The 72089-nt window shown below is 35.2% G+C and overlaps 1 long non-coding RNA gene across 1 annotated transcript, besides 1 other annotated feature; it reads left to right on the plus strand.

The window, feature by feature from the left end:
* The first annotated feature begins 21096 nt into the window (after positions 1 to 21096).
* On the plus strand, positions 21097 to 38907 carry LINC02364 (long intergenic non-protein coding RNA 2364). The gene is made up of 3 exons (NR_146499.1): positions 21097 to 21184; positions 32987 to 33060; positions 38643 to 38907. It is a non-coding gene; the product is annotated as a long intergenic non-protein coding RNA 2364 (long non-coding RNA).
* Positions 26367 to 26988: an enhancer, noted in NCBI's record as "OCT4-NANOG hESC enhancer chr4:29003676-29004297 (GRCh37/hg19 assembly coordinates)". NCBI's record gives its function as "activates a minimal SCP1, AML or CMV promoter by ChIP-STARR-seq in naive and primed H9 embryonic stem cells {active_cell/tissue: H9 hESC(naive and primed)}" and the evidence as "EXISTENCE:reporter gene assay evidence [ECO:0000049][PMID:30033119]".
* Positions 38908 to 72089: the final 33182 nt, after the last annotated feature.

Here is a 72089-nt window from a genome sequence, read left to right on the forward strand (position 1 = left end):
TTCCAGAAAAATAAATGTGTGAAATGCAAAATTCTATGTGGTATTGTATATGTCCCCGGTGCATCATGAGTTCACAATTGAAGATGACTTTTAAGTGTGGATTAGCAAGTGTGTAACATAATGGAACCTGAGGAAGCTTTTCACTATGTCACTCCCTAGACACTCACTGTCTGCACAACTTCTCCGGCATAAGGGATAAATACTGCCTTTACGATTGCTTGGCAGTCCTTGGGGACTCCTCTGTTTCTGGAGACTGATATTTTCCCCAAACTTACATATGTTTGTGTATTTGTATTAGCAAGGGAGACATTATGCAGACCCAAATCCTTAGAGCATTTGGATATTCCTATCCTTTCCTTAAGTAAGTAAGACTGTGTTTCTGTACATAGTGGCACTCTTGTTTGAGCCATTATTTTTTTCATTCCTATCAGCAATAGCCTATTAACACTAAAGTTCAGTTGCTCTGTGACTTGGGTAAGTTACTTTGCCTCACTAACTCACATTTTTCTTTTCATAAAAATGGGATAATAATACTTATATTCAGATCATATGGCTGATATAAGAATCAAATAATAGAGTACATGCAAAGTTCTTGTTACAATACATACTACATAGCAAATGTTGATTATATTTTAAATATCACATTTAGTGTCTTGGAGATCTCCCACTTATTAACATGCTACATCCATTATTTCAACCAATTTGACAACTATAGTTGGTTTAATGTCTTTTCTGTGTAATGTCTCTTCATCTCTTTTCTCATTGATGGATAATTTAAACTAATTATTGCAAAAGCCACCTATTTTTTCTAACACTAAACTTCTCTCTCTTTAATTAAGCCTTCATACTTCACTTGAGTCTGCTTTCTAAAATGATGATTTGGCATATTTCTCACTTGCATTCCAAGTGTTAATAAAGTTCCTTTTCCTTCTAAGCTACATGTGTTAATTTTCCATTACTGCTGTATCAAATTTTCACAAACTTAGTGCATTAAAACAACACATCCTATAACGCTGGAGGTCAGAAATCTAAAATCAAGGTGGTAGCAAATATGTATTCCTTTTGGAGACTTCAAAGGAGAATCCATTTCTCACCTTTTTCAGATTGTGGAAGCTGAACACATCACTTGGCTCTTGGCTTCTTCCTGGTATCACTGGTGCCACTTGTTGCTGTAGTCACATTTCCTACCAAAGACTGATCCTTCTGCTCCTCTTTCAGAAGGATTCTTATGTTTATATTGGGACCCTCTGGTCAATATAGGATAATCTTCCCATTGCAGACTCTTTAATTTAATCACTTATGCAAGTCCTTTTTACAACATAAGGTGACATATTCATAGATTTATAAATTCACAGACATCTTTGAGGGGTCCATTATTCAGCCTTACCACCATATATATATTCCAAATTTTTATCATATTTTTAAGGACCTTCATCATCTTCTCTCAAGCTGTCTTTTGATGCTGTCCCATCAGTCTCTTCCATAATAATTGTATTCAATGACTTTTACGTTTCATGACTACACATCGAACTGTCAATATATAATTTACTTTCCATCAGTGTGAGTTTCTTCATGCTTTCTTTTCTCAACATGCCTTTCCTCTTATTTTCTGCCTGGTGAAATAGTAATCATTTTCAAAAAAATTCAGCCAGAGTGTTTGGGATCTTCTATGCTTTCATAATACACTAATATTTGTGTTATATTAGGACAAATTTTGCTATACAGTCAGTAAACATGTATTTGTCCACTTTTCTAGACTGTTAACAATTTGAAAACTGAAATCTTTCTTACTCTGTATTGTCATTCTCATGTTAAACACAGAGCCTTGCAAAAATCTATTGTTGTTTATGAGATTAATGAATCCACTTGCCACAGCTTGCCTGAAAATTTAGACCTGGAACGACAGCTTTGAGGGCCACAGTGCATTGATTTGTTATTCTTCATATCAATTAGGGGTCTTAGTTGCAAAACAGCAGAATCCCCTACAGCTGTTTTATGGAGAAAGTGAATATAATAAAGAATGTTAGATAGCTCATAGAATCTCCCAGAAGACAAAGAAATAAGCTTGGGGGTCATGCAGCCAGGAATAATAGCCAAATCATACTGTCAGGCTGCTCCTGTGGGGCCCAGTATGATGCTATTGCTACATACAGTCACCTAAAATCACACACCACAAATGTTACCGCCAGGACCTTGGCTACTGTTGCCTCTGAAAAATACTCTCCCTGCCTGCTTTGCAAGGAAGGATATCACAAGGTTGGAGGATCTGAGTTTTTCCATGGAAACACCTGACACACAGAACCAAGGACACATGTCTGCACCCCAGATGTATAGAAGGCATACAAAACTGTTAAGCTGTTAAAGAGTTGGGCAATTTCAACTATGCCCTTTCCAGAAATAATGTAGAATTAGATAAGCCCATTGCATATATTTGTTTTAAAGAGAGAACTTGAGAAATCAAAACTATACCTTATAAAATAATGACATTTGTCATTTGGAGGGGCAGCAAATTTCCAAAGAAATGTTTATAATTTTATGAAATACTCATTTTTATGTAATAATCCAGTCAACTAGGTAATGCTGTGAGACACACACTGAACAGTGACTCATTTGGATTAAAATATGATAAAACTTGTCTAGGGTAGTAATGTGTAGTTCATTAGATTAGTAATAGAATTGTGGTCCATTTTCCGTTAGCTTTTCAATCAAAATCCATCACTATGTTTTAGACATGAAAGCCACTTTTTTTCTGACAGGGTTAATCACTTAGTCCAGTCTGAATTGAAATAGCTTCCTTTTTAAAGAAGCGAAATGCAGTGGGAGGATAGGATTAAAAACACTGGGCTTCAAGTCAGGAAACAAACATTCTGGTGGGCCAGTGAGAAGCTAAAAGACATAGGAAAAAAATTAAAATTCTATATCCTTCATGTTGTCTTAGGTAGAATTTAATAAGTAGACTACAACTCTTAGATGTCTGATTGATTTAATATTATGTGAGTAATTGGAAAGATATTTCTCAGCATATATTATATAGACTGAAAAATGAAACATGTAATCCATTGAGAATAAAATGTAAATGTTACATGAAGTACTGTTCTATTTTCTGCACTCAATAAACCTACTTGTATTTCTAGAAAATGTGATTGTAAAGTACACAGAAAGGTTTGGTTCTTTGTCCCGATTCCTCTGACCTTATGCAAGGAACTGATTTTTCTCCTTCTCAGCATGATCTGTAAAAAGGGTATAACCATGCTGCTTTCCTTATACCACAGGGTTCTGGCAAAAAATCAAATAAATAACGCAGAAAGAAGTTATTTTCTTAATTGAAATGTTACATAGTTATAAGGGTCCTTTCTGGGTGTGTTACCGTCATTGCTCTGCTACTGTAGGACTTCAATGCCAAACAAACGCACAATGCCAAACAATCTAATGGATACATGACACAACTAAGGTTAAAAATAAATAGAACACATGGAAACAAGAGGATATAGCCCCATTATTGGAGCAGGGTTTACAATAGAGAGTGAGTCCAATCATTCTACCAAGGATCATGAGGCTCCATTGTCTCTAGAGCAGGCTGGAGGTAATGAGGTATCTGATTGAGAGATGAGTAGAGCAATTTCCATGGTAGTTTTAGAATAGATGAAAAAGATGAGTTACAGGAAGTAGGTTTCAGTTAGTTTCTTAATCTCTTTTGGCTCTTGTGACAGAATACCACAGGTTGTGTAATTTATAATGAACAGAAATGTATTTAACTCACCATTCTGAAGGCTGGAAAGTCCAAGATCAAGGGGCTGGCATCTGACAATGGTTTTCTGACTGGATCATTCCACATCAGAAGGGTGGAAGGGCCAGGAAGTGGGTGCAAAAGACAGAGCCCAAAGGTCTGGGCTTCTTTTACAGCATCACACTCCTTGAACTGATGACTACATTAATTCATTCATGAGGACTTTGCCCTAATCACCCAATCACCTCTTACTAGGCCCTACCTCCTGATATTGTTGCATTGGGAACTAAGTTACCAACATATACATCTTGAGGGGCACATTGAAACTATAGCAATTAGAAAGGGTGTTATTTTGGAAGTGATAAGTAGGTCAGGTTCCCCATTCTGTATACTGAGGTTTAGGGGTGAGCTCTATATGCTGGTATCAAAATGTTTGGTTTCAACATTCACTCAAGTTTCTGAGTCCTCCTAGATTTATAATTCAGTGATAAACTTTTGTAAAACACAGTATCAAGCCTAAGAGAATATGTTTATTTAAGATTAATTTAGCTTTCTATTGAGTTTGCTCCTACTTCTTGTAAATTTTTTAAAATTTATGTTAAATAAAAAGTTTTTTTATTCTGTAAATTTTCCTGGGAAAAATGGAGAAAAAAGTATTTTAAAAATTAGATAGATAGCCATACTTTATTTGTGGGTCGTGTTTAATAAGTAATAACTTATTACTTTTATTAATAATTAATAATACCCATGTTGCCTCCTGCATATATACAACTATACTCATAATACGTTATAAATAATATTTTATTCAGGAAATCTATAATTTTGACCTTAATGAACCTAAATGCTATGACCACTTCATTGAGTAGTTGGTAGCTCTGACTGGAATTATAGAAGCTAATGTTCTAATTCAAACTCTACAATTTACTATTTATTTAGCTAATACATTTAGTTTCTTCAAATTCCAATTTTCTCATTAAAATTATGACTTCAAAGGGATGTTGTATTTATAAAATAAACTAATGTAGATGAACACTTAAAAGAACTTGTCAAAAACTAAATAAATGGCAAAAGTGGTTATTCCTAAATTAATTATATTTTTATAATTATTTTGAACTTAAGAGTCCATAAAAATGGTTTAATTTTAGGTATAGCGGTAAAAAGAATTAGCATTAAGGTAGCATGGCCAAAAAAAAAAAAGTGGGATTTGGAATAAATTTTAGCCAAACAAATCTTGTGTATATTTTAGGACTGAAAAAGTCACTGATGTGACTTTTTTCTTTGAGGTAATGAGAAATACCTTGTTCATTTCTCAGCTTTAACTCAAGAATCAAATGACATAAAATGTGTTAAAGGACTTTTAAAATTGTAAAGCAAGATACGAATCAATGTAAGCTTCTTATGATGATTTTATATTTCAAATGTCTCTAGACTGACTTATTAGAACTCTACAGTTTCTAGATTTTTAGAAAGTTCATTCATTTGATTATCACAGTTTTTAGAAAAGTTTCGGGCTAAGCAACACCAGAGAGACATGACTAAAAATAACAGCAGTGCAACAAACCTTGCATGAAAGCCAGCATTTTGAAGACAGCAAGAGCCTGTCTGTTAAAATTAAACCCCAGGGTGGTCTTGAGGGGCAAAGATTAAATATGATGACCTGCAAGAACTTCTGATCCTGTCTACTTATCCGTTTCATAAAAACATTTTCCTTTTACCAGTAACAAAATTTTAACAGGGATTGATGCTTAACTGTATATTATTTTCAGATAGCTCTATATAAAAATCTGTAATACTGCCCATACTTGAGGTAAATGTTTGGTATATTTAATCCATTCTTAAATGCCAAATATCTACGTTTAGTCATGGTCAGATAAAGGGAAGAGTCAGCTGCATTGGCAAGATGTTATACATAAGTATATCACTTGTGATAGCATTAGCGCTAAATTCATCCCTTGAAAAAAGTTCTAAAACCATAGATGAGCCTTCTGATCTTGAATGGATGGACTAAGTATATTTTAACAAAATACCAATTAAAATTGGAGTGTCTTCCAAAAGGACATGGGTATAAACTGGGTGTACTTGAAGACCTCCATATTTAATTTATTATGTCATCTCAAAAGTCCCAGGTTATAATGCAAAGTTAAATCATAAAATTCTGGACCAAGGCTCTCTGCCTAGTCTTTTGACTAGGATTTGGATGATCAAAATGCAAGCAAGTGCAATCTGAATTAAAAAATAGATGAAATGTGGAAGAATATGCCTTAACAGAGACTAGGGGAGAAAACATTCTAACAATAAACAATATTATGCCAACTGTGATGATGTAAATACAAAGTTTGAGGTTGCCAAAGTGCTATAGAAATGTATGTAAACTTTATCTATTACAGATAGTTTCTTTAATTTCATGCATGTTGCGCCTAGTTTTATTTTTCTGTTTATTTTTGTTTTCACATTATTTAAAATGAAGCTCTAAGCAATTACTTTAAACTGAAAACACTAGAACAAATACCATGAAGATAAGATAAAACTACTTGTGATATATCCAAACAAAAAGAAATTAATATGTAGAAGAGATATCTCCATTCCCCTGTCAATTGCAGCGTTATCCAAAATAGTCAAGATATGGAATCCACCTGTGTCTAGTAATGGATAAACGAATAAAGAAAATGTATATACAGTGAAATACCACTCAACCTCAAAAAAAAATGCTGTCACTTGTGACAACATAGGTGAACCTGGGGAATAGTATGATCAATGAAGTAAGCTAGGCACAGAAAGACAAATCCTGCCTGATCTCACTTATATGTGGAATTTAAAAATGACAAACTCACAGAAGCAGAGAGGAGAATGGTGGGTACTAGCGGCTGGGAGGTAGGAGTATTGAGGTGTTGGTTTAAGGGCACACACTTCAGTCAGACAGGAAGAGTAAATCATGGAAATTCATTGTAGAGCGTGGTGAACATGCTCTACAATATAGTTAATCATAATGTATGTTATACATAAAATTGCTAATAGAATAGATGTGAAATGTTCTTACCACAAAAATGATAAGTATGTAATGTAATAGAAATGTTAATTAGCTTGATTTAATCAATCCACAAGGTATACATATATCAAAACTTCATGCTATACTTCATAACTATGTACAAATTTATTTCTCGATTAAACCTTAATAAAGTTGAAAAATGAAGACAGAACCATTACAAATTAACTATAAAGAGTTTACAAATCCAGATAAACCACAGTCTGTGTGAAAAAATCCTATGCATGTCATGATGAAGAATCCATGGAGGCTGCAATTCAACTGGCCTACGATTTTCTTTTTTAAAGCCAGAGTCATGAAAGACAAAAAATAATATATATATAAATAAAAATAAAATTTTTTTCTTGGTGAAGCACTGTAGATTAAAAGAACTCAATAGACTTTGCAACTAAGATGAAAGTATTTTCCTTTAATTAACAGCATCTTTAATAAAAAATAGAGATAGTTGAGTATAGACTGCATATGAGGAGTGGTAGTATATTGTAAGGTGTTAATTATACTGCAGTTATGCGGAAGAATGACCTAGTTATTGGGCAATACAAGGTGAATATCTGCAATTAAACAAATATTTTAGCAAAAGTTTTATGTATATATACACACACGCATATACATTCACATATACACATACATATGCACACATAATTATATACATACATATATGTTACATTATTTTAACTATATTTCCTTTTAGTAGGGAAATATCAAACTGCTATGTTAACTTAAATTCACCAAAACCTTTTATGGTAGACTTGTGGGTAAATTGTTGAAATCTGAGATGTGTTATAAAAGAAGTACTGGAAGTTTCTACAGGTCCACAAATGCATAATTCTGTATTTTTCTCTTAATTCTGTCAGTAAATATAAAATCTAAATTGAATATATTTGTTTTCTATGCAATGAAGACAATAGATTTGGTGGTTTCTACGAAACCACTTATTTCTAGAATTCTGTGACTTATTTTATGTGTGACATTTAAACAATAGTAAAAGCATCAATAGAAAGCAGTTAATCATGATTTTGCTATTCAGCTTTCTCTGCATATTTTAAGGTTCTGATTACAATGCTACATGTGGACAAACTGCAAGTAAGTCACATTTATCATATGCTTGCATTGACCAAAGGACAATTAAAAGTCATTAAAGTGACAAACAATGGACTTGACATTATTAACCTAAGCATAAACTGGAAAAAATCCATATTCTAGCAATTTAAAAATAATTTAAATAAGAAAAAAACCTCACGCATTTAAAACTATATTGCTCTGAAGCCAATACAATTCACTCACATGGTGAAAATTAAAGAGAATTGGTTATTTATTCTGCAGCTGAATAAATTCTCTTAGATTCCTGGGCAAATAGTAAACTGAATTCTAACTTATTTAGGAAAGAAGTAAAGAACAAAGATTTGTTCTGTAAATGTTCACTTATAAAGGTGAAGGAATTGAAGCTTAGGTAGATTTAAAAACTTTAATTATGGACACATCTGATTAGGAAAAACACAGGATTTGGACTCAGATGTATTGGACCTAAGGGTCTGTATCCTTTGTTACTGTGCTATATACTACATTCCACATTATAAAATTTATGTTGTAAGTTTTTAATCCTGATCCTTATGTTTACTCTGTGAACTTGGAAAAGGTCTCAGTTTTTTTCCTCTTTAAAATAGGATAATAAATTCTGCATTTTGAGATAGTTTGTGGTATTAAACATTGCACTATCATTATTAAGAGCTGAAAAGAATACAAAGCACGGCATAGTTAAATAATTTTAATACCCAAAATGTTCACAGTGATGATTATGTCCAAAATGTTCACAATGATGACTATATCCAAAAGTGTAACACCTTCATGTTATATATGAAAGACTCTTAGTCAAGTAAGCTTACGATATATATTTTTTCAAATTCATACAGTGAAACAAAATGTCAGAGCAATCTAGCGAAAAAGCAGTTTGAATACATTAAATGGTATTTCACACCAGTGTAAGGACTGTGTCATTATAATACAAATAAAAACATGAAGAAAAGATTTTTCTTGGAAGATTGTCCTGGTTATTTAACAGTAAACAATAAAAAATATAAAACATATGAAATATAAGATAAGTAAAATGATTGCAAGTAATATGTAATATAAATTATACAACTATAAAAACACAGTCCAGAGGTACAATAATATATGATATGAATAAATGAAGTATTTAACACGTTTGTTATATGACATATATGTATATATACAAATTTTTACTTATGTAATATATAAACAATAATGACAACAACCTAATAGAAAACTACTAATAACATTTGGCCAAAATCGAAATGTATCATAAGAAACTTTTCCCTTTCTCCCTCCTCTTCTACTCACTCCTAAATCCTAGAATATCTTATAGCGCCTTACCTCTTGTGAATATTTTACCCCATTATTTGTTTTATTTCTCAAGTGTAATCTGGACCTTTTTTAAAAAAATGTTAGCCAACTATCCTCTCACCAGCTTGCCTCCATCAAAGTGTATAATACTTTGATTTTAATTTCTTCAGAATCAATCTTACTACTGTTGCAGTAACTTGCCATTCAAAACCACACTGTATGTCTCAATAATTTCGTAGCACATTTATTTGAGGCAGTGATGTCAGCTGGTTGCGAGAGAGTAGAAAATGCAATGCTTATGTCTAGCCTAGAGAAGCAAGCAGCATTACAACCCATCTTCTTTGTTTGGTATCCTTTTGTTACCTTTACGACTTGCATACCATAATTTACGCTGGGGATTATGTGCAAGAGAAAACAAGGGGAGAACTTTTGATGTTTGACTTTGGTTCCTGGGATAACATTCTTATTGCCCATTCTTACTGTATAGTAATACACGATCAACCACACTTATTTTCAAAGACTCATCTGGGTCCATGTCTGGAGATGCTTTTCGTGTTTCATTGTTCTTTCTCTACCTCTAACGTAGCAAAGATTACATTAATAGTATTTCACACGTGAGAAAATAGACAAATTCTGCCATTAATAAAGTAATTTCATAATCACAAAAAAGGATTATGGTAATTTACAGGAAAAAAATTCACATGTAGTTTACAGTATAACAGCAAATAAAATACAGTTATCCAGGAGAACAAAAAAGGAATAGACTATTGGGCAAAAAGGGTGTGGGTCTGACATACGGTAATGCCCTCCTTACCCCTGAGAACCCCAGTGGCTGCCTGAAACCGTGAATAACACCAAATCTTATATACAGTATGTTTTTTTCCCATAAATACATACCTACGATAAAGTTTAATTCATAAATTATGCACAGAAAGAGATGGACAATAACTAATAACAAAATAAAGCAATTATAACAGTACACTAGCATCAGTAGGCTTGTGCTTTGGGGCCATTATTAAGTAAAATAAGGGTTACTTGAACACAAGCACTGTGATACAGTGACAGTTAATCTGATTATCAAAAAGCCTACTAAGTGATGCAGGGAAGGGGAGTTTAGACAGCATAGATACGCTGGACAAAGGGATGATTCATGGTCCCAGGCAGGACATAGCAGAAAGGCACAAGATTTCATCACAATAATTCGAACACAGTGCAATATGAAATTTATGAATTATTTATTTCTAGAATTTCCCATTAGATATTCTATTTTTTATTTCTTTTGTTTTGTTTTGTTTTTCATGGCATTTTCCAAGACAATGTCATTATCTAAAGAAATAAAAACTAACCATGGATTCAGACTTCTTTCGAACAAATGAGTCTCTGAACATTTTTAAAAAGCCACAATTCTATCATTGTCTAAATGATTCCAGTATATTTATTTCTATTTACACACACATTTGATGAATCCTTCTATACTTATGAATTAGACTCAACCCAACTGGAACTATTAAAGTTTCCAAAAAAAACTATGAATATAGTTTTTAAATCTAAGGTTAGTATTCAAACATACATTTCTAAAAGAATGTTTCAAATGAAATTTTTTCCACTTCTAAAATGGTCTGAAACTATGGTTGACATTTCATAGTTAAGGTATACAGAATTTCATTTTTGCCTTACAGATTAGCAAATCATGGAAGAGTTAAAAATGGAAAGGTACCGCATTTGCTTTCAATTCAGAATTAGTTAAATTTTAAAAAGATAAATTTTTGCTCAGGATTGTGTTTCTTCCAACAACTGTACAACTAAACAAAAAAGCACTTTCTTTAATCTTCATCACATCTTTCTTTACTCCTCAAAATAATATATTATTTTCCATTAATATAATTTTTTGATTATAGTTTTCAATCATCAGATTGTCATTTAGCTTCTTTTTGTCATTTACTCAAAAATATAAAAGTCTCAGAAACCCAAACTGTCACTCGGAGAATGTAAACCATGATGACATGTCCATGAGTCTCATTTTTTTAATCGACTTTATTCTTTAGAAGAAGTTGTTTTAGGTTCACAGCAAAATTGGGCAGAAAGTACAGAGATTCTCTACAAACCTCTACCTGCCCCCCAACACACACAGCCTCTCTACTCTCAATATCCCCTACCAGAGTGGTGCATTTGTTATAATCAGTGAGTCCACAATGGCACATTATTGTTATGTAGAGTCCAGAGTTTATATAAGGGTTCATTCTTGGATACATATGTAATGACATATATCCACCATTAGTGTCATACACAATCGTCTCCTTGCCTTAAAATTCTCCTGTGCTTTGCCTATTAATCTCTCTTTATATAAACACACACGATTTTTTTTTGAGACAGAGTCTCTCTCTTGCCCAGCCTGGAGTGTGCTAGGGGCTGATCATAGCTATTCATCTTTCTTTCCCCCCAACTGCAGATATGTACATATGGAAGATATATATATATATATATATATATTACACACACTTGGAGAAAGAGTCTCACTCTGTTGCACAGGCTGAAGTGCAGGGGGTGCTGATCATGGCCCACTGCAATCTCAACCTCCTGGGCTCAACTGATTCTCCCACCTCAGTCTTCTGAGCTGAGCAGTTGGGATCACAGACATGTGCCATCATGCCCAGCTAAATTTAAATTTATTTTTTTAAGAGATTGGAGTGTCACCATGTTGCTCAGGTTGGTCTCAAACCCCTAGCCCCAAGCAATCCTCCCACCTCTGCCTACCAAATGGCTGGGACCAGAAGTGTGAGCTGATATTTTTACTGCCTCTAGAGTTTTGCCTTTACAAAGTGTCATAAAGTTGGACTCATACAGTATGTCGCCTGTTCAAATTAGCTTCTTTGACTTAGTAATACGTATTCAAAATTTCTCCATCTCTTTTCATGGCTTGATAGCTCATTTCTTTTAGCACTGAAGAACATTCTGTGTCCACAGTTGGTTCCTTCCAGTGGGTTCGTAGTCTCGCTGACTTCAAGAATGAAGCCGCGGACCTTCGCAGTGAGTGTTACAGCTCTTAAAGGTGGCACGGACTCAAAGAGTGAGCAGCAGCAGGATTTATTGTGAAAAGCAAAAGAACAAAGCTTCCACAGCATGGAAGGGGACTGAGGCAGGTTGCTACTGCTGGCTGGGGTGGCCAGCTTTTATTCCCTGATTTGTCCCCTCCTATGTCCTGTTTCTGTCTTATCAGAATGCCCTTTTCTCAATCCTCCCTGCAATTGGTTACTTTTAGAATCCTGCTGATTGGTCCATTTTACAGAGCACTGATTGGTCCATTTTACAGAGTGCTGATTGGTGCATTTTACAAACCTCTTGCTAGCTACAGAGCACTGAGAGGTGTGTTTTTACAGAGCACTGATTGGTGCATTTTACAAACCTCTTGCTAGCTACAGAACGCTAATTGGTGCATTTTACAATCCCCTTGTAAGACAGAAAAGTTCTCTAAGTCCTCGCTGGACCCAGGAAGTCCAGCCGGCTTCACCTCTCAATTCCATTATCTGAATATACCACAGTTTTATTTATCCATTCACCTGCTAAAAGATACCTTAGTTGCTTCCAAGTTTATTTATGAGTAAAGATGCTGTAAACATCCACGTGCAGGTTTTTGTGTGAACTTAAGTTTTCAACTTGTTTGGGAAAAGTTCGTATTAACGTTCAGTTTTGTAAGGAACCACTAAACTGTACAATTTTGATTTCCCACCAGCAATGATTTAGAGTTTCTTTTGCTCCACATCCTTATCAGCATTTGGTGTTTTCTGTGTTCCGGATTTTGGTCATTCTAATAGATGTGCGGTGACATTTCATTGCTCTTTGTAAATTTTCCTTTTCTCAAGTTGGCTAGGCTGTCTTAAAACCCCAACTAATTAGGCTAATAAAATAGCTTTTCTTGAGGCTTGGCTTTGTTTTTCAAATGGTGATTTTTCTTCTCCCCCTGCCGGAATCATCAGGGGATTTTTCTCTGACAGTCACTGTGTGACCTGGTAGGGCATCTGGAGGTAAAACTCACAAGGTGTGGGGATCCACCTATGGCTAGGCCTCCCTAGTTTACTCACAAACTTTTCCACACTGATTCTCTGGAAGTTTTTCTATTACAGTTTCGATTTTCCTACCACGGTACTAGATCCCAGGAGGTTTCTGTTTATGGGTTTCTGCCCTGGGAAGTAGTAATTTTTTTATATCTGCCTGTCTTTCCGATGTGAGAGGCATCGGTTTACCCCGTGATCTCACTTCTTTTAATGGGTCTAAGAGGAGTTTTTTATTGTTCAGTTTGTTTCACTCTGTACCTCTTTTTAGAACAAACTGGAGACTCCCAAGCTCCTTACATGACTGACAGGAAAAGCCTCCATGATGTCATTTAAAAATTTTTGGAAATCCCAAATATGACTGCAGATGACAGGAATTATCTCTATTGATTCAACTGACATTTGTAAAGTAAAACTGAATTATGCATTGAGAATAAATATATTGGTTTAAAATTATAAAAACAAACTTTTATATTCAGAGGTTAACAATTCTGCGTGTTTTCTGCTTCTAAAATGGAGAAATATTTCGTATCGTATTTTTTCAATTACCTTTGTTTAAATGATAAAAATTAATATTCTGAGAATAATTTTATTTGATAAAGATAAGTGTTTAGTCAGAAGTCCTTTAATAAATTTCCTTTTACATTTATGACAAGTCAAGCTCATTCTGAAAAGCTTTACCCATTTCCTTTCCAAAAAGTGCCAAATGTCTCCGATTTTCTATTTTTTTCCAAAGTAATTCAGTAGAAGGAATTTCTTTAGGAGCAAGTTTTCTTTTAATCTATTCATCTATCTATTGATCTATGTATTTATCCAAGTCTGTCATGTGAAGTGTGTATTAAAGATTACACACAGGGACATTTTCATCACCAGATATCTGAGTGCTTATTCAGCATGTACTGATACTATGTGTTTAAAATAATTAAGTCACAGGCTCGGGAAGTAGGAGATCTGGCTAAACTTTTCAGATTCAACGTTTAACAATTTTTGTGACTTTTTCCAACAGCATGTATATACAAATGTAAGTGAAAGACTAGCTAATGTTAATGTTCAGACAATGTTTCTCTATCTTATATTTTAAGAATATGGATAAGGGTTTATTGGCACATCCAAGATAATTTCTTGGGCGTTTCTTACTTTGAAAATATAGATAATATCTCAACTAACTTATTCAGAGTTTTAAGTAAAACCAAATGCTAATTTAATAGTTTTGGTTAATTTTTTTGGATTACGCTAGAACCTCACTTAATTCTCAGAATTATATGTATTAGCTTCCCATAGTTACCATTACGAAATTCCACAAACTGGGTGACTTAAGACAACACAATTTTATTGTCTCACATGTTTGAAGGTTAGAATTCAGAAATCTAGGTGTCAGTAGGGCTTTAGCCCTCCGAAGTCTGTAAGGTAAGATGCCTTCTTTTCTTCTTCCACCTGGTAGTAGCCCCCAGTGTTCCTTGGCTTGTGGCAACATAACTCCAGTCTCTCTCTGTCTTCCCATGGTATCCTCCCTATGTCTCTTCACACTATCTTCCCTCTCTGCGTGTTTCTGCATTCAAATTTCTTCTTTTTATGAAAATCTCAGTCATATCGGATTAGGCTCTTGGTAGTGGACTCATTTTAACTTGATTATCTCTGTTACAAACCTTTTCCAAGTAAGGTCACTTTCTGAGGTACTGGAAGTTAGAACTTTTTTGTGGGGGATACAAAATGCAACCTATAACTCTTAGTATCTCTTTTAAACCTTTTGAAAACTCTGCTAACACAAATCAAATAGTATTTTATTCATTTCTATGTTCCACAAATACATTGAAATTGTATAATTAAACCATAAGAGGTGGAAAGCTGGCTGACAAGGTTGTTGTCTACAATATATGTTATGAAAAATCAAAGTAGAAGGATGTTTTCTTTTTCTATAATGCTAAGTTACATAAAATATCAGTTGAACTAAAAATCTCAGCCATTTCTCTAGGTAGTGAAATTTCAATTCATTCCTAAAGCAAATGCATAATGCTGGACAATCAGTGCATGCTTAATAATGAGGAACTTCAGAAAAAAATGTAGTTCCAAAATACATTTTTTTCTTTTCATTATCTGTGAAACTTCACCTATTTCACAGTTCAGTTAAAAATCCTATAGCTTAGATTTCAGATTCATGATCATCGACCTGCTTGCAACCTGTGATGCCTATATTCCTTTAGAATCATTAAGTTCAGAAGACCAATATTCTGGGTGAAAAAAAGCTCTTTATTTCTGTTTTATTTTTATGATCTATTTTAATAGACTGGAATGTAATAATGAGAAATAGTAGTAATTAAAAATATAATGGTTGCAATTAAATAAAAAACTTGTTGTAGCCATTGTAATGATCTTGGATGTATGGGTAAGACATATGAATGCTACTATACATAGGTTGTAAAAAAAGAATTGCATTTATAAAATGTAAATAGAGTGTGGGCGGTGTAATTTTCATATATTCATTTTGTTTCTACCATAATTCTATCATTAAACATGAAATTGATTGCTTATCTAATGTTCCTAAAAGCACAAATTCAGATAAAATTCCCCCAAATTTAACTGTTTTAGTTTTTATTCAGTGGCTAATACACCATCAATAATTACTTCAACAGTTTATTATCCTGCCTAATATAATATTGTGCTTTTTTCTAAAAGATTATTGATGTATTCCAAATGATTAGGACAAAACAAAAAAATACTTAAAATGGTTATTTTCTATTAAAACTAGCTATTTATTCAACTGGACATATCATTTGAAACTTCTCACTTATATGATGGTCTTCATAAAAATATGTTTAGTCAATATAATATTCAATTTAATAAAGAAATTGTATGGTAATGAGAGTCATAAAGTGAAATAATAGAAAAACTTCAGAAAATGATTTTCCTCTGTCATCTGTGAAATAAAAGTCCATCAACAAATTTTACATATATGGACACTTGATTGTGTGCAAGACACTGTTCTTGATAAAATATATCATTTTGTGTCACAAGACAATGCCAAAAACTTCTCTTAATGTTTATATGAAACAACATATGCTGCTTCCAACAGTGACACATATTTTAAATATATCTTTCACATATATAATAAATGTGATTTGCTCTACAACTTACAATGTGCAAAAAAGTAAGATGTTTTAAGTATGCCACTTCAAATCAAATAATTCTTCTAATTTCTCCTGACTAACATGAGTGTGAAGTCCATTTGAGGTTTAAATCAATTTTCTATTTTTTCCTTACCTTCATTTTTATCTTAAAACAGATATGTTAACAGAGTTTAGGAAAGAGTTTGGTACCCCTTTTCACACCCACCTGTCCACTTTGAAACTCCTTTTTAATACTTAACATAAGACTGAGACATCAATAACAAAAGTTTATTAACTCTCTTAAAAAGATAAAATTTAAAAGGGTAATATCAGATTATTCCACTGTCTGTCTTAAATTATTTTAAAAACTCTCCACTCCCATTTAAGATAAAACTTAAACTCTTTATCCTGGCCTTCAAAAGCTTATCTGACCTAGCCCCTACCTACCTCTTGCACTTCATCTCAAATCACTCCTCTAACCAACCAGATTACAGCTGAACTGTTCTTTCTGTTCCTGGAATATGCTAAGTGTGTACCTTTGCAACACCTACTGGAGTAGTCTTCTCATTTGTATTTGTCTAATTGATGTACATATTTTCAATATCTTGCACAGACCCTCTTTATCAGAATGTTGCACTCATACATGTTTACTGTGGGGTTTTGTCTGTTAACCCTGGAGAGTTACCCTCAGCAATGGAAATCATCTTACCCAGTTATACTTTCCATGGGATAATAGCCCATACCTGATGACTGATTGATACAAGGGTGTAAAAGTCTATCCCCCTTGTCTCAAAGAGGTAACACTCTGTGGTACCATTCATGCTCCAGAGCTTTGTGTGTGATCAGTCTGAGGATGCACACTTTTCCTAGCTTCCTATCTTGGCTTATTGTGATTTCCTCCCTCCTTTCATCTTTCACCTAAATCGCATCTTCAAACAAAACTTCTTGCACAAAAATTATCATCTGAAGCACTGCTTAAAGAATAGGAAGGACTTAAGATAGTTGGTACAAGATTCAATGCAAAGAAATGGACTTTAAGGGTGAAAGTTTACAGTCACATAACTTGTTGCCTGGATGGCAGTGATCCCCTTGACAAGTGTTAGGTGGAATATGGATTATCCTTGGTGAGTTCTAACAGGGTGACTGCTGAAGCTGTCCCTTTTTGGAAAGCAGGACAAAGTACAAATAGAAGAGACACATTAGTTTGTGCAATGTTTCTGGTATTTGAGAGGTCTGAAGGCAATAACCACAAGGACTATGGAATTGAGTAGATACTGCCACAGCCATGGATGTGTTGTTATCTATTATACACAAATACTTAAGTCAGAGGGTCTCATTGGAAACCTTTAAAGCAACTTTTAATTTTCTGCAGGTTGAAGCTGATGGTGCAGCCGCTCTACAGAAACAGAATATACCTCTATCCAAAATTTGGTTTGCCTGTTAAAACTGATGATGTCACACATTTACCCAAAGAGTATAGGAAGGTTTATTACTCACACAATAGGGCTTTCTGAAGCGAGAGTTTCTCCAGCAAGTCTAAAATATCTTGAGAGAGTAAAAACAAACAAACAAAAAGACTGGCTTAGGATTTTTATGGTAATTAGGGGTGAGGCCAGGCTTAGAGTGACAGCATGTAATTTAAACTTCCCATCTGTACAATCTGAGGGAGCACCCAAGCTTTCTTACCAGCAATCTCAGATGTGGGGCATAAAAGGGTTAGGCGTAAAAGATGTCAGTATTCAAACTTCCAAACCTAGATTCAGACTCTCTATTAAAACATATAAAGCTAAAAAAATAATATTCCTTAATGTAAAATTGAAAGAAATTTGGAAAAGTTTGAATTTCTTAGACTGGTCAAGTCTTCCATGCCAAAATCAGGATCATCAGAGGGAAGAAGTGAAATGAGATTAGAATAGATACGTCTGGGGACAGTCACTTGAGAAACTTAAAAGTAAAGATTTTCCTGAATCCTCTGGGTTTGCAGAAGTGATTCACTCTACTTTGTTTGAAAAGAAAGACTTCTTCAACCCCTTTGCCTAAAGACTATGGGGAAGTTTCAAATGAAGCAGGTGCTTTACAAAGTTTGCTTTCCTAAGGATATGCTCCCATCTCTTCCCATGGCATAAAAGCAGTAACTAGCATTAAATTTCAGCATTATCTGACTGGGAAAGTGCTGAACCTGATAAGGGGGTAGAGTAATTTTGTACTAAATAAGCTGCAGGACACAGCTAACATATACTGCCAACGTGTTCCTGAGTAAGACTGAAAGAGAATCCTTAGGGTGCCCAATAAAAGGCAGAATGAAAGGGAAAGCTAGATAAAGGAGATTTTGTTGATAAACGTAATACCTCATGCCTTAGGATGTGACATCTCAGTGAGCATCCCTGAAACAAATTTTAATATACTGTTGAGATGACTCTTGGATCTTTGAAAAAAGTAATGATTCATATTAAATGCAGTATAGGTTGCCAGATCTACTATAGTAAGATTTGGAGGAAAATATCAAAAAGCTTAGAGAAATGAGTCTTCCTAAATGAATCTATTATATAGCTCTGGGGAATTAAAAATGTTCGACTGATTTTTTGGACAGTGTAGATGAGAATTTCCCAACCTTGGCATTATTGATATTGGGGGATTGAAATTTCTTTACTGTGGAAGTGATGGGATGTCTTGTGCCTTGTGGAATATTGGACAGTATCCCTTCCACACTAGACCTCAATAGCCCTCTCTAGTTGTAACAACCAACATGTATCCAGACATTGTCAATTGTACCCTGTGGTGCAGTGGAGACCATTGCCACAAGTTGGGCATCACTGTCCTAGAGACACTTTATTTACCAAGTTAGTAATAAATATGCAAGTGAAAAATGTTCCAGTATTGCTGAGATGTTCAGTATTGACTGTTCAAGGTAAGCTGAGAATGACAGGAGATTCTGTTATAAAGCTGGGCTCCCTATAGCATTTGGGATAATAAGATTCTGAAATACCAGGTGACAAATAGTAGAGGCAAGAGAGACAATATCATAATGGGCAGCAAGGTTGAAGTGAAGAATGTTAATAAAACATGGAGATGCAAGGGCCAAGATGAATAAACCACAGAAAAGTATATTTCTTAACATCTATGATAAAAATACATCAAGATTGAATGAGCAAAAGGTTGAAGTCAGTTACCTCAGTGAACTTTCATGGCCCATTCCCCACTTTTCATAGCTTAGACATTTTTTAGCCCAAGAACAACTGGTTATGAGGGGAACAGGGCCCCATGAAGAAGGACCCTTTAATAGCACAGCAAGTGTACACAGCAGTGATTTTTCACCTTCCTTTACTAAACACATTTATATGGCAATTTACTTGGGTAATTTTACACAGAGGTAAAGGAAGATCTCATATTTCAATGGCTAGTTAGAAAAAAAAAAATGCTATGGACACAGATACTAGATACCTAAATTCTCATTCTCTCTGCTATGGTAGACAATAAGCACATACGGCCCAGTCATAAAGGGAGTCTTGGCCCGGATCTGACTCACAGAAGATCCACTACATCCAAAGCCCTATTTCACAAATATATAATTTGAATGAACATCTCTAGTAGTTGACAGAACCCACACCTTGGTTTCTGTGGAGTAAGAATAATTGCATTAGGAAATGCCAAGAAGAAGACTCTGAAACTAATCCCTTCCATAAAATATAGCAAATCCTGAACAAAATTATATCACAGGGTGATTAGTGCTACTCACAAAAACTTAAAAGATGCAGGGATTGTGATCTCCATGATATCACCATTTAGTTCACAACATGATTCCCTAAAATATAGTTGATCCGCCTTATGATATCACCATTTAGTTCACAACACGGTCCCCTACAATATAGTTGGTCCAGCTTATGATATCACCATTTAGTTCACAACACAATCCCCTAAAATATAGTTGGTCCGGCTTATGAGTCAGGGCCACTGTAAACCTTAATTGCAGCTGTTGTACCAGATTTGGTATATTTACAAGGGTATATTAGCACAGTTTCTGTTATATAATATTAGCTATTGTTAGAGCAAGTGCCTTCTTTTACATACCCACTGAGAAGGAGAATAAGAAACAGTCACATTCACAATGAATATATGATAACAAATATTGTGGTTCTTTCTCTTGAAAAAGTTTATTTCTCTAGCTTGCTGACACAATATACCAGTAGGCTCTAGTACCATCTAAACAATCCACAGGCGATAAAGTTGGTCCACTCTTCATTTTGATTGACTTGATGAACAAAAAATGGCTAGCAGTCGGAATATCTTGCTCTAGAGGGTAAAGATATATCCCTACAGTTATTCATGTGCCTATCATATTTCTCAAATTTTTAGGAATCCAAGGCAGGCCAACATATTGAAATAATAGCTACAAAACTCCTAACCTTCTTTGGGGGTCATACACAGCATACTATACTTGGGAATGGCATTCTGACACATTTATTACATAATAATGCTATTATATGTAATGCTATTCTGACACATTTGTTAGGTAACATTAATGGCTTTGAGTGGGACTTAGAACAAGAAAAGGCTCTGAAACAGATCCAAGATGTTGTTTGAGCCATGCAACTAGAAGATCTCATAGAACTAAAGTTATCTAATTTACAGAAAAGGTTTTACGTGACGTCTATTGTACAGATTCATATGAAAACCATAGTTCAAACTCCAAGGTTTAAGAAGTAAGAAAGATCATGCCATTTGCAACAAACATGCATGCATATTTGAAAAGCAACTGTAAGTATGCTATTGGACATTGGTAAAGATTGAATATCTGACCATGGCATATCAAGAAACCATGGAATGAGTACTGCTTATCAAGATCTGGGTGTGAGAAGACTTAAAAAGTCAGATAGTCAGTGAGAACCAGCTAGAATCCATGGTAAGATGGAAGTAGTGCATCTAGGATCAATCTCAAGTTTAATGGGTAAAAATAAGATACATAAATGCCACCCACCACTGTTGCAGTAGTACCTTCTTTTATACTCACATCTGTGTTCTCAAGCTGGATCTTTTTTTTAATGGCTGGAGAGGAAGAATAGTACAGAACTTACTTCATGAATAGGTCACCTCAGTATGTTTGTATAAGCCAAAAATGCACTTTTGTACAACAACTTTTTTTTTTTCCGAGATGGAGTTTAGGTCTGTCACCCAGGCTGGAGCACAATGGCACAATCTTGGCTCACTGAAATCTCTGCCCCCTGGGTACAAGTGATTCTCTTGCCTCAGCCTCCTAAGTAGCTGGGATTATGGCCACCCACCACCAGCCCAACTAATTTTTGTATTTTTAGTACAGATGGGTTTTGCCAGGTTGGCCAGGCTGGTCTCTAGTGGTAGCTATGAGACATAATGGTGAGAAGGAATCTATTCAGTAGGTATAGGGTTGGCAGGTACATCTTATTGTCCATTTTTATGACAAAAGAGAATTGATACGGTTTGGCTGTGTTCCCACCCAAATCTCATCTTGAATTGTAGCTCCCATAATTCTCATATGTCACAAGAGTGACCTGGTGGGAGGTAATTGAATCAGGGGTGTGTCTTTCCCATGCTGTTATCGTGATAATGAATAAGTCTCATGAGATCTGATGGTTTTATAAAGGGCAGTTCCCCTGCATTTGTACTCTTGCCTGCCACCATGTAAAATGTCCCTTTGCTCTTCCTTTGCCTTCCACCATGATTGTGAGGCCTCTCAAGCCATGTGAAACTGTGGGTCCATTAAACCTCTTTTCTTTATAAATTACCCATCTCAGGTATGTCTTTATTGGCAGCATGAGAATAGACTAATACAGTTAATTGGTACCAGGTAGTGGGGTGCTGCTGTAAAGCAAAAATGTGGAAGCAACTTTGGAACTGGGTAAGAGGTAGATGTTGGAACAGTCTGGAGGGCTCAGAAGAAGACAGGGAGATCTGGGGAAGTTTGGAACTTCCTAGAGACTTGTTGACTGGCTTTGACCAAATGCTGCTCATTCTCAGATGGAGATGAGGAACTTGTTGGGAACTGGAATAAAGGTGACTCTTGCTATGTTTTAGTAAAGAGACTGGTGGCATTTTGCCCCAGCCCTAGAGACCTATGGAACTTTGAACTTGATAAAAACGATTTAGGACATCTGGCAGAAGAAATTTCTAAGCAGTAAAGTGTTCAAGAGGTAACCTGGGTGCTGTTAAAAGCATTCAACTTTATGTATTCACAAAGATATGGTTTGGAATTGGACTTTATGTTCAAACAGGAAGCAGAGCATAAAATTCAGAAAATTTTAAGCCTGCGGATATTACAGAAAAGAAAAATATATTTTCTGAGGAAATTTAAGCCCCATGTAGAAATTTGCATAAGTAACAAGGAGTCAAATGTTAGTCACTAAGAAAATGGGAAAAACATCTCCAGGGCATGTCAGAGGTCTTCAAAACAGCCCTTCCCCTCACAGTTTGGAGGCCTAGGAGGGAAAAATGGTTTTATGGACCAGGTCCAGGACACCCTGCTCTGTGCAGCCTTGGGAGATGGTGCCCTGCATCCCAGCTGCTTCAGCTCCAGCCCTGGCTAAAAGGGGCCAAGGTACAGCTCACGCCATTACTGCAGAAAGTGCAAGCCCCATGCCTTGGCAGCTTCCACATGGTATTGGACCTGTCTGTGGGTGAAAAGACAAGAATTGAGGTATGGGAACCTCCTCCTAGATTTCAGAGGATGTAAGGAAATGTCTGGATTTCCAGGCAGAAGTTTGCTGCAGGGGCAGAAGCCTCATGGAGGACCTCTGTTAAGGCAGTGTGGAAGAGAAATGTGGGGTCAGAGCTCCCACACAGAGGCACCACTGGGGCACTGCCTAGTGGATCTATGAGAAGAGGGCTACCATCCTTCAGATTCCAGAATGGTAGATCCACCAACAGCTTGCACCATGCACCTGGAAAAGCTACAGACACTGAACGCCAGCCCATGAAAGCAGCAGGGAGGAAGGATGTACTCTGCAATGCCACGGGGGCAGAGCTGCCCAAGACCATGAGAACCACTTCTTGTATCAGTGTGACCTGAATGTGAGACATGGAGTCAAAGGAGATCATTTCAGAACTTTAAGATTTGGCTGCTCTGCTGGATTTTACAGTTGCATGAGGCCTGTAGTCCCTCTGTTTTGGCCAATTTCTCCCACGTGGAATGGCTGTATTTACCCAATGCCTGTACCCCCATTGTATCTAGGAAGTAATTAATTTGTTTTTGATTTTACAGGCTCATAGGCAGAAGGGACTTGCCTTGTCTTAAATGAGATTTTGGACTCTGGACTTTGAGTTAATGCTGAAATGAGTTAAGACTTTGGGCGACTTTTGGGAAGGCATGATTGTTTTTGAAATGTGAGGACATGAGATTTGGGATAGGCCGGGGCAGAATGATATGATTTGGCTGTGTCCCCTCCCAAATCCCCTCTTTAACTGTAGGTCCCACAATTCCCACGTGTCATAGGAGGGACCCTTCTGTGGGAGGTAATTGAATCATGGGGCTGGGTCTTTCCCATGCCGTTTTCATGACAGTGAGTAAGTCTCATGAAATCTTATGGTTTTGTAAAGGGGCATTCCCCTACACAAGCTCTCTTGCCTGCCACGATGAGAAACATGACTTTGATCCACATTCTCCTTCAGCCATGATTGTGACGCCTCCCCAGCCATGTGGAACTGTGAGTCAATTAAACCTCTTTCCTTTATAAATTACCCAGTCTCGAGAATGTCTTTATTAGCAGCGTGAGAACAGAGTAATAAAAGAATTAAACCAAAATTATCATTTTAGTTATTTATTTCATTTTACAAACAGGTTATCACTCTGTCATCCACGCTGGAGTGCAGTGGCATGATCATAACTGACTTCAGCCTTGAACTTCTGGGCTCAAGTGATCATCACACTTAAGTCTCATATAGTGCTGGGATTACAGGCATGTGCCACCACATCCAGCTCCAAATTTATTATATATAATATTCATGGACAGCACCAAATGGGTTATCTGTTTGGCCATTGGCTTGTAAGAAACAATATTGAAATATGGGTACAAGGAACTTTGGGGAAGATGCATATGGGTGAAGCAATAAGAATGGGCACAAGTGTGCAGATCTTTAATTTGTATACTAGTAGCTACTGAGGAATATTCACTGAGAAAGAGATTACGCTCTTCTCTTAAATTAGTAGACCACGTGGACTCGGACTCCAAGGGATGGAAATCAGGATGACTCTACTATCCTACTGAGCCTCTTAGGAATTTTGTGTTTCTTAAACTTGCAACTTTAGATTCTGTAGTTCCAAAGTCCTAGTTCTCACAGAAGAGATGTTTCCTCCTGGGTACACAGTAAGAGATTCACTAAACTTACATAACCACAGTGGCCTTATGAACTGTTTGGCTCCTTGTGCTAGAAGATTATCAGGAAAAAAATAGAGTAGTCATAATAGAGTAATAATTGAACATGATCATTATACATGGGAAGGTTGTTGGCAAATATCAGAGCAGGAATGAATATGTTTTGCACTTTGATGATCAACTGGGAAATACCTTGATAGTTTCTATTCAGTTTTAACTGTAACTGAGCAGGTGCAGAAATCTTAGCTTGACCAGTAAATTGAACCTAGAAGCTCAGAATCTCCTCAAAGATGAGAATCTGTGTCACCAGGCAAACAACCTATACCTACAAAATGCTATCTGAGAAGGAGTAACTTTAGAATGGATGGTGAAGAGGGAAGATGATGGGTATTCTTTATGGCCTTCAAGACAAAAAGCAACATCATGTTTTATAGTGAATAAAATTAACTCTTCTCTTATACATTCCCTAGAAATTGTGACCAATAAGAATCCCAGAGAAGTTCTGCCCTAATGGAGTCAACTTGATTTGAGATGCAAATAGATTTGCGCAATGTGAGTTGTGGACTATAACAGATGCCGTTGGTGTACCACCCAGATCCATTTTTTGATTTAGGGCAATATGCATCCCCTCAACTACTGTGTTTTCTGCCACTTTCTGACAGCTTCACTCTCTTGAGAATTACTTTTGCCTAGAACAACGTTGCCCAGAGATGCCTGTGAGATTTTGCACTTGTGCTTCAATCCCAGGACAGTCTGAATCAATGACACACTGGAAAGCAAATTTAAAAGACTGGTTCCCTTTCCTCAAGGAAGGGACAACTCGGTTGACATTTATGCTTCAGAAATTCCCTCTGTATGATTTATGAAAACATTCAGTTTTACATATTTGTCTTAGATATTCATAAGCTTATTAGAATACTTACATCTGGCAAAGGTTTCAATTAAATAAATGTTAAATTGTAATGCAGTTTTTCTCAATTTATAATACAATATAACCTCCTTTAGATTAAGCATTAGATAGCTTACTGAATTAGCATTTTTTTGTAGTGAAAAGTTGATTTATATGCTTTCCAAAATGGATATAATTAAGTTGATTTTTTTTACTTGCCTTAAAATTTTTACTTAAATCTCTCTCTTCAGCAACTTATATGTAGTGTTAGAGTTATTGAAGCTATTAGAATAAGATCTGTAGATTGGCAGCTCTCTACAGAAGTCATACTTGTAACAAATTCCTTAACTCCTGTATTCTAACCAGGGGAAATTGAGTGAAATTGTATTGTCAAATTGAGAATCCTACCAGATTATTACAAATAATCCTTGCATATTTGTAAATAATAAATGAATATAAAGATGTTGACTTATAATCATTGAATTTGGTTTCTCATTGACAAGTACTTAGAAAACAATACTTTGGGAATCATACATTAAATTTATAAACCTTTATCTAATATGATAATCCATCCTAACTATGTTACAAGAAAAGGAATTTGAAAGTGCTTTTAAATGTAAAGGTCTACAGAAATAACATTGGTATAAAATGCAATATTTTCAATAACCCTACAATTATTATGCAACCTGTAGTTATTTATATGAGATCACAATTGAACTGGAATTACAGAAAAAGAAAGGAATTACAGAATTACAGAAAGAAAGAAAGAAAGAAGGAAAGAAAGAAAGAGAAAGAAAGAAAGAAAGAAAGAAAGAAAGAAAGGAAAGAAAGAAAGAAAGAAAGAAAGAAAGAAAGAAAGAAACAAACAAACAAACAAACAAACAAAGAGAAAGAAAGAAAGAAAGAAGGAGGAAGAAAAGAACACACTCAGTTCTGTAGAACCAAATAAAAATCATTTATCTGGCCACTCTGCTAACATCCCTCCCTAGCACTTGTCTAGCTTAGCCACATTTTCTGATAGGTTTGTTTACACTTGCTAGAGATCAGCCACCACCCCTGGTGCTCAATTCAGCCTTTAGATACAGGCTGGCAGCTCCCCTTGACTATCACAAAAACAGAATTTGGCCTGCAGTGATTCACACAGATGGGGGGCAGAAAAACAAACTTCAAAGAACTAAAGTGACCATGAAGCTAAGGCTCAGGAGAGGAAATGGTGAAGGGGATTAAGTGGAATGACAAAGGGATTTTGTACAGCAGCATTGTGGGATCTCTTACTTACACTTGTTAAACAGTAAGAACATCACAACCCCTTGGAGTTCATAAATAGCATCCTTAACTATGAAGTCTGATATCTCAGTCATTCCTTGGGCAATATAGTATTGGCTTAAAAGTTGTCAGTCAGTAGAAGATACTCTTTAAATGTTGTCAATGATTGACACTGAGGTTTTTTTTCTTTCATTGCAAGAGAAAAATACCATCCTTGTCCCCAGTTTTGACTACAATCTCATTCAATGTAAGGTGTTATAAAAAAGGAAAGAGAAAAATGAGGAGTCCAGGATGCTGTCATTCTTTCCTGTCATTTATATGTACTTAGGAAAGGGATTCAATGTGTTCCTAGGGGGCTCAAACTATTATTATTCAGAGATAATTATCCAGAGATAATAACTCTTATGAAAACCCAACAGACAAGGTATAATGCTTCTCTCTTTCTTCTTTTGTCTTTTCTCCTTCCTTCCTTCCTTCTTTCCTCCCTGCCTTCCTCCCTGCCTTACTTCTTCCTTCCTTTCTTCCTTCTCTTTCTTCTGGATTTTTATGTGAGATCCCTACATTTTTAAATTTTGACAATGCATTTAAGTAAATGATAATCAAAGAGAAACAGCCACTATTTGACCAATTGGCAACTACTTAGAAACAGCCACTATTTGATCAATTGGCAACCACTTAGAAATCTGTATTTTAGTGCCTGTCTCTCTAGACCGTAGTTGTTAATATGGTATTTAGCCATTTTATTGAGATGTAATTCACAAATATGAAATTGTTTTCAGTAAATTCATAGATATGTATAAACATCACCACAAAACATTTCAAAATATTTTTTATGACCTCAAAAACAAACCCTGGACCCTTTACCTATCACTCTCTTGTTTCCTTCATTCCCAAGCAATCACTAGTCTGCTTCTCATCTCTATAAATTTGCCTATTGTGGACATTTGATTTAAGTGGAATAACACAAGGTCTTTTGTGCCTGGCTTCTTTCACTTATAGCATGATGTTTTTCAGTGAAAAAGTGGGAAGATGAAGTGTTTGGAGGGCTTTTAAATGGAGTAAAATGGAAACAAAGACAAGTTATCCCAACACCAAAAAGAGTAGGGGATAGAAGGATATGTCAAGGTTTGAAAACCATCCTTCAGAAATGCAGGAAAGTCAAAGCTAGAAGTAAGTACTGAAAGCTCTCTTCAATCACACCTAGAAGACACCTCGAGGATCACACCTTGTGAAAACTCAAGAGCTTTAGCTTTTGATAACGAATCTTGACCAGGGATGACAGTCACCTGGTACGCACACGTTTGGCTGTATCAGTTGTTTACAGAGACGAGGTCTGATTTGGTTATCTGCATCTGTGACCTATCTGTTGTTAAAAAGTATAAATATTCTGAACTGGGATAACAATTTTTCAGGATGCTACCCTTGAGGAAGTCATAGGTTCTAGTCACCAGTGTTGTTCAGAATAGGAAAAAAAAAATGTAGAATAATGTAAAGATCCTCAGTGCTTGGCTCTAACACACTCAGAGCTATCTGCTTGTAATAAGGAGAATTATCCAAAAACATCCTCTGCAAAGAAGCAGAGCATTTTCAGGTCTCAGCACATCATTTCTAAAGAGGCTAGAAGGTCTAATTTCAATGGCTAGATGCTAATTGGAATTTTAAAAAACTAGCGTTGAAGAAGACTTTCTTAAAAAGTCTTTCAACAGTATACAAGGAAAACAAAATTTTGAAACGTGGAATTTTTAGGTAAACCACAAGAGCAGAGGAGAGTCTTTAAAATATGGAGTATGAGTTAGATACATAGCTAAGAAGGATTGCTAGATGACTGGGGGCTTGAACAACACAATACATTGAAAAAACATCAGCAACTTTCTTTTTATAAAAAATGCTTTAATATACAACTCTACTTTAGCAACATCATTTAGAAAAGCAGTTCTTTTGAATTTGGAGTGTCATTTTTATTTTTAAAACAGAATACATTTTCCATGTTTTTTTTTTTCAAATTCAAAGCAGGCATTTTATGGGATTTTTTTTCCAAGTAATTTTTTTTCTTGTTATGTGCTACAGTAGAAACTATATTTTGTAGGTTCTAATTTAACAGTACTTCTTAAACACACCACCCTTTATTATGCAAACCATTCTCTGTGACCACATCTTGGCTATGCTCACACATTCAAAAACTTAAGCTTTGAAAGATTAGGTAACTTTTCTAAGATTCACAAATATCAAATGGTTAAGCTCTTATTTAAATCTAGGTCTCTAATATTAAAGTCCATGTGATTTTCACTATCACTCATCATAATATAGAAAAATGGTTTTAAAAACATAAATAATTTTACGGTGTTACAAAGATATCACATTCTTTACAGAAAACTCAAGATAATGTTTTCTATGAATAAAACATACTGTTTCAAAACTCATTAGCTAGGGTTTTGAAATCAGATCAGGAATCGTATCCAAGCTCTTCACCATCAAAAAGAACCCATGAGGAGTTATTGAGTCTCTCTGAACCTCCATTTATTTCATGCAATTTTATATACAGAACATATTTGCAAACGCTATATCAATACAGCCCAATAATGTTTAATTTTTTTAAAAAAAAGTTTCCAATAACATTTTGAACAACATTAGGCATAGAATGATTCACCATCTTGTAAGTTGGCCCTATCTCCAGTCTCCTTCAAAGTGAGTTTATTTTTCTATGTTCCAGCAACCACCTCTTCACAGAAAGTCATAACTGTCATATTATTTCTGTGTGATAAAGACACATCCCACCATTCTATTCTTTGGGAATTGGTAGACATATTGTGTGTGTGTGGTCTCTGTGTTGGTTTAGTTTGATTTACTTTCCTGCTAATCAGGACCACTTCGATATATATTAATATAGCTCTTTTGTTTGTTATGACTACAATCCATGTAGAAAAGCAATGATCCCTGGAGCAATGGTTCTATTTGACTTTTGCTCAAAACAAACTCCAAAATTCGGGCCTCTCCCCTTCATAGGAAAGCTGGCATCGCAGTTAACCTCCTGAGGCGAGAGATAGAAGAGTGATTTAGCAAAGCCTTTGATTCATGTCTCTCATCCATAAAGTTTTAAAATGTTTCAGATACATTAAGTCTTCATTACAAGTAAAATCCCTGTGAGGCTGGTCATTATTTTAAATGAGATCTCCAGATTTTCTAGTTTTACAGTGTAGGCCAGTGAACAATCTACTGTGTTTTTAAGCTCTTAGGTCTGATTATCTTTAATTTCTTTTTTACGTTTTATGTTCAATTTTTGACAAGAACTCAGGAAACTGTAGTACCTCCTTTATGTGACATTATCTGGCAATGAGTTTTCTAGTGAAGCAAACTTTCTGGATAATTGATGATTAACTCTTTATATCTTAATGGTTTCATACTTTTTAATGTTTTTATACAGATTTCTTTTATGGTACCCAGGATTTGTTTTAATTAAGTTTGATAAGGCACACAGGCACGAACGTGATTGTGGTTAATAAAGGCATTTGCATTATTCTCACGGTCTCCTAAAAATAGAAGGCCCAGCACACTATGCCTGGGAAGTATCTGCATGAGATGAGCAGGCAGAGAGGAGAGCTGAGGGCAGGGCCTTGACTGGAGTTTTTGTTGGGAGGAATGGACAATGGAAAGCACGCAAGCCAAGTAGGTTTAAAATGAGATATTTTGATTAATTTGGTGGGCTGTAGGGTGCAGGAGGAGTCCCTAGTTGTCAGTGACATTGCTCTGGGGTGCTTAGGCCTGGAGGAAAGTGTTCCATAGTTTAAACATAACAGAAGGAGGAGGAGACATAGATTTGGCATTGGCTGGTTTGCATACCAAAGGCATGCTCTCAAGCAAGTTCTTTACTATCTCTGAGAATGAACTAATCCTGGGTGAGACAATCTCTCTCAGGTCAGCAAGGGCCAGATGCCACAGCATCAGGAATTCAGAAAATAGGAAAAACTACTGGGTATATACCCAAAGGATTATAAATCATGCTGCTATAAAGACACATGCACATGTATGTTTACTGTGGCACTATTCACAATAGCAAAGACTTGGAACCAATCCAAATGTCCAACAATGATGACTGGATTAAGAAAATGTGGCACATAAACACCATGGAATGCTATGCAGCCATAAAAAGGATGAGTTCATGTCCTTTGTAGGGACATGGATGAAGCTAGAAACCATCATTCTCAGCAAAGTACCCCAAGGACAAAAAAACAAACACCGCATGTTCTCACTCATAGGTGGGAATTGAACAATGAGAACACTTGGACACAGGAAGGGGAACACACACCGGGGCCTGTTGTGGGGTGGGGGGAGGGGAGAGGGATAGCATTAGGAGATATACTTAATGTAAATGAGGAGTTAATGGGTGCAGCACACCAACGTGGCACATGTATACATATGTAACAAACCTGCATGTTGTGCACATGTACCCTACAATTTAAACTATAATAAATATATGTATATATATAAAATAGTTAATTGTTAATTCTAAATGCATTACTTTATCACTTTTGAAATCACACCCTAAGCAAGTTTTTGTTGACAAAATTATTTTTATTAAAAATAAAGCATCATTTTTCCTTGCAATATGGTTATGGTGAAATAATCTCAAATTATAAAACTTTTTAAAATTATTCTTCTTTCTATCTGGTGAGATTACTAAAACTTGTCAGTTGCAGTTTTAGAATTGAAACAAGAAAAAAATATATAACTGCTATATGACTGACCTGCTGAATATATTTGAATTAAAAAAAACAGTAGATAGGTTGTTTTAAAATATCTCATGACCGGTTTTTAATATGTTGTTTTATACCTCTCTTTTGTGAGATTTCCAACTACAACTTCTTGTTTCTGATACTAGGCCTCCTCTGCTTCACCTCTATCCATTTTTTCCCTCTGATTTACAACGATAAGGAACTTGAGATAAACACCCTTTTCAATGTGTGCATAAATGAAAACAGTAACTGGCATGATCTTTATAATATGCAACATTTTGCATGGGCAATTTTGACTCTTTTGATCACTTTTGTCACAGTGCCTAAGTCTCTGTGTTGTTTATTTGACTATGCCAAGATGGTGAGTTCTGCACCTGTGATTTGCCACTCCAATTTCCAAATTTTTAAATAGAGTCATGAATCGCTTAACAATGGGAATAGGTTCCAAAAATTGAGTTATTAGCCAATTTCATGATGCAAAAGTCATAGGATATACTTACACACACTTACATGAAATAGCCTACTACACACCTAGGCTATAAACCATAATAAACCATACATGGTATGGTTTATTGCTCCCGAGATGCAAATTTGTACAGGATCTTACTATATAAATATTGTAGGCAATTGTAACACAATGGTAAATTTTTGCATATCTAGACATATCTAAACATAAAAAAGGTACAGTAAATATACAGTATTACAATCTTATGAGACCACTGTAGCATAAGCAGTTGATTGTTGACTGAAATGTTTTCATTTCAGAAGACTCCTGTGTCACATAAAACTTATATTAAATAAATGTGTATGCTTTTGTGTTGCCAATCTGTCTTTTGTTATAGAGAACTCAGCCATGAACTTAAGATGGGAAAAAAAGATACTCTTTTTTTCTACAATACCGATATTACCAGACAGAATTTTTTGTCTGTTTATCTTTTTAGTGTTTCTTTCTTGCTCAATGTTCACTTCTTAGTTGTAGATCTAATACAGCTTTTTCACTGTAACTGTCATCTTTCCAATCAACAAATATACCAAATATCTTGTTTCCCTATCTTATTTTTTTATCCTAGGTTTAAAAACAGACAAATACCAATACACAAGAAATACACACACACACACACACACACACACACACACACACACACACTTCAGGTTTAATGTAGGATTTTCTAGTTCTATTATATGGAGTTTGAGGAAACTACAGTACGAGAATTCTACTTTAGATCCCAGCCTTCTGACCCCATAATTAAACAACTAAGATAAGTAAATAAGAAAAATATGACAACATTGAGCAAAACAGTATTTTATACTTTCCAGATCTGTTCTTGGAATTCTAAAGCAGAGTTCTCCTGGTGAGCTGGAATGGACTACGTTCATATTTAGGGCCATATTTAACTTTCAGTTAATTATACATAAGTCTGCTGGGCTAATTAATCATCCCCAATTCTCTAAACTAAATTTGATGTTTAATACAGATCTGTTGTGGGAAAACTAGAAGACCAAAAAAAGCACGAAAGTCAAGAAAGAAGTCTCTTTTCACATGAAAGTGGTATGTTGCCCTTGACGGATTTGGCTGTATATGGAGAAAGAGAGTGAGAGTTATCAAGATTGACCCAGAGGGTGTGGGTCAGCTGCCCTTTTCTGAAGAACAGGTTAAATAGAGATACAACATTAGAGGGTTCTATCCATATGCATGATATTTATGCTACACAGTAAGCATATAGAATCATAATCATGGCTAAATATTTGCCCTGGAATGTGAACATGAAGGTTATTGTAGGTTTCTTTTAAGAAGGAATCATGTGAGATAGGGCAGCAACCATGACTGAATCTCTCTACTAGATTCTATTATTTATACTGTCTTTTTTAAAACATGTTTATCAGGAAATAAAGGAAAAGCTCCTTCTAAATTAATTGCCTAAAATGGAGTTTTGCCTTTAATTTGCCTTTGATGTTGAGCTGAATTTTTCTTTTTCATACTCTTGTTTCTACTTTCATTTCTTCGATTGACAGGTTTGGTTTTTTATCTTTATTTGTAAGAGCTCTTAAAATATTCATGTAACAAATAGAATTCGAAGCTTGCCCTCCAAGCTTTTACCATGTATATGCATAATAGTAGTGCTTCACATACAGTGTGAAAATTATCAGAATCAGAAGGGAGTCACTAGTGTTTTCAAAAAGATAAAGACAAATAGAGCCAGAAAAGGCCCTGAGGAGAAGGTTCTCATGCTGGTATGCCTGAGACCAAAACTACCACAAAGCATTGCAAAAATCACAACCTTGTACAGAAGCTATTGCAACCTTACACAAAAATACTTCTGCAAAAATATCTTCCCAGAAACTCTTCTCAGATTATTGTCACCCTTATTATTGATCCTTATAGTCAAGGATAATTACCTGACAACAATTGTGTAATCCTCTTCATTTTTTCCTTTAAAAACCTTTGTCTTCCTTGACCTCCCTGAATACACACATAGTTTACTATGGCTCTTGTATTCCCACTGAAATACCTTACTCCTGAATAAATATCTTTCTTCTTTTAGAGAGCCTCTCTCTGTTATTTAGTTTGACAACAAGAATAAGGTAAGTTGTGCTCATGCAGCTGATATTCTTGCAGAAAAAGACAATATACCACAGGCATAATAAATAACTAACTTAAAACTTGTGCTGGAAGATGATAAATACTGTACAAAGTAAAATAAAATAGAACATAATTAGGGGAATATGGATTTCCAGACTGAACATTTTAAATAGATTTGTGAGGTTCAGCTTTATTAAGAAGGTGATATCTGCGCAAAGGTAAGGCAGGAAGCCAATTGCAAATCTGGGAGAAGAGTGCTCCAGGCACAAAGATCAGCTAAAGCAAATGCCCTAAGGATGGAATGTGCTTGTCAGTTTCAACAACAGCTGGAAGGCCAATATGCAGGGGCAAGCGAGGAAAAGAAAAGGCAAGAACCAGTTGGAGGCAAGGTGGGGGTAACGGAGTGTCATAGCCTGGACACAAATCACGTTGTACCTAGGAGACCATTGTGGAGAAATTTGAATTTAATATTATTAAAACGCAGAATTTTGAGCAAAGAAATAGTAACATAATCTGATATGTTAAAATACTCTGATATATGTATATATATACAAATATATATATCCAATTATTTTATGCCTTTAATACTTATTCATGCTTATAAAGCAGAAAAATAGCATAAAAGAAATGTTGGAATAAAAACTTTTAAAATTAAATTTTAGTTTCTCCTTTCTGAAGTTAAAAAAGGACACTGAAACCTTGAAACAGAAATTACAGTTGATTTAAAAAACCCACAAGAACATGCCAAAAATTTATCTTATCTTTAGATGTAATGTCAGGTAGTAATGAAATTTTCTTACCAATAGCCTACTGTTAGTCAAGTTTTTTGTTTTTTTTTTTTTCATTTTGAAGACTATTTTGAATTTCTCTGGTCTGATGAGAGAAACTGCTTTGATGCTGCACCCCTTTGGAATTTTGATTGTTCACATGACATTCATCACAGTCATAACAATACAGGTAGAGATTCAAGAATATTGGGTTAAAAATTCAAGGCTTATGTAGGCTTCTGTTTCAAACACAAATTCATGTAACTCCAGAAAAAATCGTGGCAATTCATACAATAAACACCACTGTCATGAATATTCATTGGTGATGATGACAGGTTCAGAAAACAGGATTTTCCAGAGCTTCAAAGAGCCACCGCTAATTTACAAAATAATTGGAAAGCTGTGCAAGCAGGAAAAAGTTCCCATCGTATGCCAGCACTCAATCCTTCAGTAGAAAGAGATCACTCCAGCTGCTGTTATATGAAAAGCCTGTACTATAGGCAAAGACACAGCTTACGAGAATATGGCAGTAACCTAGGCATAGAGATGACCATGGGATAAAGGGCTAATAAAAATGTGCTGAGAGACTGTCTGAGTTTGCATATATTTGGAAGTTATGGGCAACTAAAATAATAGATTACATGAGACTCCAGGAGAAAGAAGGGTATCAACGAAGTCTTCAAGGATTTGTACTTGGCAAATGGAAAGAGGAAATTGCCATCATCTGTAATGGGGAAGGTCTTGTTAGACCAAGTTTCATGAAGAATTTCAGGGTTAAGTTTTTGGAATTTTATTTTTTCTGGCATGTATGTTGAAAAATATTTTTTCTCTTTAATATTTTGTTTTAAATTATGCTTATATTACCTTTTGACATATATAAATTATATAATTCCTTTAGATTATTTATGTATTCAGAATATTTATTATGTATTTCCTATGTATCAGGCACTATTGTTCATATAAATAATATCCTTGTTTTCATGGCAGTTACAGTCTATTAGTTGGGAAAATATTAAATACATTAATTGTTATCAGACATTATACATGATATGTATACACACATTTTATTTATATGCTGTCACATAGTGATAAATATAAAATCATTTTAATGTAAGTTTTCATTTTATGGAAGACTTCTATTTAATTGAGGCACTTAGGAAGTTCATTTCTGAAGGTAATAAATTTGACCTGGCTTTTGTACAAAATAAGAAGTTGTCATAAGGCTATCTAGAGTAATAGGTTGGGTGGAGCAAAGTGCAATAGTTCCAAGGCAGAAGAGTTTTTAAAACGGTAAAAAGTGTGGCAAGACAATGGGAGGTGAGTAGGGGAGGCAGTCAGGGACAAGTTCCTGTTAGAATTTATAAGCCTGGAAGAAAATGTGAGTATTTTTCTAGGCATGATAGGAAGCCACCGGAGAACTTCGATTGGAGGAACGTCATAAACAGATTCATGTGTCAAATAGTAATTTGGAAAAGATAGACAGAAGTATATGTGTAGGAGGATTGATAATATTGGAAAATGGAAGACTCTCAGAGGGGATTGCAATGGTCACATTTAGGTACGTTGTTGGCTTGGGCTAGGGTGATATTGCTAGAAAAAAGTTAGATTTCAGGGGTATTTTGAAGACTGAGTGACTGCAAGGTATCTCCAAGATTTTTAACCCCATTCACTGGAAGAACGGAGGTGCCATGACTGAGAAGAAGAATATTAGAATAAGGATTATACACTTTGGAGAGGAAAAATACTTAGAAAGTCATGAAAATTTGACTGTAGGATTCAAGGACTAAGTGCTAAGAAGCAAAATGTGGCTAGGTGAGAGGAACAGGAGATGATCGAAAAAGATTCAGGATGCCCAACAACATTTGGGAGAAAACAGAGTCTAGATTGGAGGAAGGAAGGAGCTCTCAGAGCATTTATTATTCCCTATTAGTTTTTACTTTTACTTCTTGCATTAATACCTTGAATCTTATCATCATAGATTCCTTCCTGGACTAACTCTTAGAAGAGCTAAAGAGCCTGGATGGACTGGAAGTGAAAGTGTTCCTGATAGCATTTATCTCAGAACAAGGGGAAATAATAGGATACTGGTTATCCTAAGTAGCAATAGCCGGGACTAAAAGGGGTGCCAATATTCATCAAAGAATTATTTATGTAAATATTTTTTACAGGCTGTGCTAATGGTCTATCAAGATATCCTGAGTTTCCAGTAGAGATGTTTCAGCCATAACACAGGCCTGGTAGAAAAAGTATGGGAACTTCTATTTCTTGAAAAATAATATCTGCATTTTTCTTAGTTTTATTTATTGGTGTTATATAATTTTTCATGATAAAACTTTTTTTTCTTCAGGGGAAAAAGAAGGAAGGAAAAAAGAAAGAAAAAATCAATTAATAGAAAAAAAAAAAAGACAGGAAAGAAGACAGACCTCTATTTTGCATGGAGATCATTAAAAAGCCCGTATTAAAAGTTACTTTGTGGAGGTAGTAATGTCTCCAGTATTACAGAAGGGACAGTTCAGTATATAATGGAGTGGATGGTAGTAATAAAGTTTTTATGGAAAAGATGGATCTTGAAACCTGTTTAATATCTAGGTAAACATTGAAAAGGGAGAGCACTTTTAAGATAGAGGAAACGAATTCAAACAGATGGAGACAAGAATAATTATCAAATGTGTGCATTCTCAAAATTTTTGAATGATCCTCTGATGGTGACTATTATTTGTCTCTGTGCTTCCTCTTTCTTTAAAACAAGAGAATTTAGTAAAATTCTCTATTGGCCACCAATCTTTTCCTCCTCTGATAAATGTGTGAACTTACTCCACTACTGCTGAAAATCACTTTGACAAATTAAAAACAATTATGTTTTCATCAACATTGAATTACAGATATAAAATATCGTATGGGAATTATAATTTGATAAATGGGAACATTCTGGGTCCCATATTGAGTCCAGATGGTTACAGTGTCTTTAATACATGTATCCATTTGGTATTACCGCATTTGTGTACCACAGTCTCCTCATTCATGTTTAATGATGGATAGATTCCAAATAATACAAGATGTTCTCCAACATGTTAAACTTATGGTAAGTGATCAGACAGTGAGCTCTCTCTTCCCAGTATACCTTGTAGTCTCAGCATAACTGTTTGAAGATAATCTGAATTTCAGTCAGATTGCATGATATTTTCCACTCTTGGAAAAAAAAGGTAGGATAAAATAGACAATTGCTTCCCTCCAAAAGAGGGAAATGTTCTTAACCTAAACTTAAAGTTTGCAGTGCACCTAAAATTCCAGAATGCTTTCTTCAAACTGCTGTTAAATAGTAAACTTTGGACAACTATTAGTGAGGTCTAGATTTGGGAGGATTGACTATTTGCAAAGTTGTTTACAGTTAAATTAGGAAAGTAGGCAAATGTTGCTTTCAATATAATTCAGATGTATTTATTTTTCAATCTCTTACCTTTACTATAAATGCATTCCTCACCTACCAGGTTTTTGTATATTCATTTTTCTTCTTTTAAAGCAAGTGACAATGTTTGTAATTTGTTTCCTTAAGTGCATCTCAGAATTTTCAACCTATTCTAAAATTTCATGGTTTCCCATTCATTATTCAGAAAATATAAAATCAAATTATTTGGTATAACAGGAAGGTTTACTCACAGTCTTCAAATTTTTTATCCTCTCTAGTTTTGCAACATTGTCCTTTTTTTAACTTTTCACTTTTTAATTAATGAACTTGATATTCCATCCAAATTAAATTATTTTTCTTTCTTCATACTTCAACAGGCCTGAAGACAAATACTGCTATGAATGGTTACATCTAGGACTTCTGAAATTAGCCCCAGATTCAACTCATTTTTTTCTGCATTTGCTGAGCAATATGACATGTTTACACCGATTAGCTAAAAAGTTATGTGAAGAATGGGCAACAATATCTCTAAGGCAAGATATGTTCAGATCCAATATAGTTCATATAGACCTTGTCAGAGTAAATGACCATGTGCCTTTCAGAACACTAAAGAATAAAATCCTTCCACATTAGAATGACAAATATGTTTTTATAATCAAACTGTTTTATTCCCAGCTTTATTACTTCCAACTGAGTACAATAGAGGCTGTTCTACCATTCTCCAATTTTCCCTGAGTAACATAACACCGATCAGTGGGCACAATTAAAAGACTACATTTCTCAACCTTCTTTTGGCATCACGTGACTAAATTTTTGTCAAAGAGAGAAAGGCAGAAGCGTTGCCTATGCGCTCCAGAAGACTTTGTGAAAGATAGCAGGGGATTTCTGATTTCTTCTTTTCCTGATATTCCAATAGGCATGTGTTAGACCTTTTGACATTGTCCTGTAGTTCTTGGATGTTCTGTGCTTTGTTTTTTTATTTTATTTTATTTTTTAATTTTTATTCTCTTTTCTGTTTACTTCTCATTTTGGGAAGTTTGTATTGATTTCTCTCAAAGCTCATTAATTATTTGTTTATCCATGTCTTACCTACTGATAAACCTGTCAAAGACATTCTTCATTTCTGTTGCAGTATTTTTTATTTCTAGAATTTCCTTTTGAACTCTTCTGAATGTTCTCTTCTTCCTACTTCTATTGTCTATCTCTTCTTAAACATTGTGTATATTAAAATGGTAATTTTAAATTTCCTGTTTGATAATTCTCAAATCAGTGTAATAACTCTGCCTGGTTCTAATGCTTGCTTGGTCTCTTTAGGTTATGTTTTACTTGCATTTTAGCATGCTTTATATTTTTTTGGTGAAATCCATATATATTGCATCAGGTAATTGGAATTGAAGTAAACAGGCTTTTACTATGAGCTTTTATGAGCTTTTAAATTAGGCTACGAGATGAACTGTTTTGAACATTTGTTAAAGTTGTAAGTTCCAGAGGCTTCACAGTCCTTTATTTTCTTCATTTATTTTCTCACCTATTGTGTTTGTGCTTCCCTAAGAATTCCTTTTAAAATAAGAGTCTATACTTTGCAACTTTCTATTGTAATCCAGTGTTATTATATTAAAGCCCTGTTGATAAGGTGGTAAGCTGTAAGGAAAACAAAATATTCTATAGTTGTATGGTTAAATATCATTCTTTCAGCTGGCCTGCGTCACAAGGCTGTACGCTTCACTGGTGTTTCTTAGCTTTCATCCTTCCCCCACTAAATTGAAACAAGAAGGCTAAAGGGGGCTGAAGTTGAAAAAATACTCTTTTTCCACATGAGATAAGGCTCTGGTAAAGTTTCTTCCAATGGAGATAGGTGTTGTTGTTTATTGTTGTTGTTTGTTGTTTTGTTTTTATGGAGAAATCTCTAGGTGTATTTTATAATGATCATACCTCCCCAACCTTGCCAGGTCCTTCAGAGGATCTTTCATGGCTCTCTACTAATAAGAATCTGGTGAGTTTCTGGTAGTAGAACCCACAAAAGTGTGAAGGACGTTTTTAGAATGCAGCCCTAGGAATTTCTCAAACTCAAGCTAGTCTACATTTCATTTTGGGCAGTTTATTAAAATTACTATTTAAGTTTGCCTACCAGTTTATGGTTCCTCAGCTTCTCCTCCAGGTAAGCAGATCTCAGCTATGACTATCTGGATTTCCCTTTCTCTCCAGATTTTAGGCTTGCTGTTTACCCTGTGACCTCAGTTATCTGATGGGTCCAAGAAAAGTTAATTGACTTTCAATTTCCTTAGCTTTCTGTTATTGTAAAGACAGGAGTGATTACTTATAAGCATTTACATGTTGAACCTGAACCTTTAAGTTGAGTCTATGCTTTACAAAATATAACGTATTTTATTTTGTATTTGAAGCCACTATATGTGTGCACCAACATCAAAAGATGATTATGATTTCAAATGCTTCAGAATTTAGGAATTTTGAGGAGAGTGACATTGTTTCAATTTTCTCTTCCAAGGGCATTTTCAAGTGTTTGTCCTAAAACATGAAAATCGCCTTTGGAGCCTGTTAAAAATAAATTATTGAGCCCTTTCTCCATAACAATGAGGCGTAATTTCTTTGAATGGAGGCCAGAAATACGTATATTAACAAGCCCACCAACTAATACCTACATATAGGCAAGCTAAGAAATAATGCATATGTTATCTACCATATTGTCTTTCACATGTGTACTGAATAGACATTTGTCAAATAACATCTATGTTTAATGTAACAGAATAATTTTAATTTGTGACTACGGAGAAAATACTTTGTTTAGTTACTATTTTATGTCAGCAGTACTTTTTGCTTTCAGAATTGGTGAATAAATAAGTAATAATATTGTGATAGAAATGATGGTTTGTGTTTATTTTTGTGGTGGATATCAATTATTTGTGACTTCACTTTCCATTCAAATACGATCACCCTCTTCTCTATATGGTTGCAGTAACTAGGAGACCATGTCCCTTGGCATAAGTATTGATCTTCAATAATTTGTCCTTGATATTGAGAGAAGAGGATCAAACTATTTGAACCGGATTGCTGTACTTCAACATGTAAAGTGAAAATGCAGACCCAGTTGACTATATTTCACTCATTTGGGCCAAAGAAGCAGAAGTTTATTAACAAAGAAGGAGAATAACAAAAGAAATATAAGATGGAAAGAAAAGCAAAAAGAAAGAAAACTAAAGAAAAAGCAAAAGAAAGAATACTAAATCTGAAATACATTTTCGTCCCCAAATCAAGTTGGTGCATAAAGTTCAAATGTTTTCCTGATTTTGAATTTGCTTTTAATATCCTTGTGCTTTAATGATGCATTGTCTTTTTCTGCAGAAACTATCTCCTATTACATCTATATTGTTCATCACTAGAAGCAGAAAAATAGACTATTACAGCATAAAATAGAGAACAAAAAGAAAGTTACAGCAGTGCCTGCGTGCGCATGTATGTGTGTGTGTGTGTGTGTGTGTGTGTGTGTCTGTAAATCAAAGTAAATAGTAAAGTATGCATTTGTATGAAGTTTAGGGGTATGTTTCTTCAGTCTCATTAAAAAACAAACCAAATGAAACTCTGTATAACTGCCACTTTCCCCTACTAACACAAACACCCACACACACACATACACATGCAAACACATAGAAAGATTTTTCCCTTCCATTTATATTTTCTCCATAGAATTGCAATTATTTATTGGATTTTTGACAAACACATAGAAAGATTTTTCCCTTCCATTTGTATTTTCTCCATAGAATTGTATTTATTGGATTTTTGACAATCAGTTGCCATAGGTCTATATTATTAGTAGTAATTCTCATTATGTATCTCTTTGTGGTAGCAGTTGTTGTAGTAAGTTTGCTTACATGACGTAGAACTCAGAATAGTAGATTTTCAAATACTCTACCTTGCTATTGAAAATTGATATTTACATTTTTGTTATTATAAGGATGATTTTTGATAAAACCACAGCAGGCTTTTTCCTAAAGCTATCGGTCTATGTAAGAGAATAACATTAAATTTTCTACTGTTCTAGTTTTATCATTTTACGTTGTGACTATTTGAAAAACATTCCTGAAGAAGCTTATAGGCTGTTGATGTAGTTTGAATATTTGCACCCTCCAAAATCTCATGTAGAATTGCAATCTCCAGTCCTGGAAGTGGGGCCTGGTTAGGAGGTGTTTGGGTCATGAGGTGGATCCCCCATGGCCCTTCACCTTCTGCCATTATTGTAAGCTTTCTGTTATTACCCTAGAAGCTGAGCAGCTGTCCGCATCATGCTTCCTGTAAAGCCTGCAGAATCATCAGCCAATTAAACCTCTTTTCTTTATAAATGGCCCAGCCCTAGGTGTTCTTTATAGCAATGAAAGAACAGTCTGATACAACTGTCTTAACCTGGCTCCAAAGGGATTTAGGCTTGAATGCACTAAGGTGGTGATTTTCAAATTTCAGACTGGATCAGAATCATGTGGAGATTTTATTGAAACACAGATTGTCTGGTCTCACCCCATGAATATAACATCTGACTTTGTAGATCTAAGGTGGGGACCAAACATTTAAATTTCTGACAATTTTTTACATAATGCTGAGGACATTTGCGAACAATTGCCTTAGCCAGCCCTTGTAGATAATCAGTTGACTTCTTTTAATGTACAACTGTACTTTTGAGAATAATCCTATAAATAATTTCAATAGGGCTTATTCTCTCATGAACTCCAGTCGAGAAAGACCAGAAAATGCCACAGTATTTAATTTACATACCTCTTCCCTCTTCCTATAAGCTATGCAAAAAACAATATAGGAACCTATCATAATAAGGAACTTTTAGCATCTATAAAATTCCTTTGAAAAGCCTCATGCACTGCAAATACCTACATAAAATGTCATATTACTCAGATAGACCTCTTGGAAATGACTAGTGTAGCCCAGTGAGTCTGAAGGAAAATGTCTGGTAAATATATTGTTGAATAAATTATTGAAAAGATGTGTAGACTGATGGGAATACTGATTTTCAAAATGTGTGACCATGCCTCTCTTCTCTAACCTGTTTCATGTCTATACAAAATCACTTATGGAATGTTAGCCTTGATAACTAAACCTGAAATGCCTTAAGCTTTGGGGCTCTTTACTTCTTAAGGCAGTAAAGATGGAACAGGGGCAGTGAGTGAGTGTAGTTTTGAAAGCAGCAAAATATTTCTCTATATGCGTTTAATAAAGAATGAGTACATCTCAAGTCTCTCCAGCATCTTAAGATTTATGAGATAGAACTTGCACACTGTATATTATTCTTTCTCTTTTTCTAGGGTCTCTTTTCCCTTGTTGTTTTAGTGTATTTTTGCTTACTTGAGAAAATTAAATATGAATTTGGAATTTTTCTTCCTTCCATTTTTCTTTCTCCTTCTGATTAGCTTGATTATTTATTTTTTGCCTTTGTCAATTATTTTCATGACGGGTTAACTTTATTTATTTTAGATTTCCATTTCCTTCTTTGAGTTTACTTTTCTCTATTTCTGCCTTTATTTCATGTTCAGAATTCTTTGTCAGCTTTTTGGGTTTTTTTCTACCTTTTATTTTCCCTTTGCTGATTCTCTGGTGCTCTTATTTTGCTGCCAGAGTCAAAATGAATGTATAACCAGCATCTCATGTGAATTTACTCTGTTCTGCATGGCATTTTTCTTTTATGTTTTTGTTTGTTAAAAATTGTCATGGTTTATAAATGCTTCTAGGCTTTTCAAAAGGTTTTGTATTACTAAACATGAAAAAAAGATATAGCAGTTTCAAAGAGACAAATTCCCTTTTAGAAGTCACTGAGGATGCTAAAGTAAAGTAATAGAATGGCGATTGGACATAATTTCCAACATTATGAAGTAATACAGCAGCTCTTACAATGTCACAGAAGTTAATGAGGCAATTTCCTGTAGAGAGACAGGACAGCACAGAGCAAACCTCCTGGCACCTTCTACACAGAGAACAACAACTACTTTGCTCACTGGAGATTACAGTTTCAAAATAACTCAGAAAATAGTCTACTTGTGAAAAAATGGAATTACTGACCTGCATTTATCTAGGGCCTCAGGCACCTAGTAGTAAGATAGGCATATGTTTAGCTGGACATATTCTTTCCTAAGTCTCTTCTGGCCCCAGACTTGGAAGATCCCAAACAGTCATTGACTGTCTTAAGATCTTGTTAGCTTGTCTCCTAGTTTTCTCAGCAGCAAGCCCCAGAAATCACCACTGGTTCATTAACAAGAGTTTACTAAAAACTATAGTGGTTTATACAGGAAGTTGGTGAACTAGGGTTAAAAAATAAAACAAAACGAACCAAAAAAAATTGTATCGAAATCCAAAGGAAGCTACTGCTAGAGTGATAGCCAAACCTTTACCAAAGGAAGGGACTGTTGTCACACAGAACAATGTGTTTTGCTGCACCACAAATTCTTCACTATCCTGCTTGTACTTAAGATGGGAAGTTCCAGGCAGGATATGTTAATTGACAGAGCTTAGATTATATACTCATGACACTGATGTTAGAATGGTGGCGGAAGAATTCAGCTTCTCATCTAAGAGTTGTATATATCAGATTCTCATGGAGGAAAATTCTCAAAATAGAAGGAAACCAGGATTTCCTTCTAAATAGATGGAAACCAGGATTTCCTTCTAAATAGATGGAAACCAGGATTTCCTTCTAAATAGATGGAAACCAAGATTATGACAAATATCTCTTATATATGTGTTTTTGTATGCATTCCTGAACATTAAAGTATTATGTTATGTTTTTGAATATCATAGACTGGAAAAAAAGTGTGTTTTTTGGAAAATATCCTTCTTTTATTCAGCATTCTGTTTGTGAGACATATATTGGCATTTGTAGCCAAATAGGTTTATTTCCAAAGTGATACTCTATTCCATTTTATTAAAATATTACTGTGTATACATACTTATTCCACTTTATGAATATATTACTATATATTTATTCTCTGTAGGATTTTTTCAGTTTTTATTATTACAGATCATTTTATGCATATTCTTTTATATTCATCCTGATTTCTTCCAGGTTATTTACTTACTGGTGGAATTTATGGGTTGTAGAGAACTGTATAGATATTTATAAGTAAGGAACAACTATTTTTCAAAACGTTTGTACCAATTTGTACTTCCACCACCAGTGTGTAAGAATTCTTATTACACCTGGATTGGTAAATTATTATCATAATGTTGTTCAACAAACCATCCCAAACTCAGTGGATTAGCACAGCAGTTGTTTATTCCCATCAATCTGTGGATTGTCTCTGCTTCACACTGCAGGTATGTAGGTCTGAGTCTACTAGGTGTGTCCCTCATTCCACTTAGAACAGGAGAGTAGCAGAGTGTTCTCATGCTGTTGTAAGGACATACCTAAGACTCGGTAATTTATAAAGGTTTAATTGACTTACAGTTCTGCATTGCTGGGAAGGCCTCAGGGAACTTACAGTCATGGCGGAAAGGGAAGCAAACACGCCCTTCTTCACGTGGTGGCAGGAAAGAGATGAATTAGAACCAAGCAAAGAGAGAAGCCGCTTTTAAAAGCATCAGATCTCGTGAGAACTCACTCACTATCCTGAGAACAGCAGCATGGGGAGTAACCGCCCCATGATTCAATTACCTTCCACCAGGTGCCTCCCACGACACATGGGGATTATGGGAATTCAAGATGACATTTGGCTGGGGACACAGCCAAACCATATCACAGAGGCACGTTCTTCCTATGGTAATGGTAGAGATAGCAGAGAGCAAGACAAATGGCACACATACTTTGGAAGCTTCTGCTAACATTGTATCTTCTAACATCCTACTGGCTAAGGCAAACCACATGGATAATCCGAAAGTCAGAAGTAAGCAAAGGTACTTTACTTTTAGTGGGAGATATTACCTGGCTATGTAACAAAAGGTATGGAAATAGGGAAGGGCAAGCAATCAGGGCCAGTATTTTGTCATAGCTCTCTATTCTCATCAACATTTGCTGTTTTCACATTTCTTACATGATGTGTAATGGTGTTTTATTGTGCCTGCAATATGTACCATATTTACCTGATTGCCAATGAGGCTGGGCATATTTTTACGTCTTCATTCACCATTTGCAGTTTCCCCTTTTGTGAAGTGCCCAGGTAAGTTTTCAGCCATTTTTTATTTCTAAAGGATTACTTGTCTATTTCTCTTGCTTGGAAGTCATTTTGTATATTTTGATATGTGTCTTGTTTCCCATGTATATTTTTACCAAGTAGCATATCTTTTTATATTCTTTATAATACTTATTAAAGGAGTTCCAATCTTTAAAATATTCAAATATATTTGTTAATATATGGCTAATAGTTTTTGGTCTTACTTAAGAAGTTCTTTTTCACAGTGAGGTTATGGGCTGGGCACGATGGTTTGCACCTATAATCCCAACATTTCAGGAGGTCAAGGCAGGAGGATCACTTGAGCCCAAGAGTTTGAGAACAGCCTGTGCAACAGAGCAAGACCCTGTAGAGGGTCTTGTAGAGACAAAAAATTTAAAAAGCTAGCCAGGCGTGCTGGCACATGCCTATAGTCCCAGCTACTCAGGAGGTTGAAATGGGAGGATTGCTTGAGCCCAGGAGATCGAGACTATGGTGAGCCTTGATCATGCCACTGCACTCCAGCCTGAGCAACAGAGCCTCAAAAAAAATTATAAAAATAAAAAAGAGAAAGAAAAGACAAAGAAAAAATTAGTCACAAGGTAAGGTTATGGAAATATTCTCCTATGAAATATTAACTTCTAAAAATATTATAGCTCTGTCTCAGAAATTTCAGCACTCAGTGTATGAAGCATCTTGGTTCTGAAGATCAATTCTTTCCACTTTATCTTTTTAAAGTGTGTTTTGGTTATTCTTGTCCCCTTGTACTCCAAATAAGCGTAAAATCAGCGTACTAATTTTCATGAAATAATAGTTTAATTTTGTATTGCATTGAAATTACACATGCATTAGGACAGAATTTTTAGAATTTTTTCCAATAATGAGTTTAACATTTCTTTAATTCATACAAAAATTATTTTGGTTTTTAATTTCTCTAAAATGTTTTAAAATTTTCTTAATAAAAGTCTTATATTTTTAGTATAAGCTTATTCATCACTACTTGACATTTTTGCAGTGTTTATAATAGCATCATCAAAATTTTATTTTCTAAACTTTTAATTGGTAGAAGGTAGTATTCATTGGTAAGTTTCTTTGTTTTTTTCAGCAATGTATTCAGGAATTTTAATAAATTTATCTGTTAATTGCTTTGGAACTTCTATGTACAAAGCCATGTCATTTGTGAACATTGTTGTATTTCTTTTTTTAAATTTTATAACTTTTTTCTTAATTACTTGCCTTATCACATAGCCTAGGTTCTAAAGTAACATGTTGAAATGAAATGATAATAGCAGACATTTTGGTTTTAAATTGAATATAAAAGGGAAGCTTTCTTTGCATATTTTATAATTAAGCTATGTTTGCTATAAATTTTAAAGATATTTTCTATCATTTTGAAAGGTCACTCAGATTTCTGTCTTTTTAAAAAACATGAAAAGCTGTTTAATTTAATAAATTATTTTATTGCATTTATTCAAAGAACCCATTCTTTTTTTTATTCATTGGTGTTTCATGTGGTTAAACTTTCATTAATTTTGTAATGATTAACTTTGCATACCTCAGATAATATAAAGTTAATTATGATGTATTAACCTTATATACATTGCTGGATTTGGTTTATTAGTACACTATTTTGGCTTTTTTGCATCATTATTTATGATTAAAATAGGAATAAAATTTTTCTTTCTCAGTTGTCTTTTTCAAGTTTTGATATCAACCTATACTCTCTTAAAATGAGTTGAAAAATATCCCTTCAGATTTTCTTTTTAAAATTTTTTTCTTCAAAGTTTGGGTAAACTTGGTTGTGAAGATCTCTCAGCCAGATGTAATTTCAGGAAAAGATGTGTATGTTCTAATTTAATTTTAGATAAATGTATAAATTTTAGGTTTTCTGTTTATTGAGTCAGCTTTTGTAATTTGTGTATTTCATTTAAATATTCAAAGTTTTTATCTTCTTACAATTTTTTATTTTTTAAACACTTTTAATGTTTGAGATTTCTGAGTTTTTTTCTTTTTCATTTTTTTACTACATTCTGTGCATCTCTTTTTTCTGTTGTTTGCGTTGCATTCTTTATTCTTTTTCTTCTACTATCTTTTTGGTAATAGTCTTCTTCACCTTCTTGAATGAATGTTTAGTACATTGCTTTTATAGTTTTCTAATATAAGCTTAAGGACTCTATTTTCCTTCACTTCTATCTTATTTCTAGTCCTTAACATTCAAATGTGTGCTAAATGAATTAATCATCATGTATTGTCATCATTTATTATCATTTGCTAAGTATTATTGTGATTTTTGTCCTCAAACTAATGTATTAGAAGTGTTAATATTCATTTTCAGAAATGTAGATTTTCTCATTAGCTTTTTGTTATTGATTTCTGCTGTGCTATGGTTACAGAACATGCTCTGTCTTTGATTTTTTTTGAGACTTACTATACATTCCAGTATATGTAGGGTTACAGTATTATTTATTATTTTAAACTATCACACTTTTGAGTTTAAAAAAACACCTGCTCACCAGATGACTGCTAAGGGCAATAGGTACAAACAAGGACATTCCTGAGCAAACCGGGCTGTATAGTTACCCAAACTATGTGATACATCTTTTTAACTTGCACAGGTACTTGAAAATTATGTCTATTCTATAGTTGTCGAGTAAAGTGTTTTATATATGAAATATAAATTGTATAATAAAAGAGAGTAGCTATGAAAAAAATACACATCTATACCCTGTTTAGATTTTCCTATGTATAATTTGTCAATTATAGATAATAAAGTAATTTGAAGAAAGAAAAAAGAAAATAGATCCACTATCATATATAAAATAACCCATAAACACACGTACTCACAAACACACCTTTCATCCTTAAATTTCATGGCTAGAATTTTCAGTAAAATTTTTAGAAAATAATTTTGTTTGCCTTCTGACTAAAGTTAATAACATTTTTTATTATAAGCATAACAAAACAACATCTCCTAAAACCATAAATTTAATGAGTAGATAGTTTCACTTTACCTCTCTAGCTAATAGAGATCATATTGCTAATTTACTTTCAACGTTTTCCGTCCTCCAATCCCCAGGAAGCTGAGCTCTGTGGACCAATTCAGTCAAACCCTTTTGTCCTCTGGCATTTGGTTGGCTTCAGCTAATAGGAGACAATTATGGGAGAGCATAGGTGGTAAGACAACAAGATTCGGCTATTTATTGCCCTAACTTGCTTTGCTGGACCTCAAAAAGTTACCTATTAACTCTCTTATACAGCTGTAAGTCTTTATCTATCTTCCCCTCAACTTTCCTTCATGCCTAGGAGTAGAAATGGCTTCCACTCTCACTGAGTCCTCAACGCGTTCTATTATCTTACCCACACTGACAACTACAGTATGTTGTTATAGTTTTTTTTAAATGAAAGCTAAATCAATTAACAATTATTCATAAATACTTATTTATGTAACACTTAATACAGAGTGAGATCCAATGTACAGTGAAGCCAGATGGGTACCAACTAATTACATACCTAGTCAGATTTTAGTGAACATTGTCCTCTACCCTATTTAAACTAATGCAGCCTTTATAATTAGATCTACAATTTGGTTTCTAAAGAAGACACAGAGGGGAACTTTCCAACATTTGTATTTATTCCATGTAAATAACTTGTATATAGGTCAGAGAACATATAAAATCTAGTAAAAGCTATTATTAGGAACAATAATATATTATTTCGATGTAATAATGTCCAATATTTATGAGTTAGAGTAACAAACTTCAATAGACTCTTTTAAGACTAGTCATCAAATTTTACCTGCAAAGAATATTTAAAGTATTAAATTCCCAATAAGGCCTGGTGTGGTGGCTCACACCTGTAATCCTAGCAGATTGGGAGGCCGAGAAGGGCAGATGGCTTGAGTCCAGAAGTTCAAGACCAGCTCGGGCAATGTGGCAAAACCCTGTCTCTACCAAAAAAATACAAAAATTAACTGGGCATGGTGGCATGCCTGTGATCCCAGCTATTCAGGAGGCTGAGGAGGAAGGACTGCTTGTGCCTTGGAGTTGGAGACTGCAATGCAGTGAGCTGAGATTGCACCACTGCACTCCCGCCTGGGTGAGAGAGACCCTGTCTCAAATAAAATAAAATAAAATAAAAATCCCAATAAATACCGTCAATTGCTTTCAATGTATCATTTTATCATGTTTGTTTTTCTGTTTGCTTCAAAAAATAGTATTTGCCATGACTTTTAAATAATAATACTAATGCTTTAAAATAAAATTATTGTAGAAATTTCATATTATTTTCCTATATACTGTAAATCCTTAATACTATAAATACTATAAATACTCCAATACGGCTTGTCATAGATAAACAACATTATTAGAAAAATTGTGAGTTACAGACCAAGTTTCTTTCTTACTCAAACGGAATGCTATAGTCATTCCAAGTGAGAATGAGTTAACTACAGAAAAATGAGAAAAAAAAAAGGAAAGCAAAAAAATGAACCCACATTCTGGAGCTGTCACCCTTAGCATCCTTGACTGAAACAAAGTTACATTTGGAGAACCTTGGAATTTGAGCATTTGACTTTTTAGGTAGAGGATTTCAAGTATCTTATCACCTTTGTTTGTATCAGGAACCATGAGTTTGGAGTAATTCTGAAATTACGAAGAAAACAATCTGGTACTAGTTATAGAGTGGACAGTTCAACTTTTTTCACAATGTCACTTTTATAAACACTCATTTTTCTCTTGTGGTAGAGACTCTTTTGGAAATCTTACTAAAAGAATTGACTGCTTATATCTTGGCAAGTAGAAATACTAGGAATACAATCATTAATAAGTCACTTCTTACTGAGAAGGCAATTTAAAACAGAAATGTACAGGCAAGCTGCTATCAGTAGGGCAGAGGTTTCCAAGGTACATAAGGATAGAAGAAGAGAAGAACAGTAGGTTTTTCACACTAATTTGATCCATAACCTTGGCACAAAAGTGATGATCAAAATATCATAAGGAGTGAATGAAAGTCTCCAACCAAGCTAGTGAAAATGCTTCATAATACATCAGTTTTAAAACCTCCTTTCACTATGTATATACTGAGTGTCTCGTACCTAATAACACTTAACCTACTGGTATTGTAGAGTAGTAGAAAAAGCAAGGATTTTGAAGTTAGATGAGTTGAAGTTAGCTGAATACATTGGGTGAACCATTTAACCTTTCTTGCCTATGGTGTTTTCATCTGTAAAATAAAAATATTGGATGAGATTATCTAAAAAGTCTCATTGAGCTTCATAAAATCTATGGTGCTACATACGTTTAATAACCAAACTCCAGGTAGGGTAGATATGATATAATGAAGGAAAAAATTGGATTTATTTAAAGTAAAAAGACCTGATTTGGAGTTTTAAGCCTACTTAGATGTCTTCCCTACTGGCTTTGTGATCTTGGATTTGTAACTTAAGTGTCATGATAGTGCAATTTCTCTTCTCAAAATAAGCATAATAATTATTTGGTGATAATGTTTAGTAAAGAAAAAGTATAATAAAATGTAGAAATATGCTTTCTAAACACTATACAAATATAACAAGTTGACAATTATGTATTAGTCATGGATGCTGAGTCTCAAATAAAACTGTAGGTGCCTAAATTTAGACCTTTTTTGAAGATACATATTTCTGGCTGTTAAGAGCAGGCATATCATTTCATTCTCTTTCCCTGCTGAAGATGTTTTCTTGTGTTAAGATGGTGGTGTAACAAGATGGCGAAGCCTCTGTTATCCTGAATCCCTGATTCAATAGTGAAGAAAAGTCCTCACTAACCAGAATTTGACAGGTAGATTTAGTGAAGAATAAATTCTGATAATTATGCCATGGAGATTAAGGAGTTAGCTTTGTAACATAACTAATTTTGCCTGAGTAACAGAAGCATTATTCCTGGAAAAAAATCTTTATTGAGTATTACAGAGAGAAATTATTATTCTAAATGAACCTGACCATATATGGATATTAAGCATGCTTGGAATTCAAGGAACACAAAGACTGAGTAGTTACAATAACATGAAAATGTGATGGAGGTGGTTATAATGATACATTTTAAGGTAGAGGGGCATATTTAGCATTGATGATCATCATAAACTGAGCCAGGCCCATGTCAATAACCAAGGAAGTTCAACCTAGGAAAACCATCTATTCAATGCCAGTTATGGTTTCAAGGTGTCCCTTCATTTCAAGAAGCTGATTATTCCAGAAAAAAATAGTCTATCCTCTTAGGAAAATAAAATGGCAAGAGCAGAGAAAGTGTTATGGGTCTACTCATATTGACAGAGATTTAAGGCAGTTCTCTATATGAAGTGGAAGACCAGAATAATATATGAGTACATTTATATATTTATACACATTTATAAAGGAATCATATAATCACATGTGCATATGTTATGTGTACATGCTTACGTTAGTCTCTGTAACTAGAATATTCCATGAAGGCAGAAATTTTCTCTCTTTTGCCTGGCCCAAAGTAGAAACTCAATAAGTATTTGCTGTATTTACTCATAAGGTGAGTGAATGGCTAAATAAAAGCGGCAGACATGTGAATGACTGAGTGACAAATATAAACATTGGACACAGTGTCTTTGGGGAAGAAAGTGCAGCTTGGTGGCATGTGGATACTCAATACTCATGTTAGACACATTGAAAGCTAGGGTTAGGGCAGCAAAACATAGGCGCTGGGCTTTTAATATCTCTTCCACTTTTGTCAGAATTGTCTCAGGAACCGGTAGGGTGAGTGAATTTTCTTCACACTCTCGAATTTCATAAACTTCTAATCCTTGACTGTGATATTCTCTTTCTCAGCTGTCTGCATTTGTTCTCTCTCCTAAACGGATGCTTCCATGCCCCACTCAGTTTTAATTTCTTCCTCCACCTTTCCATATACATTTGTCTGGCTCATTTCTACTTAACTTTTAGCCCTCAGAAAATTTTATTTTCTCCAAAACTGAGCAATTGAGTGAGTGTGTGTGTGTGTGTGTGGTGTGTGTGTATTTCATAGCAATCTTATTTTCTATTACAGTAGTTCCCCCTTATCTGTGGAGGAACAGTTCAAGACTCTCAGTGGATGCCTGAAACCATGGGTAGTACCAAACCCTATATATACTGTGTTTTTTGGGTACATTTATGCCTATGATATAGTTTAATTTATAAATTAGGCACAATAAGAGATTAATAGCAGTGACTAATAACAAGTCATAACAATTATAATAAACTATAACAAAAATTATTGAATATAATCTCTCTTTCTGTCAAAATATTTTATTGTACTGTATCCACTTGTAATCAGACCCTGATTGACCACGGGTAACTGAAACTGCAGAAGGCAAAACCATAGAGAAGTGGTGGCTGCTGTATTTAAAAGCAGCTTTTCTTTACCCTCGACTAATCTGGAAGCTTCCATGAAACCGGTAATCACGATGAGGTTTCCGGGAACGCAATCATCAGTCAATAATGATATAAAGAATACGTAAGTTAGCCAATACAACTAAAATTGGCTAATACTTGAAACTAAAAAATTCAGGTACTGATGACTTTATTTTATTTAATAGAGTTATTTTATATACATTGCCTAAGAGTGTTTATGGTATAGAACATAGGGGTTCTGTAATACCACAGAAGTGAGAAAACACGCCTCTACTTTTGCCATACAAATAAATGTATACAGAAAAGACTAATGTGTATTAAATAGTTTCTTTAGAACTTAGATAAAGTCTGAGATTTTTAGAATCACACACACAGCCTTGGTGAAATTATGTAGATTAAAATGTTTTTCAATTATTCATACAACTCTGTAGTTTGTGAGCCTAAGCAGCAGGAAGCAAAGAGAAACAGTGAGGTGAGGAGATGAAAAAGAGTATCAAATCAACCCGATCTAGTAAGAATAATGGTAGCCTATCTTGTGAAGGCTACACGCGTAGGTTAAACATTCCCAGTCTATGAAATAAAAGATGACAGAATTGCATCCTAACTTTAGGCAACAATTGTGCAACAATTCTTAGTAAATATGCATATGTTTATAATATAAGGTAGTCACTAGAGGGTCTAATGAATCATCATTGATCTGATTAATATGAACAACTACACGAGGGAGAAAGTAAAATCTGAAGTGGAAATTATCCAAATGCAATTTTGCAATGGACTTGTACTTCTGTCTTTCTGCAGAATTCAGATAACAATGACTTTTTAAAATTCTGCTAACGAAATATTGTAGACAACAGAAAAGGGCAGACTAGATGAATATACTATATCTGTGACAGAGTAGGCGTATTACACATGGACAGACACAATCCATCTTAAATCATTGTCTGTAAGACAATCTACTGTTTTTATCTATCCAGTCCCAGCCAAATAATCTTAAATATCATTAAGGAGTTAGTAGACATATGATACTACTGCACTACTTGGGTTTGAATCCTGGCTTAGACAAGTTAAATAGTTTATGGCTCAATTTTGTCATTGGTAAAGCTGGGGAAAACACTAGTAATTATTTCCTAAATTTCTTATAAAGGTTAAATAAGGTAGTATGTGTACATATTAGATAACTCTGTATATGTGTGTGTGTGTGTGTGTGTGTGTGTACAAATTATCAGGTATTACTACAATTGTTAACACAGCTCTATCATGGAAATCCATAAGAGTTATTGAAGGAGGTGTTTTTGATCCATCGCTATTGAACAAGCTTAGTTGAACTGACTTTTAGGAGCTTGGCTCCCTTCTTTATTATGCTCTGTAAACTGTTATCCTGAAGATAATAATAGCTGACTCTCATTGTGTAATCACCATATGTCAGACACATTGTGTATTAAACCTTTAATTATGATAAATGAATGAATATATACATAATACATGCAACAGTTACTCACACTATACCCATTTTTATTTTATGGGAACTGAAGCATAGAAAGCTCAATGATTTACTATAATCAAACATAAGATCAGAAGCAGATTTGAAGTTATACATTCACAAGTCCATGTCCAAGCCTGCCTCTCACATCTCTTTTCCTGCCTCTTAGTGATGGAGATGTTCCTTTTTCTCCCTTAATCTTTCCCTCTCATTGTCCTCCTCCTCCCTCTCCTCCTCCTCCCCCTCCTCCTCCCCCTCCTCCCCCTCCTCCCCCTCCCCCTTCCCCTCCTCGTCCTCCTTCTCCTCCTCCTCCTCATTCTCCTCTTCCTCCTCCTCCTTTTCCCTGTTCTCCTAGTTAGCCTTTGCATGATTACTAATGGAAGAGTAACAGAATGTGATTCAGTTTGTACTGAATCCTCCTCCTCCTCCTCTTCTTCCTCCTCCTCCCCCTCCTCCTCTTTCTCCTCCTCCTCCTCCCCCTCCTCCTCCTCCTTTTCCCTGTTCTCCTAGTTAGTCTTTGCATGATTACTAATGGAAGAGTAACAGAATGTGATTCAGTTTGTACCTCCATCGTTTCTGCCTGCTGGGTGAAGAGACTGCAAAGGGTCCAGGGAGGAAGGAGGAGTGCTAGTGGATGAAAATTCTGGAAAGACATAATGGTTCCTTAGATTGGGGTGTTCATGATCAATGTATTGAGAAATTAGACTCTGGATATATATCTAAGGTGCGGTCGAAGCAGCTTATTTTGACATTAACAGGTACCCCCAATGATAATAGCAGCAGGAGTTGTGCAGATTAACTATGTGGGCACCATAGCCAGGTAACTGAGTACATATCATAGGGTTAGCAGTTTCTCAGTAATAGCTAAATTTGAACATGCATTTATTGAGTAGATGTATATCTATGACTATCAATGAACTAGTGTTTTCCTTGTGCAGACATCATTTTTGAGGATGATATTTGACTGTTACAAAGGTAGCATTTAAAAAAATGGGACAGAGGCAGTCCCATTCTATGGGACAGAGATAGTCCCAATCTATGATTGGGAATGAGGGTGAGTGCTATGTGGCTGTAAGTGGAAATAAAGGAAAAGATGAAGGTCTACAGACTTGGAACCTCAAAATGTTTAGAGCACCAGAATATTCACAGGAGTTCTAGAGTTAGCAGTGGCAAAAGATCCAAATGGGCAGATTAGTGGTAGAACAGATAAAGGCATTGATAATGGGTCATTCTTTACAAATCAGATAAGATCAAGGTTTTGTAGACCAGAGGCTCATACAGTTCTGGCTATCTACCTTGAGAAAATAAATAAAAAACAATAAATATAAAGTGTGGGTTATTTTCTTGCAAGAGACCAATGTAAAGTAGTGGCCCAGAAGTTTAAGCTTGGTTAGCTCCACAGTAAATCTACTACCAATTACAGAATATATATGTGAAATACATTTTTTTAATTCATACTTAATGTCTTACAAAAACATCACCTATAAAAATAGTGAAAATTGAAATTCTTAAAATTAAAAAAAATTGTACATTGTAAAGTATATATCTCAAATTGTTTCCAAGATCCCTCCTTATGCCTTTTGTGATCCAAATACTTTAAAAAATTATTTTCTGAAAAAAACTGTTATGCAGTTTGAGTTACTTATGATTGCTATTATTTTTTATGTGAATTTTTTTACAGATCATACAAATACTTATTAAAACAGAGGACATGTTCAGCTCTGGACATCTGTTTAGAAAATGAAATACGGATCTGAAATATTTCAAAAATTGAAAATGAAGTTAAGAGTTTAGTCCTTTAAGAAATGATGAGGAGACCAACATCATCTGATAAAGGAGATTGCGACAGACTACAAATGGGCTGTTTGTACTTGGCTATCCCCAAATTGCTGTCTTTTATCTTGTCTATGTGAAATCGTGAGATGAGGAAAGCAGTATTTATTTTCAATTAGAACCCCATTTTTTTTTCTGTAAACTCTTACTGCAACCAGTGTCTGATCTGTACATTTTGTGGCCAAATTGAGGGAACTGAAAATAAATCTTTTTCAAAATCAATTTTTATTTTTCCCCAAGGATTCCACTTTTCACTGTTTATAGCCCCATTATTTCTCTAAATTCATGTTTTTCATACATCCAAGTCCTTTTCCCTTCTTTTAGACTTTAGCAAGGAATTTATTGAAAGTTTTGATAATTATCAGCGAACAGGTTTAGCATTTCTTTAGTTAAGAACCTGTTCTAAATTATCTTTGAGAGAAGAATAAAGGGAAACTGAAACTCTTCCTTGGCCCCTTTACCCCACCCTCCAAGGACAGTATGTCTACCCATTGGAGTAGGCTTCTTTGTTGGAATGCCACCCAAATCCCTTGAGATTCTTTGTATTGGTTTGATGAGCCTTCTGCCCCTTAAGTTCTTAAGTACTTTTACTCTGCATTAGACTGAAGAAAAGTAAACAGAATAGATGAAATGTCCTAAATTAGTTTTGAACCATTTGGATTGGATAAATCTACCTTGGGTAAAGAACTATCACAGTCAACAGAAATCTCTGGGCCTTCCAGTGATCCCTGGGGCTAAATTCCTAGATAGTAATTATGTGTTCCTTTGGCAGAAACTGACTTGTGAAAATGTGAAAAGGGCCAATTACCACATTAAAATCGACTCTTAATTATACCAGACTGTTATATCAACAGCACAAAAGCTACCCAACTTCACTTTCCTTTCAAATAGAGGTAACTATTGAGAAACATAAGCACAAAAATGCAACTATTAATTTGAGCAATAGTGGAAGACATTTGCTAGAAATCACCACATGTTAGCTGGCACTAAGCTAACAACAAAGGAGGGTAGGGAATTTACTCTCTCTGTGAATCCTGGAAAAGGAAAAGGAAATGGTATTTGGTAAACATGTGTTGGCATCTCCATTATGCTGACTAAGGAGGTATTTCAGTTAGCTTTTGCCATATATTAAACTAATCCCTAACGTAGTGGCTTAAAACAGTCATGATGTTCATTACTGCTCAATTCTGTAGGTCATCTTGATTTTCCATGTGGTGTGTGTAAAAGTTAAAGAAAGAGAAAAGAAACATAAAATGTGGCTTAACAGTTAAAAACAGGTTTATTTTGGGGAATAAACCTGAGAGGGGCTTCTGGCCGATTTTTTGGTCAGGAGTGCTCTCTCTTACAGACTAAGACTATTGGTTTCAGGGTGAGAGAGCTCATCATAAGCTTAGAATGTTTCTGTGGCGGGGAGAAGTTTAAGGTGGGTTTGGAATGTCTCTGGTTGGATGGGACATTATCTTGGGGCTGACATTATCTCTTTGGCCAGAGGGAAGGTTATCTTGGGGCTGGCATGTCTCTGGTCAAGGAGGGGTTTTGAATGTTTCTGGTCGAAGATGTCATTTATTATTTATGGTGATGCTGACCTTAACCATTGGGTTGATGACTTTTGGATTTAGGAGTTTTGGGATCAAGATGAACTTTAGAATAATGGTGCTTGTCCAGATGGCGATGCTCCTGCTCTGTCACTTTGGGCAAGGTTTATTTATTTTTTATTTATTTATTCATTTTTGACAGAGTTTTGCTCTGTCGCCCAAGCTGGAGTGCAGTGGCTCATTACAACCTCCGCCTCCTGGGTTCAAGCAATTCTCCTGTCTCAGTCTCACAAGTAGCTGGGATTACAGGCATGTGTCACCACACCCAACTAATTTTTGTATTTTTAGTAGAGATGGGGTTTTATTATGTTGGCCAGGTTGGTCTTGAACTCCCAACCTCAGGTGATCTGCCCATCTTGGCCTCCCAAAATGCTGGGATTACAGGTGTGAGCCACTGTGCCTGGCCAGTGGGTCAGTTTTGATGGTCTTGCTCTCTCACTTTTATCTATGGTCAGCTGGCAGCTTGTCTGGATGCTGCCTGATACCACATGACCCCACTCTTGCAGCTGGCTACTGGCAAGCTGGTGGATCCTCAGGTGGGATGGCTCATCTCAGCTATCTGTGGTCTCTCAGTTTCCAGTAAGCTATGTCAGCTTTGTTTACATGGCAATCTCAGATTTTCAAGCACACGAAGAGTGAGCCCTGAGGTATTTTCAAATCTCTGCTTGTGTCACATTTTGTAACATGCCATGAGTCAAAGGAAGTAATATCGTCAAGTACAGATATACGGAGTGGAGAAATAAACTTCATCTCTTGGTTGAAACAGCTTTAAACTTACTTTGCCAAAAGGTGTGCATATAAGGCATGCAACACTTGTGGCCACTTTTGCAAACTGTATGCTTGTTGCTGCTGATGCTCAAATTATGTTGAGTTGAAAGCCACTGGTGATCATTCTCCTGCCTTTCTACCTTTCTCTTGCAGTTCTCAAAGTACGTTCTTTTTTTTTTTTTTTTTTTTTTTTGGAGACGGAGTCTCACTCTGTTGCCCAGGCTGGAATGCAGCGGCGCAATCTCGGCTCACTGCAAGCTCCGCCTCCTAGGTTCATGCCAGTCTCCTGCCTCAGCCTCCCGAGTAGCTGGGACTACAGGCGCCCACCACCGCGCCCGGCTAATTTTTTGTATTTTTTAATAGAGACGGGGTTTCACCGTGATCTCGATCTCCTGACCTCGTGATCCGCCCGCCTCTGCCTTCCAAAGTGCTGGGATTACAGGCGTGAGCCACCGCGCCCGGCCTTCAAAGTATGTTCTTGATCACAGCAAATTCCATTTAGAAACAAAATTGTTTCCTCACATACTTCTGAATTTTTCTGTGCAAACTTTTTGAGCTATTGATCAGTGGGAAAAAAACCCTATCTGTCTTAATATTTCTATGTTATATTGCTTGTCTAAAGGCATCTTTAGAGTTAAAGACAATAAAAGCAATATTTTATTTTCAACAAAGTGAAAGCATCTAATGGTATTTGAGAGTCAGTGACTACATGCCAGAATCTTGTTTCTCCCTTCTTAACGCTATGATTTATGGATTGTGCATATGCTTAAACTTCTCTAAAGAATTTCCAGGAAACTACTGCATGATGTCTACATTAATTTTGGTAAGAAATCATACATTTCAAACAGTTGGCTAAAGCATACTGGGAAGTTGGATGACATGCAGAGTTTCTACAAAATTTTTAAATGCTGGGGGCTCTTCCAAAGCAGTAGGACTAAATGATGACCTTTTGCAATATCCTCTCTGGAGATCAGGTAAAAAGTAATGATTGAATTCTTTCTAGTTGTCAGGTAAGTTTATGTCCGTTTTGTTATAATCTTGATCATTACACTGATTCAAATTGTCACATTGTTGGCTATGATATCAGAGAAAGAGAGAGGAAAGGGAGTAAGAAATAATAGAGAGAGAGAGAGAGAGAGAGAGAGAGAGAGAGAGAGAGAGATGGCCTGCCATACAGTCTAATATTTATCAACGCAATGGTTTTCTAAAATATATTTCATGCAGCATTAGCATTAAAGATGTTTGGAGGATTTATTTTTAAAATAAAAATCTTGGGGTAGCAGAAGAAAATAGTTTGGGAGATAATACCTATGATTTTTCTCCTTTTGGGATATCCACAGTATACATCAGAATAATTAAATGCCTTGAAAAAATCTTTACAAACCTACCTATACTTGTTTACTGCCTGTTTTTGAAAGAGTATAATAGAGCACTTATCAAAAAAACTTGATAAGATCAGTTGGCTCTCTGAAGAATAGGAGCCAGAGTAGGAGGGAAACAGAAAGGGATATTCCTACCTACCTGCAGGAAGCAGTGATGACCATATCAGATGCTCATTCTTATGGTACGCTAAAATCCAACCTTGCTCAAGCTTTGGGCAATCAAGAAAGCAGAAATCTAGTGCACAATCACTACTCAGAGGGAGCCATTAATTATGTTGAGCTAAAGGAGGAGAATATGAGAGAAAGAAACAATTAGAAATTTCAGTCAATTCTTTAGTTTCACCATCAAATACACTGGATTTACCTTCTTTACTCAGTGTTTGTTTTAAAGTATACACAATTGTTTTGAAACCTGCAGACAGTTCAAGGATTATATATATATATATATATATATATGTGTGTGTGTGTGTGTGTGTAATTCTTTAATAGTTACTTACTCATGCAGCATCGTTAGCAACTGGTTAGGAAAGGATGCATATAGAAAAATAATATTAGCTTAATTAAGATACAAAAGGCATGTAATATATTATTTGTAAAAAAGATGTGATATTTTAGTATATATGACTCTTATGGTTTTTGCACCAAAGTTACCTGAATTAGTTTTGTATGGTGTAACAATGATTTAAACTGGCCACTAAATATTAAGCCCTAGACATCCTTGACCCTTCTTCATAGTCTTCATCCATCCCACCCTTTAATTTCGTTCTGACCACTACAAATACTCGTCTGCAACTTCAGTAACCTAATCAAATCACTACTCCCATTTTATGCCCCTAGACACTTTCACATTCAAGACTGACCTTCCCTCTATGATACACATACATGAACTATTTATGAGACACCAAGAGAATAAAAACAAATAGTAATAACACCTACTTTTTTCTCTCTTTAGTCATTATAAAATGACTTCTACTTTAGTTGTCTCTTTTAATACTTTAGAAGACAATGCAGGCCAACTTAATGGTGTACCAAAAACAAACAAACAAACAAAATTAGAAGCCCATTAACCATGCTTCCTGATTCCTTTTTGCTAGTTGAAAGCTATAATGAGCCTGTGTTCCAGAGCAAACAATGGACACAATGTTAGTGACATTCTTGGATTGTGGTTTAGCATTATTGTAAATGTGGAAAAATTCCTGCCCACGAAAACTTTTAGGTTTTGTTCGGGTTTCAGACACTTATGAAATAGAATGAGCAGAACAACCGCATATTCTTCTCCTCTCTTCTGTAATTAGCTTTTTGTAGTACACTCCTTGACTTCTGCTTATGAATTTCGTTCGTACATATAAAATCATAGTAGGCTGCCTGCGATCCATTTTCCTTCAAAACCATTAAGGCATAGATGGTAATTTATCTTTCATTTGTTTATTTATTATTAAGCGTCACTAAAAAAAACTATTCACAATTATCTCATGTATTTGAAAAATGGGCATACTTGGTAGTACCTAGGAATTAAGTATTTATGGCAGATGATGCTGACCAGAGTTAACCTAATCTCAGGCGTTCTACGTTTTTATCCAATGCAGAGAAACTGTGGTAATGTATTTTAATACTCCTTTGCATTCAAAGTTTTCAAGAATTCTGGACTTATAACCTATATGTAAGCTAATACGAGCACTTTTCTCAATCCAGAAAGTGTTATAAGAATATAGATATTCAAAGCAAATTTCTTGATTCAGCAGAAGGGCAGGAAAAAACAATAGATCTATCACCCCCTCTTCATGTAAATTTAAATGGTCAGATGTTCAGATGTTTTTCTATTATACTTGTGTCCCTATTTAAAGTACTTGTTTATGTCAAAACTTTGCTTAAAAGAAAACTGAATGAAATCTTCACAAATAGATGAGTCTGTAATTAATCATAGTCTGATGGACTCAATATGAGTATCTGGTCTAAAAGGGCCTCATTTAACCATGGTTTAAGGGACTTTGCCCAGTATATAACAATAGATCTGGAGATCATTCTAGCCACCACTCTCCAGGCTGATTCCTGATTCAACAGAACCCCATTTGGAGAGATCAGAGGAAACCCACAGAGATGTTGCTATGTATGATATTAGAGATTACTGAAATCAGAGAACAGTTCCTAATTGTGAGACACCACTAATTCCAAAAGTGTTGAAATAATATAACACTTCCTCAATTTGGATTTAAAACTATATCTCTCCTACATTATGTTAAAATAATCTCTAAATACTCATTTTCATTGTGTTTAATAATAATCATCCAAAGTTCGTACTCGAAATGGAATATATTTTGAATTATATAAAATACTTTAGGACTAGAGAACATGTTTTTATTTGGTCTTTCAAGATTGTTCATAATCATCCAAAGTATACTGGATAAAGTAGATTTATCTCCATGCTAAAGTATTTTAGTGCTAACTTCAGCTTGAAGAGTCTTTAGAAATGGAATCTATTACAGAAACTCAGGCAAGGACATAAGAATATCTCTGCTAATGATTATATCTGTAAATAATATTGTTCATGCATATTTTCTCCTTTATTCATACTTTAAATTTCAACTAGCAGTCTTCAGAAAAAAAATTAAACACCAGGAGTATAAACTGTTAAGAATGACATACTAAAAATTGTAGCTTCGAGGGGGGATTTTGACTACTTGGCCTGCCTATCTATGCAATTCATGCTTAAAAATAATATGGAAAATTAAGAAGCTTCAATGAGAGAAATGGAAACTTGGAGAATTTTCTTGAGATGTTCGTGCTAAGGATAGTCAGAAAGTATAATTTTTCTCAAGGCATAGCCTCTTGAGCTGTGATCTTGTCAAGTCTTCGTAGCTGAGTAGGGTCAATTCCTCTCAGTGTTTGAATGTGAGATTTCAGGAGATGACATAAAGTACGAAAGAAATACTGTTTCTGCTTTGTAAATATGGTATTACTTTATTCTTCTTTCAGGTTTCATCCAGGGCCCATAGAGAGCAAAATAAACTATTGGCTCTGCTAACTTTCTTAAAAAAAAAAAACAGTAACTTTTTATTAGAAATGCCTGGACATGTTTTTGTAATTAGTTTGTGTTTTCTTAAAGTGTCATAAATTGCCATGCATTTATTGTCTCTGGCACACTAAACATATTCCTACCACAGTTTCTTATTCTACATGCAAAATAGATTTAGAATAAAGAACTTTATAATTTTTCAAAAAGGGAAGAGGAGTAAGGCTAAAACTGACGTTTTAGAGTACATAAGGAAAAGTAGTCCTGAATCGAAAGATAGAGATGATATCGAAATTATTTAACAACCTGGTTGTGATAGATGCTTATCATTTGGAGTGTGCACCAACTCTAAACAACAGAGCAGCACCCACAAGTGCATATGTGGTGCACATGAGCACTAGCTTCAAGCCAGGGGCTTACAGTGACTACTATGCTTTGCTGAAGCAGGAATGGTATATTCTGTTCTCTTCTTCTTCTATATTTTACTTAAAAACAAAGGAGATTAATACTCTTGTTATCTTGGTGATCTTGTTATAGACATATGATCAACTACCTTTTATGATAACAGAAAAATAAAGGACAGAAAAGCCATGTCACCACCCCAAATCTCTAGCTATACTAGAAAATATATTTATGCTCTCACAGGGCTAGTTAATAAAAAAAGGATAAATTATTTAAATAGATATATTAACTATTCTATGAAAAATGCTGTTTTGGAATCACAAATAAAGTATTGACTTACATAGTTGGATAACGTACAAATCAATGTTCATATTACTCTAGAGGAGATATATATATATATATATATATTTATTTATTTATTTATTTATTTATAGTCATTTTGGCACAAGGGTGTATCTCATGTTGTGGAAATATATAGCCAACATTTTGAAACTGTTTTCCAAAGAACGGTCTGTCTACCAGGCTTACCACTCTAATTTTCATGATTCTTCATTTATAAGCATTCCTAAGGCATCCTTGTGGTCACATGCTATTGGCTGTCTCATCCTACCCTTCATCATTCCCTGTTCTTAGGCAGTTGCTTCTAACCTCATTAGTGCTTTCCAATGTTCCACATGACTGTCAGAAGGAGCTTTCAAAGATGCACGGCTAAGCTCACTGCTCATCTCAAAAACCAACACTGTCTGTTCTCTTTACATCTCTCAAACTTCACTTACTTCCATATTCAAATTTCCTTTTCTCAAGCCACGTGTACTGCCATTTCATTTTAAAAATATTTTATGCTTTGAGAAACTTCGGGTTTTTTTTTTTTTACATTTTCTATTTCTGCTGTTGGAAGTTTTTTTTCCTGTCCCTGTATCTAGTCCTGTCCCCATATCTAGGCTGTGAGCTTTTTATCTGTGTTTCCATAACACACTGTGCTTCTGAACTTGACCTTATCCTGGCTCTATTCTCACACATAAAGAGATTCATTTGTTTGTATTTCTAGTGGAAATAAAATTTCTTTGTGGTTAGTGCCTGTTCCTGAATTCCCAACACTTGAAAAAAGGCTTAGCCTGTAATATATGCTCAATAAGTATTTATTGAATAAATATATTAATAAATAAATGATGGCAAAATAAATAATGCTGAAAGGAAGCAAGATAGGAAGTACTATCTTGCAAGGATTTTCCAGACTATACACAAGTATTCTCCAAAACCCATTACAAAATTAAGATAAAGCTCTTTGCTACTCTTAGGTCTTCATCTCAAGTTGTTTTGTAAGTTTACTTTGACTCCTAGTTTGAAAATACCCTAGCACAAGCAACTCTTTTCAGGCATAAACTTATAAGTATATAGAGGAGACAGAAATTTGAACGGTGTTATTTTAGAAACCGTAACCACTTTCTCTGAAAAAAATTCCTTTAGACAGATGTAACCATATCTGAATTTTCATAATTAGATTTATGATTTGGAACTTTAATATTTAAAACCTGAGGACACATTAGAAGAGTTTTTTTTCCTTCTTATCTTCAGTATCTTTCCATTTATGCCAATGAAGTGAAGTATTTTTTTGTGGAATAGGATAGAATTAGGTTCCAAATCCTGACCTATTTCTTCATTATCTTGTTATACTGAACTACAATCTGAAATTTTCAAATGTTATCCACTGCTAAGTGGAAAGATAATAACAATTCTATGATATGAGAAGGAGTAAAAGACAGTAGATAAACAAATAGCTTCTAGAACAAAACTGCCCATGTTCAAATCTCAAGTACACAGGTTTATATATTGTGAGACTTTAGATGTATTACTTAGGTTAAGTCTAATACTTACCATCTGTCTATACAAGAAACCTAATACTACTACTACTAATATAAATATGTATCTTACAGATTTGTTCTGAGGGTTCATAGAGATAAACCAGAGCAAAGAATGTCTAGCTCATAGTGAGCGCTCAATAAGAGTTAGCTTTAGTTAGCTAACGCTTTTATTACTCAGTCTTTTTGTAAAGACTGGTAAATAATTGTTTTCCTTCATGTCTGTTAAAAACCTAACACAATGCCTCTCTCTCATTGAGTAGAAGAAGCTAAGTAATTTCTTATTCTTAGATTTTTTTTTCACACATATTTATTAAGCTCCTTTTTACAGAAAAGCATTTCACCTTAACTTTGCAAACATTAGGAACCTGCTTTCTGATAGTTCAAAAGGGATATCAAAATCCAGGTTTAAGGGGAGAAAAGTCTTCATGGATTATTTATAAATTCAGTGCTCTAGATTGTTAGTCAAAGCCACGTCATTTGAAATCTGTTTCATTTTTTGCTGTCAAATAATTAATCAAAAGACAGAAATATAAAAAGAAGAAAAGAAAGATGAAAGGCAGATAGAAGAAAGAAAGAAAAAAGAGAGAAAAGAAGGAAAGAAAGAAGGAAAATAAAAAAGGCATGAAGTTTGGAATACAGGAAATAGTAAAAGGCTATGATCTTTCTTACTGTTCATGCATTTGGTTGTGAGCATGAGGTGAAGGATATAAACCTGTGGAGAGATTCTCTGAAAGGTGATGATTCTCAAAGCTTTAAAAATGCCTGCCAGGTTGGCAATAGCTTTCAGCATGGCCTCAGATTTGAAGCTTGTCCCAAAACAAGTGATATCAAGCTTATGCATACTCTAACATTTTTGAGTTTCAGTCATTAGATTTCAGAAAACATATGCAAAATATTCTTCAAAAATTAATTATACAGCAGAATAATACTGATGTTGAAATATTAATAAAGGTCCTGAGAGACTGTTCAGTTATTTTTGCTCCAAATATAGTAAATTTCTCCTCATGTATTATACATTGTTTAAATTTGTGTAACATAAATAATACATAACTTAGTCATTTATTTATAAGAGATACACTTTTTGTTCACCTTTTCTAGTTTCACAGCATACTGTTATTCATATTTCTCAGGTAAGCTAATCACCTATGTCAGCTGAGTATTGGTCAATGTGCATAAAATGTGAAACAATTAAAACGACTCATATTAAATTTGATAAATGCTAAGAAGCATTAAAATGGTTAATTGAAAAGGAAAAGTAAATATGCATAGACTGATCTTCTTGTTATCCAATCCGGCATATTTTAATTTACAAATATACTTTATGACTTTGAATTCAGTGCAATGGTAATATAGATAAAAGGTGAATGTTGATAAAATAACAAAATGCAACTTTTAAGATCTTTACAAAGTAAATAATATCTTTCATTTGTAAAATAATTTTGAGAAACAAGCTCTCAAAAGCAGGATGCAATGTCTTAACAAACACACTTTTTGGAAGGATGTGTCCCATTCAATAAGGATTCAAAAATTCATCAGATTACCCCACATTAGCAAAACTGTACCTACCTAGTATTCTTTGATTTATGAACGAATCTGAAAGAGGCTTAGGGATAACCGTTTCAGTGAAATTCTTCCTTCCTTTTCACTTTTTGGAAGTTAAAATTAAAGCAAAATGTGTCTGGGGTGTTCTATTCGGTCTGGTTGCAATCAAATTAGTTCTTTGATTTGAGCATGATTTCATTTTCACATGAGATGCTATGGAATAGAATCAGAAATAAATTGGCACTGTGTATATAATTCTATTCCCGGCTTTTAGCAAGATATCCACAGGGATTAGCATTTCCAGAGAAATACTATTAATATATAAAACGGAAAAGCTGTAAGTTAGTATTGGTTATTACTCTTAAAAGTAATTTCATAAATAGGCATAAGTAAGTCTGTGAGCACAAAATTTTCCTTTCTTAACTCTTTGGATAGACATCAAATCAATAAAATGAGAATTAGCTTTTTTGTGTAATTTTTTTTTCTAGATTTCCCTTTATTTTATTTTTCATGGTATGACTTTCCCCAGCCCAGAAGCCAATTCAGTTCTAGTAATCACCACATAAAGCCAATGGGGAATAGCAGGACAATACTATCAATAGAAGAGCAATCATTTGCACTTTTTGAAAAATTCTAATATAAAACTAGGTAATTGACATACATTTTCATTCAATGAATTAATTCTGTAGATTGATTTTTATTTAACCCATTAAATAAACACCATGAGAAAGTTACTCTTATTATTTGCATCTTAACAATAGAAGAAACTAAGGCATAAAGTGGTTACATGACCCACCAAACTGAAAACAACTACAAATGCTGAAACCAATGCCAATTAATAAAAATAGACACACAGTAAAAGAATGTCTTAACCATTATGTTATATTAATTCTTCACTTTACTTTTACTATAATTTCTAGGGGCAAGGACCAAATTTTATTTATCTTTAACATTCCCAGTATGGAGTGCCATAGAAAGTCCATAGAAAAGATAATACTCTATTGGTAAAAGTCTTCTAGAAATATATATACACACACACACACATACACACACACACACACATGTATATATATGTATATTTTGGAGACAGCGTCTCCGTCTGTCACCCAGGCTGGAGTGAAATTGCATGATCGTGGCTCACTGCAGCCTCAGACTCCTGGGCTCAAGTAATCCTCCTGCCTAAGCCTCCTGTGTAGTTGAGAGACCACAGGCACATGTCACAATGTTCATCTAATTTTTGGGTGTTTTGCTTTGTTTTTTTGTAGAGACAAGGTTTCACTGTATTGCCCAGGCTGTTGAACTCCTAGGCTTGAGGGATCCTCCTGCCTCAGCTTCCCAAAGTGCCTGACCAGAGACACATAATATTTACTCAACATTTATGCATTATCAACTATGGGCTTTGCAATGACCTTGTTTGAGTAATTCTCAGTGGCCAGATGTGAAGTAGGTTTTGGTCTTCCAGTAGTAATCTATTTCATCATGTTAATTATTTAGATTTATTATTAGGCTCCTGCCAGAGTCGTTTTTGGGATTTCCTCCTGGAGCCTAAAGATTTCCTATTGGCCGTTTGTCATTGTCAACCAGTGCACTGTCTCATTCTTTGGTGTGATTATGAAAGTCCTAATTCCTTGTTGAGGAAAATCTCTAAAAGGATCTCATAATGGATCAGAAGAAAGAAACTGAAATATCTTGAAGCCCAATGAGGGTCAAAAAGTTCAAGGGGATACTTTCACAGGTGTGTGCAATGTATATCTATCTATCTATCTATCTATCTATCTATCTATCTATCTATGAGAGATCTATGACAGTGTATTCTGTGGCTTCATTGTTTTTGTGGAGTCAGAATAATTCAGTAGATGTCAAGTATTTACACATCCTAAAACTAGGCGCTCAAATATCTATAAAAAATCATGTAATGGATGAAACTGGAAACCATCATTCTCAGCTAACTATCTCAAGGACGAAAAACCAAACACTGAATGTTCTCACTCATAGGTGGGAATTGAACATTGAGAACACATGGACACTGGAAGGGGAACATCACACTCTGGGGACTGTTGTGGGGTGGGGGGAGGGGGGAGGGATAGCTTTAGGAGATATACCTAATGCTAAATGATGAGTTAATGGGTGCAGCACACCAGCATGGCACATGTATACATATGTAACAAACCTGCACATTGTGCACATGTACCCTAAAACTTAAAGTATAATAAAATTAAAAAAAAAAAGACTGTAAAACTACTTTTGCTAGTAATATCTTTTACCTGACTCTAGGCCACGTAAGAAACATCAAAGAATTAATCAGAAAGTTGAACAAACTGATAGAGTTTCTGTAGAGAGTTATTGAAGTGCAGGCCAGGTGGGGTGGCTCACGCCTACAATCCTAGCACTTTGGGAGGCTGAGTAGTCCTAGCTACTCAGGAGGCTGAGGCATTAGAATAGCTTGAACCCAGGAGGCAGAGGTTGCAGCGAGCTGAGATCACACCACTGCACTCCAGCCTGGGTGACACAGTGAGACTTCATGTCAAAAAAGAAAAAAATAGAGAAAGAGAGAGAGAGTGTGTGTGTTTGTGTGTTATTGAAGTGCATTGTGACACCTTTGCAGAGTTTGACGAAACAGGGAGTGGTATTTGGTTTATACTAGGAGAAAGGCTCAACCAGGTAATCTGACTAGTTCAGCCTAACAAAGCAAAGGTCAGCAGAACAAAAAGAGAATTAAATTAAAAAAAAACCTGTATTTACAGGTTCTGCCAGGATAAGCATATACCAAAATTTAATGTGGTTTACTCTTGGGGGAGAGAAGCCCTGTCTATAGACAGATTCATGATGCTTTGTGACCTCAAGGGAAAGTGGCTTGAGGTGGAGCATCTTAGTTTGTTCTGGCTGCTATAAGTACGATAGGCTGTGTGGTTTGTAAACAACAGAAATGTATTTCTCATAGTGCTGCATGCTGGAAGTCTGAGATCATGGTGTCAGCATTGCCAGATTCTGATGAAGGTCCTCTTCTATTGCAGGCTGCTGACTTCCTATTGAATGCTCACATTGTGGAAAGAGGATGAGACAGCTCTCTGCAGCCTCTTTTGTAAGGGCACTAATACTATTCAGAAGGGCTCTTTCTCATGACTTAATTACCTCACAAGGCCCCATCTCCTATTATTGTCACAATGGGAGTTAAGATTTCAACATATTAATTTTAAAGGCACACAAACGTTCAGTCTGATTCCTTGAGCACTTGATATAGAGAAGACAGTGTGTAAGATGCCAGCTGAGGTGGTAACCTCAGTGTCAAAAGATCCCCAGCAGCATGAGCATGTGTATGTGTGATGCGTTATGTGTGTGAAACTATATAAACTCCTCTTGAAATAAGGTTTCCATATTTGCTACCAGCAATACCCAGATTATAACTATAACAGTCCAGAAAGAATGTTTATTTCTACTTTTTTTCTTCCTCTGCTCAACCTCCACTCAGGAATTGTTTTAAACATCAGCTCAGTGAGAGGAAGAGCAGATGAATTGAGAAATAGAGAAAAAAGGGAGCCAACTCTGCTTTATTCCTAACTATAGGTTTCTCAGGCTGAAGTTGACTCACGCTTACTGGAAGGATAGCATAAGGATGAGATCATGAAGTTTATATATTTTGCTGCATTGAAATCTATTCTTAGAAAAGAGGAAGATTTGCTTATTATCTGGCGGTGCTATGGTTTGAATGTCTTCTTCAAAGCTTGTATGTTAGAAACTGAATTCCCAATGCAACAATCTTGAAAGGTTGGAACTTTAAGAAGTGATTAGGTCATAAAGGCTCTTCATGAACGGATTAATGTTGTTTTTGCAGAAGTGGGCCTATTGTAAAAGCAAGCTTGGCCCTTTCTTGCTCTCTCTCTCTAGCCATATGATGCCTTTTACCACACTGCGGCACAGCAAGAAGGCCCTCACTGGATGCAACTCTTTGATCTTGGACCTCTTGAGGGGTGACAGTGTGCTGGCAGCCCTCGCAGCCCTCCATCGCTCTTGGCACCTCCTCAGCCTGGGCGCCCACTCTGGCCGGACTTGAGGAGCCCTTCAGGCCCCCCGCCCCACCACGCTGCACTGTGGGAGCCCCTTCCTGGGACGTCCGAGGCCACACCTGGCTCCCTCAGCCTGCGGGGAGGTGTAAAGGGAGAGGCACGGGTGGAAACTGGAGCTGCATGCAGTGCTTGCAGGCCAGCTAGAGTTCTGGGTGGGCATGGGCTTGGTGAGCCCTGCACTCAGAGTGGCTGGCTGGCCCCCGGGCAGTGAGGGGCTTAGCACCCGGGCCAGCAGCTGCTGAGGGTGCGCCGGGTCCCCCAGCAGTGCTGGCCCACCAGGGCTATACTCGATTTCTCGTGGGGCCTTAGCTGCCTCCACACAGGGCAGAGCTCAGGACCT

Source organism: Homo sapiens, chromosome 4 (assembly GCF_000001405.40).
Source record: "Homo sapiens chromosome 4, GRCh38.p14 Primary Assembly".
NCBI lineage: Eukaryota > Metazoa > Chordata > Mammalia > Primates > Hominidae > Homo > Homo sapiens.